Source organism: Ochotona princeps, chromosome 7 (genome assembly GCF_030435755.1).
Source record: "Ochotona princeps isolate mOchPri1 chromosome 7, mOchPri1.hap1, whole genome shotgun sequence".
NCBI classification, from domain to species: domain Eukaryota; kingdom Metazoa; phylum Chordata; class Mammalia; order Lagomorpha; family Ochotonidae; genus Ochotona; species Ochotona princeps.
In genome coordinates, this window is record NC_080838.1 from 31,328,546 (window position 1) to 31,400,634 (window position 72,089).

Genomic DNA, 72,089 nt, shown 5'->3' on the forward strand with positions numbered 1-72,089 from the left:
AATGGAGCAGATGGGCTCTCCAAACTCAGTGTTTGTCAGCTGTGATGCAAACTTCTTTTTGGGGCAGCATCTGTCTGGTATCCTCCAGATAGCCTCTACTAGAACTGGGTTCAAGGAGTGCCATGACAAACATGATATTCTATACTGTTGCTGTGCTGAGTATCTCTGACACAGTTCATGAAACTGTAGAAGGACAATCCATTTGCTTGTAAGTAAGGTAGAATTCTAGCTAGCCTGATAACAGGCTCTGTTTTGTTCTTGCTTTCCCACATTGTGTCCATCTTCTTTTCTCAGCTTTCATGCCTTTGGACTTCTAATATCAGACCAAGAGACCACAGACTCATAGAGATTGCTTAACCATAATCTACGATTGTGTACCATTTGCCACAATAGATGCATTTATGTATATTTCCTAGTGTCTGTGCTTCTCTGCTGAAATGCTAACAATTACCATTCCCTTAACAACCATTTTTCTGAAATTCCAAATTGCTCTAAGTTCTGCAAAATCTCTTAATAACAGCAAAATATCTCACATTGATTAGACTAGACATAAATTATATATCTGGATTTTTTTTTTTTGCACAAAATATTTGAGCAGTCTGGTCAAAATCTAATAAGCAAGGGAATTTGAGAGGTTGAATTAAATTTTGAAAATAGCCCTTATCTTTTGCAGTATTAATTTTATATATGTGTTCGAATACTTCATTAGGTAATATTATGGTATTTTTATTTCATTTGTTTAGATCTAAGCTACCTAAACTCAAGCTTGGGAAAGGAAAATTGGATGAACTGGTTTCACATATTGGAAATAAGTTCTTGTTTTTCAAGAAGAAGGATACTGAAATAAGGGGGCAAATGAAGCCAAGTTCAGTTAAGGCCTTCTATATCCTCCTATAATATTTCTGTGGTTTGAATAATAGTGTGTCTGTTCCCCAAAGGTTCACAAACTAAAGGCTTGGTTACCAGCATAGCACTATTAGCTAATGATGCAGTCTGTATGTGATGGGACCTAGTGGGAGATCCTTAGTTTCTTGGGGAGGATTAGTTTCAAGATGGAATTGTTGGTTCATTGATGTTTACCTCCTGATTGTTCCTTCATATGTACTCCACCATCAGCTATCTACCATGGACCCTTGCCAGGGGCAAAGCCTTTTCTAGGTTGTTTGGACTTTGAATCAGTCTACAAAACTGAAGGTTAAATATTCCTCTCGTTATTTCTTAAGGAGTTTGTCTTAGCATTTCGTCCTAATGACACAAATTTAATGAAAGCACTTTCATGTATTTATTAGCTATAGGGGTTAATCTTAAAACATAGCCTGCAGAGAAATAGCCTAAGTCTTAAATGTGAGGTCACGTAAAAATGGACTCAGTGACAAATGGTATCTTAACTATAAAGTCCAATTGATTCTTTTTCATTAAATGTCATCTTTGACGTAGGAGAAAATCTTTATGGGATTTCATGGCAATGAGAGTGGCTATTATGTTGCTCTGTGCAAGCCTGCTTTTGTGAAGGAGAAACCTTTGCTATGGTTTGGAAGGGGAAACCTGCGGTATGGCCCAGTGCCCCCAATATAAAAGATTATTAAAACACTAGGTCATAATGATACTGTTACTGGTTGGAGCAGATATTATATATGAGATGAGATTCCTACTAAATTTGATATGAAGACTGTGACCCAAGGAATATATTTTCTACTGAGAAAGGAATGGAAGTGAGAAAATCAGACAGCATGTTTATTTTTGGAGAAGTGATTACAATAATTATTCATCCTTAGGACCCAACCAGGCATAAAGAAAACACTTGGGCCTGTACTTGGGCCACATGGCTGCCTTGGGGGAGGGGCGCTCGTGGCAGGCCTTCAGGACCCCCTGCTTGGAGGCTTTTCTAACCAGTGCAGGTAGGTACAGCTGAGCACACTGGCTCCCTGCAGGGAAGGGATGCTTAGTGGGCTTCTGAGACCACCCCATCCTGGAAGTTATTTCTTTTGACCTGCGCAGGTGCCTGTAGCCAAGCCACATGGCTCCCCTCCCCCACAACAGGCCCGGGTGGCCCAGGTGCCAAAGGTGCTGGGTGAAACCCCTTGGGCTGCCCAGTGGTGCACCCTCATGGTTTGAGGGAATCTTGATTTACAGGGGAATGATGGGATCGTACAGGTGGTAGTGAGAGATGACCTGTGGTTTTTATGCCCAGGTTAGGAATTACAGCTCAGGGACTTCCATAGATAAGCCCACAACATGTGTATGTAAATAGGGGACTGACACTAACCTGGTTTGGAGGGGAGAACAAGAGTAACAGAAGTGGGTCTGATAGCAGAATCTGTGGGGGAAATGTGGGCTCACCTCTTTGGAACTGCAATCTCTGTTGGCTCACCCAAGAACTGTGGAGGGGGTCAGGCCTTGCTGGGGAGCTAAGGGGTTACCACAACTGGGTTGGAGTTCCCACTGGTGAAGATGAAAGTAGGATTGGAGGCAGTAGGCTTGGCTGTACATGGCTATAGCCTGAACTGGTATGGGTGTGCACTGGGATTGTGGAGCGATAGATTGGGCTAGACTCCAGCCCCCACTGGTAACATGAGAGCCAGGTTGAGTGTAGAGTAGGCTCTTGACTACTGCTGAACTTAGGTCTTGACTACTGCTGAACCATGTGAAAGCTGTGTCGGGCTGTGGACCAGGTATTGCTGAGCTACAACACCTAACAACAGGAATCAGAATATGTGTGGCCAGTTGAGCAAGACCACTGTTCTTGCCAGGGAAGGAGGTGGACAAAGTCAACCTGTGCCAATGACCCACTGGTGTGAATGAGAACTGCCACTGGGAGGAGACTTGATGGAGGAACTTGGGAAACTCCTTCATTGGGATACAGTCCCTGCAGGTGAGTGCAAGAACCAAGGCAAGGAGCAGCCTAGTCAATGCCAGGTTACAGTACCTACTGGCATACATGTGGGTCAGGTTTGAGGCCAGACCAGTCTGGGCCAGCATATACACCCATTGGCAGTTCTGAGAAGCAGGGCAGGGGGCAGGAAAAGTCAGATCAGGCTGCAACACCAACCAGTTCTCCTTAGGGCCAGGAAAACAAGCAGGTTGGGCTGGAATAGGCTGCAGCACCCGCCAGCAGGAGCTGGAACAGGGGGCAGACTAGACTAGGCCAGACTGCGCAGTAAGATTGCAGATGCTGAGCGAGTCATGTCAGCCTGGGTAGAGGGGGCACCAGGTTTGTGTGTCCCAGGGATGGAGGAAGTGGTGGGGCTTGCGTTGCCTAGCCCACATTCTGGGGCCTGCCTTTTAGGTGGGTGTCAGGTTCATGAGCTCCAGGGGTAGGGGATCTGATGGGTCTCAGGTTACCAATCCCAGGTCCTAGGGCCTGCCTGTGAAGTGGGTGTTGGGTTCTTGAGCCCTGGGGGTGGGAGATCCGGCAGGGCCTGAGTCACCAAGCCTGGGAGCCTGGGTCCTTGAACTCGTCTGCAAGAACATATCCTACTTAATGAAAAAGGCAGAGCAGTGGACACAAAGGCCCTGTTGCAAAAGGAGAATAAGGCAGCTCATTTGGTGCTATAGAAGAAGAACAGAATGAACTGGACAACTACCCAAAACAAATGATAGCAAAAAATCTCGGTGAATGGAGCCAATGGACATTGGGAGGGTGACATCATCCTTGGATTGGTGAAATCGGCAGCATTTCAGAACTATCGACACCACTTGGACAGAACCCTTGGAATATGTACACATTGAGACTCTGGGTTGATAAGGTGGCAGGTCCTTATCCTTGGGTATTGGGACATGTGGAACGTCATGAGTGGTTTCCCCCTTTGTCTCTCCCCTTCCCCCAGAAACAATAAGAAGAAATAGCAAATTTGGAAGCAATGAGTTCACCCCCAATTTTCCTGAAACCTTGGTTCTTCACACCATGATGAACCATGTAATTATTATAAAAAATAAAATTTATATTAAAAAAGAAAGTACTTGGACTTTTTTTTTTATTCAATGAATAAATGAGGAGAAAGAGTAGGAACAAGATGAATTCCAGAGAGAGCAGAATCTTCTTGAGAACTTCAGATCCAACTAAATTCCTGGATTTGGGGCTTAATTTCAGCAAGGATTCATCAGCTTTTTAATTCATGATTCCCTGAGAGCAATGCTTATGATTTTGATTTATCCTTCTCTGTGAAGGTTACTTGAAAAATGTTTCCCAAGGTCTAAGCATATCTGTGAATGTGTTTTTATTGTTTCCCCCATGAAAAACAACTTGGTTGGACATAAAACTTGTTTTTGTTCAATAGCTGTAAATATTTCTTATCTAGCATTATAGAAAAAAAAGGAGGTCAATCTGTGTAACTTGCTTGCTTTGATCTCTCCCCATCTATCTGAAATTTTATATGATTTTTTAAACTAATTTATTTAACTTGGGTCTGGCCTAGCCCTGGCTGTTAGGAGCGTTGGCAGAGTGAATGAGCTGATGGAAGATCTCTGTCTCCTTCTGTGCCTACACATCTCTCTCTGTCACTCAAAATTAATACATCTGTCAAAATGTTTCAGATGTCTTTAATTATGGTTTCTTCTGGTTTACTCTCCCCAGAATGAAGTGAACTGTTTTAATCTATAACCATTAGATTCTTTTTAAAGCATTTACGGAATTCTGTAATGATAAGTTTGCACTTTTTTTCAATTGTTTCAGCCTCTTCCTGGGGGAAAAAATATAATTCTTAGGTTGCCTTTTTCTGCTCTGTCCTTGGTTTTCATTTCTTTATCATTTTCCCCTAGGCTTTGAAACTATGTCTCAATTTTGTCCTTTTTCTCGTGTTCTCAAGTTACATAATTGAATTCTGATCTTTTTTTATTTCAAGATGTATTAGAAGTGTCATTGTAATATTTGATCTTTCTGTAATCTTGTCTTGTTTCTTTCCTTTCTTTCAGTTTTACTCTAGGATGCAATTTCTTTACTCTACTTGTATGTTTTTATGGAGGATGTGCAGTCTGATCTCTTGGAGAGGATGCCAGAATGATTCCAAGTTACCTTTGTCTTATATTGTTGTTTTCAGAAGATTTCTAAATCATACTCCTGTGAACAGGAAGTTAAATTAAGAAAGTAAATGGCAATTACATAAAATTACTCCTTTCTGATTTTAATCTTGTTTCATCTAAGACATGTTGAATGAATGTTTTTAATGCTTTGTAGAAACATACACATGTAAATAAACATATGTATGTTTCAGTAGAGTCTAATCATTTAAATTTTTTTATTTACTTGAAAAGCAGAATAAAAGAGGGAGATAGCTTCCTTCTCCTTGTTCGCTTCCAAATGCCTGCATCAGACATGGATAGGCTAGGATAAAACCTGGAACCCAGAACTCCATTCTGTCTCCTTCATGGGTGTCAGGGGCAAGTACTTGGGCCATCCACCTGCTGCCTTCCAGGGTGCACTATTAGGAAGCTGGATGTGAAAGACAAGCAGTTGGGCCTTGAAATGACATTTCAAAAAGGGACGCAAAGTGGTGACAGAACCCACTGTGCCATATGCCTATCCCAAGCCCACTTCTAAAATAGAGGAAAGAACAGGAAATCAATGGTGTTCTTGTAGCTATTAATATCTGTACATTGTTGAGGTCAGTTCAAGAAGTAGAGAAGAGATTTACTCTTGGGAAAGTTTATGGAGTCTTCCTGAATAGAACAAACTTCAATTATTTATCAAGGATACAAGGTTTAGTCCTCTGTGACAGCTAGAGACTGTTGATTTTTATGTGACATTGACAGACCGAATGTGGGGGTAGCAACTGGCTAAATAACTGAAATCTGGATGGAATTCTATTTAACTGATAAGAGTCGAAGACTAGGGGGTCAAATGCTACAAATACATAGTGATTTGGGTAAAATTGAATCCAACTACCAATTTCCCAAAGCTTCTAAATTTCTTGAGCTTATTATGATTTCTTTCTGCAAATATAGTGTCCTTATTGTATACCAGAGAACTTGGTGACCCCATTTGTCCAACATACACAACGAGACAGTTTACAACCTAGCAGCATCTACAATAACTCTTCTACTCTGAGCCACTAACAGCATAGAGTTGAGTGCATGGGCACTTAAGAGAGAATTTGTGGAGCCTGTTATGCTGAGCTATTGTGTTTTTCCTGTATTTCCAAAATCATATGAAATAATGATACATGATATCAATAAACTTTTGTTATTTTCTCCTTTTAAAATATATTTTAAGGATAGACTGTTTTGGAAAATAATGAAGGGAAGCAAAGCAGAATAAAAAGTCACTCAAACCCATATTAATCAGAATTAACAACTGCTGATACTTTAAGTATGTAATATTTTTTTGCAATAGCCATATTTTTCAATGTAAGCAGCTTTATGAAGCATGTTATATAGTAAATATGTCTCTTGTGTTTCTACATGTGTGATTCTTCAATTTTGAAAATTGCAACTAAATTATAGCTAGGGATAGGGCAAAAATTAAGATTACACATTATTACTATCCATGGAGCATGCTATCATTTGATGATTTATAAATTCAGGGTATAAACATTATTATATAATTTATATATATCCATAATAGAAAATTAGAAATCATGAGAGAGGAAAAGAGGTCATTAGTAATCCCAGAGTTAACTGTGACTAACATTTTAATATTCTATCCAAAGTATATGTCCTTTTGAAATTTGTGTATGTGGGCTCACACTTCACAAAATGTATTGTTTAATTTCCTCACATGTCAACACACATATTTCAAGTAAATCACTTTAACAACTGCAAGCTGTCTTATCATGTGGTTACATTATAATTTATTCAAAATATATGTTTAAATTGTTTAAAATATTTAGTTAACAAGACTAAAAATAGTGTCTTCTTCATGCATTTTCCTTGAGTTTCAAAGCAGTGGGCCATATTTGTCATATCCAGCAAGAATCTGTTTAATGATCATGTGTTAAGGTGGTTTCATTCCTTATGGAGGAATACTTGAACATTGTTAATCAAGTGTTATAATGATATTCAATAGATTAATCATTTATACAAAGACTTCTCCTGGCAACTATTTCATGAGTCCCTCCAAAACATCAGTCAATGTATCTCTGACCTAAAGTTTAAATCTGATTACTCTTTTAGTTATTACAGTCTGATTCATCAAAAGTTATTATACTCTGCAATATAGAGGCCAGCTTTGAGATTTAAGCATGTGATTCTTATGATACAAGAAGAAAAATGACCCTGTAAATCTAGTAGAGAGAAATAAATGTAGCGTGCATATCTTGCTTAAGATGGAACTGTCTAACCAATGTGATAGAATCTTTGAAGCAGTAAATTAAGAATATGGAATAGTAATGAGTTGTGTCAGATCTTAGCATTTTGCCAGGCAAGAGTCAGTCAGTCAGGCAGAAATGAGCACATCTGAGGAACCAGAGTCTGAATCTAGACTCTAATCCTGAAAATGAGGTACCATATGAAGTGGTGAAGTGTCTGAACCACAACGCATGAACCAGAACGTTGTCATAATATAGGGGAAAATAGTGGTGGGAGAGAGAAAATGGGGAGGGTGGAAGGTGAAATCCCTGAACCTATGAAACTGTATAATAAAACATAAAAATTAAAAAAGATTATGGAAATAGAATTATAAGAATGAGTTTATTTTGGTGCCAAAATCTATTTTGAAAGCATACATACATGCATACTTTTTCATAATACATATTTTCTACCTGTTATTTCATCAAAATAAACTCATAATTTTTACCTCATCTTATGTGACGTTTTCAAAGCATCCATATACATTCCTTTAGTATGAAGTGATGAACGTGGGACTTGACCTCTGTGGTCATACTTCTGCAAACCTTGGCTCCAATCATGAGAATTGTCAAATGGAGTCCAACAGAGAGCATCCTATAAGATGCCTTACCAGTGTCTGCTCAAACTTCTCAAGATCATCAGGAATAGGAAAAGTTTAAGAAATTGTAACAGCTAACAGGAGTCTATCAAAACATGGTGAGTAAAAGTAACATAGATTTCTGGACCAGATAAAAGTTACTAGGTAAAAGTTAAGAAAATCTAAATAAATATCTGACATACCTTATGAACAATAAATATTGGGTTCACCCATTGTTTCAAACCAGTATAAGATGCCAACAAAAGGAGAAATTGGCATAGAGTGTATGAAAACTTCTTTTATTATTTTTGCTTTTTTTCCCCCTATAGCTCCAGTACTATTTTAAAGATAAAAAGCAATTAAAGTATGTTAAAATGTGGCTAGAAGAACCATAGTTAGGAGTGGTTCATGAAAACTAGTCTCTGATGAGATGATGAAGTGACTCAGTGTAGAGTGATTGTCATCCATGTATGTTGGTTACTTAAGAGTTTTATTTGACAAGTGATATTAATGGTTGTCCAAAAATTTTGAATGTAACATCACTGTAACAAAGCAATTTTTTTCTGAAACTATTTTAAGATAATATAATTATATTTTATTAAGCTTTCATATTGGAATGAGAATGGCCCATTTTGCTAACTTCATGAGGTTTCTGACTTTTGTTTAAGCATTTCAGGTACTTAAAATTATTATTTGCAAGTAGATAAATGGCCAAGAAAAGGCTTTAAAACACTAAAAATATGTACCTGTATTGAGTAAACACATACAAATGCACGCACAAGCACATACCTTTTTAGTCTACAAGAGCCCTTACTTTCTACCAAAAAGCTATTAAAAAGCCCAAATTAAATAATGGTTAAGGGATTGAGTATACAAGATATATATATATATATATATATACTCACACACATAATATATACACACATAAAATATATATATGCTTCTGTCTGGACTTTGTTTCTTTGTTCTTAGCATACTGCAGGTTGGAGACTTAGAATCTTTAGCACTTTCTTTCCTCTGTCTCTTCTTCTCTCTCTCTTCATCATGGTGGTACAACCATGTGGAGAAACTTCAGATATCCAATCAGGACACATAGAACTGCATAGGACTACCAATTCCCACTTGTGCTGGTGGAAAAGGGCTGCTTTCTCCACGTATCTTAGGTTATTTCATGGAGTCCCATGGTGTTAAATGTCACTGAGATGCTTTCTCTGTTTCCAAGTCTGACCTTTCCACTGGGTTGAAATCTTTGGTCCAGCTGCCTACTTATTGCCATTAAATCCTTTGCTGGGAAACTGTTCCGTCTCAGTCATTTTCAAGTCTTTAAAGTAGCATTCACACACCTGTTTGTTTTCATCCAGCATGGACCAAAGTGATTGTTTCTTAAGACTTTCAAAATACTTTGTTTTTTGCTGAATTTAAAAATTTATTATAGAAATATTTATATTAAATATTTGATTAGATAATATCTGACTGCTTATTCATTCATGAATGGTCTTTGCATGACTGTTGCATGTCGAGTCTACAACTTAGTGGTGATGGGGTGTTGACAGATTCTTCGATTTCTGTTTGTTTTGGATGATCATTATTTCACTTTGATTTATAAATGAGAGCTTTGCTGTATAGAGTATTCTGAATTTTTTTTTTTTTTAATTTGGGCTGTGTCTCTCCATTCTCTCCTAGTCTGGTCTGACAAAATAAAAAAAAATCAGCTGTCTACCTAATTGGAAATTGTTGGAAGGTAAATTGATGTTTCTCTTGAAGAAGTTTAAGAATTAAAGTTTTAAGAATTTTTGCCTCCAGTGCTGCTTAAACTTCTTCTGTAGCTTCCTTTAGGTTTGAATCTCAATTTCATTTACATTTTCAGTAACATTTCCAAAATCCCCCTTCAAAGGTTTCTCTTACCTCGCCCTTGTCATTTCACTTTGTTATGCTTATCCCAACCTAAAATTATTTGCACCACTTTTGCTTTGTAAACAACCTTCACTTTCTGAAAGCTGCAAAATGATTTACGGAAAACTGTAAAACACCAGAAACCAAGAACAAAGTTATCCACAATCACCAGCAGTTGAGTTCAACATGTCCTTCTGGGTTCCCTATGTGCCTCGCAGCATCTGCTTTTACACAACTGAGATCGTGTGGAGTGTATATTGAATAGTGCTTTTTTATACTTCATGATTATTTACCACTTCAAAATCCCAAAGCTGTATGAATATTCTAATAACCTAGAATACACTACACCAATTCACTCTGTTAGGAAAAATGTAATTCTGATTTTCTTGGAGACAAAAATTGTGTAAAAGACAGAAACAACTTTATTCCCTTATTGCCTGATTTAAAGTAATACAGACAGCAACAGTATACACTGACTGTAGTGTATTTAAGAGAATTCATTATATTGCTATAGAAATATTAGCAAGAAGACATGTTTACATTCACTTAATATAATACAGAGACTAGAAATGCATTTCCATCAATGGCTATTGTCAAAATGTAAATGTGGCACATCTGTGTACACTTCTGCCTTTACACCCCCTTCTGCCCCTGAGCTGTCAGCCCATTGAGGAAGTCCTGATACACACCGCTCAGAGGTGGGTTAACAATTCCAGGGCCAACTTGCATTTTTTCAATCAATTACAACAAAAAGATGCAACAAATGGGCTAATTCACCAGCTCTACGTTCTGTTATGTACGGCAACTTTAGCACATCTATAGAGTGTACAGGTTGTAAAGAATGAAGTCTGGGGGCTGGTACAAAGATGAAGCAGGCTAGTCCTAGGCTTGTGACACCCGCATCCCAGTTAGGCACTTGTCTATGTCCTAGTTGTTTCACTTCTGATCCAGGGACGTATTGATGGGTTGGGAAAGCAGTGAAGGGAGACTTAAGTACTTGGGCCTCTGCACCCGTGTGGAAGACCTGAAGATGCTTCTGGCTCCTGACTTTGGATTGGCTCAGCTCCAGCCATTGCGGCCATTTGAAGAATGAAACAGCAGGTAGAAGACTTTTTTCTCTGCGTTTCCTTTTCTCTCTGTAAAATCTACCTTTCACATAAAATTAATCTTTAGAATAAAATGAATTAAAAAAATTTTGTGATATGGTTCCGTAGGCACAGGGATTTCCCCCCCTCCACTGTTTTCCCCATTAGTGTTGCAGTAGTATAATCCCTCAGCAACAGTCACAAGTCCAACATTCTGCTATGAAATATATCATGGCATTATAGATAATGGTAGAGAGTCTAGTTTCCTATTGTCAAGATATATTTAATAATTTCATTGCGAGTCTTCCTTTTATTCAGGAGTACAGATGCATCTTGCAGTATATTTTCACTTCCCAGTATGCTAGTCTCTATCATATATATAATATATAATGTATAGTATATTTATATATATTTATATTTATATTATAGATAATAGATTTAGATTATTTAATATATTACACTATATACTGTATAATATTTCTCTGGCTTAATTTTTATTCTTCAGGATAGTTTTGACTGTTTGTATTCTCTTGTGTTTCCAGATGAACTTTTGTATCATCTGTTCTATTTCTGAGAAGAATGTTGTTGGTGTTTTGATTGGGGATCACACTGAATCTGCATGTTTTTCTTCCGGTAACATGAACATTGTGATAATGTAGATCTATTGATCTTGGAACATGGTACATAGTATCTTTTATTTCTTTTTTAAATGAATTGTAATTTTCATCATAGTGGTCTCCCATGTCTGGTTAAGCTTATTTCAGTGTTCTTAAGATTCTTCTCCACTATTTCAAAGGGAATTGTACTTGCAAGTTCTTTCTCAGCCATCAAGTCATTTGTGTATATGAGCACCATTGATTTGTGTTCATTAATTTTGTATCCTACTACCCTGCCAAAATCTCTTATGAGTTCTAGTAGTCTCTTGATTGAGTTTTTTGTTTCGCCTCTGTATAGAATCATGTTGCCTGCAAGCAAGGATATTTTTAATTTCTTGTTTACAACTTTAATTCCTTTAATTTATTTTTCTTGCCTAATAGCTCTAGTGAGGACTTCCAGTAATATGTTGAATAGCAGTGGTGAAACTGGACATCCTTTGTGGAAGATCGCCACTGGATCTCTACCTGCCTAGCCCATATGGGAGGCCATAGGCACATGGCACACTGTGCCCTTGACGAACAGACCCTAACATGGCCTGTTCACTGGGCATGCTACAGGAGTGATGGGTTGTACCTTACTCTGCTGGGATTTCCTTTGTAAACAATACTAGGAAGTCAAATGTTATATTCATCCAGCTTTAATGAGCCTGCCCTGAGATAAAATTTCCTGTGCTTACTGACCTTTAACTTCATTGGAGGGTCCAAAAGAGATAAACGTATTGTTAGCCAGTCACAGTGTTGTACTGTCAGGACTGTCTTTCTGCCTGCCCCTACTGTTATAATGAGCTACCGATTTGTCTCCAGTGTTCCTGCTGCAGAAGAACGCTGTCGCCTCACCCCTTAGTGACTTCAGAGCCTGCTGGACAGAAAACCCCCAAGAATCCTTGTCTGTTTCACGATCTTAGTGGAAAAGCTTTCAGTGTTTCACCATTCAGTATGATGCTGACATTGAGTATTTTGTATATTCCTGTGAATGTGTTGCAGATTGTTCCTTCTATGCTTATTGAAATGTCAATGAAGTAGTCACAGGATGTGGTTAAGAACTTGCATTTTTTTAACATATTGAGTACTCGATACCATGTGAATTAATTCCATAATGTTGTAAAATGTTGTTGATGTTGTGTTGGGGCTTTTAATGGACAGCAGGTTTTAAAGCTGTGCTGGCATATTTCAAGAGCCACACCATCCATCAAGTCTCACTCTCACAGCGGATTTTACAATATAGTTTATTGACAGAAATTACAGTGGTAAATTTTGTTAACATAATTAACTTGATTCAATTTTGGGAAAAGCTCCATCTGCTTAGGTAAGTTCTTTTATTTTTTATACAAACAAAATTACCTAGATCTATTCACCTTCTTCCCACCGTTCCCTGCCCTTTCCTGTGTGCCCATCCATACTCAACTTTGGGAGGGTTACTCTGGCCTCATTGGCCTGGTCAGGCAAGAGAGCGTACAGCTGTAGCAGTAAACCTCCTCTGGGACCTGCAGCTCCAGCCAGACCAGGCCCTCTTTCAGCAGGTACTCCTGCAAGGGCATGCTTGCTGGGTCTCCCATTTAACACCACCATGATTTCACTGACAGTCATGACAGCAAGTTCCTTCCACAGCTGCACTAGGGTGGTATTCACACTGAGTTCAGCTGGACAAGAGCCGTACTGAGTGCCTCGAGCTTCTTGATAGCCCTGAGGAGGTTGTATTGGCTGGCATCCTGCATGAACTGACCTGTTTTCACACCTGTTGGCATGGTTCTTCCAAACCTTCATTGATAATCTTGACGTTCAGCTCTTAAAAGAAGATCTGCTACATCCAGCATCTTAGCCAAAAAGCCATTTCCAGAGGCCAGAGAAGCTATCCCAATGGTTTCACATGGGTCCCAGAAACTGCATCAGGAACTCAGGAGTCTTCCAGACCTCCTGCTCCTGTTTGCTGGCAAATTTCTTCAAGTTGGTCTTGAACACATCTAACTGCTTTGTGGTCTGAGCCAGCCTGATGCTCTGCCAAGACCATTTCTCATACCTTGTGCTTGGCCTTGGCTAGCTTCTTGGCAGTGGCATTGGCTCCCACCCTGCTGCAGTGTATCACTGAGTTGTGTTCTCAAGCCCCCTGCTGTCCAGTATTCAATCTCCTGGTCTGGGATTCTTCTCCTGGGTTACACATGGGATAGATTCTTTTAACTTCCTTCTCAATAGGGAGAATGTTTGCCTTTGCCTGTCATAATTTCACATAAGTCTATCGAAATTTAGCAGAATATTTGCACCTAATTAGCCCTTCAATAGCTGTTATCCAATTGGGAATTACAAACAGCTGCTGATAGGAGTTGTCCAAACACAGAAGTTTAAAGAAGGTGAGCTGTTTCCCTCCCACACAGTACGATGGTTGGGGTGGGTCGTGATTGAGATCTCAGCCAGCCAGACTCCTGTCTTGTTCCTCCATCTATAATCTCAGTCATTCTAAGATGTGCAAGCAGCTCTAGCTTAGCTGGTATGTCTGCCTTCTAGAGAAATGCAGGGGGAAATACAATGGCTTTGCTTTTCAGACATCTCATTTCCATTTAAGCAGCTTTCCTAGAAGTGTTTGTCTACCTCAGGCTTAATCAGCAGGGGTATCTAGGAGATACGGCCCAGTGATTAATTTTTAGCTGAGCTCATTGCTGCTGTTACAAACATTTTCAGACCTTTCTATAAGATTTGGATTCTCAAATTATTACCATTGTGTGTGTGTGAAAAGATATGCCTTTGTAAGTTTTTCTTCTGGAATATTTTCATGAGAGGAAATTATTTCTACAATCTTGTTAAGAGGTATGAAACAGTCTGTAAATGAATACAGTCTCCCACCTCCTTTTTTTTTCTGTCGCTCTCACTCTCAAAATAGAGGGGATTCTACTTTCGAAATGGGAAAATAGCTATTGGGCAGTCAGGAGCCTTTTCCATATAGCCTAGATAGCAATAGGATCCCAAGAACCTAAGATATTTCAGGCTTTGTGTAGCTATAATGAAAGAAAACATTATTCACCTTACTAAATTCTAATTGACTTTCTCATAATCAGTTTCTATATTTTGTACTATAATGCACAGTGTCATAAAGCCATTTTTTTCCCTTTGAAATCATATGTAGGCCACTTAGTTGCTTTTTTTTTCTTGGTAAAGACTTGCTTATTTTATAGGAAAGTCAGATATACAGAGAGGAAGATCTTCCATCCATTGATTTACTCCCCAAACGGACGCAATGGCCAGAGCTCAGTCAATTTGAAGCCAGGAGCCAGGAGCCTCTTACAGGTCTCCCACGTGAGAGCAGGGTCCCAAGGCCTTGGGTCATTCCTTGACTGCTTTCCCAGGCCACAAACAGGGAGCTGGGTGAGAAGCATGGCTGCCGGGATTAGAACCTGTGCCCACATGGGATCCTGGTGCGTGCGAGGAGTTTAGCTGCTAGGCTACCGTGCTGGGCCCCACTTAGTTGCTTTTGCTTGCTCTTTATTTATTCCTAAACCTATCTTGAATTTTTTAGGTGAATCAGCTAAAGGCAGGTTTCTGGGGTTCTCATAGTACTAGTGCGATGTGTCTAAAAGTTAGGTCAATCAGAGATCGAGTCAGTATAAAAATAAAACTGGACTTGAAGTACAGAACCTCTTGACTTTTAAATTCCATTGAGGCTTAGGAAGCAGAAAGATTTTCTTTTAAGCTTTGTTAAAATCTAATTAAGGTTTTTCTGGGCCCGGCACAGTGGTCTAGCAGCTAAAGTCCTCACCTTGAACGCCCTGGGATCCCATATGGGCGCCGGTTCTAATCCTGGCAGCTCCACTTCCCATCCAGCTCCCTGCTTGTGGCCTGGGAAAGCAGTTGAGGACGGCCCAAAGCTTTGGGACCCCGCACCCATGTGGGAGACCCGGAAGAGGTTCCTGGTTCCCGGCTTTGGATTGGCACGCACCAGCCGTTGCACTCACTTGGGAGTGAATCATTGGACAGAAGATCTTCCTCTCTGTCTCTCCTCCTCTCTGTATATCTGAATTTGTAATAAAAATAAATAAATCTTTAAAAAAATCTAATTAAGGTTTTTTTCCCCCTTAAGTCTTGCTTTCCTTTTTGGGACAGGGAGGCGCAGGAGAAGGCAGAGCAGATTTACGGAGAGAAAGAGAGACAGAGAAAGATCTTCCATTCAGTGGTTCACTCCCAAAATGGCCACAATGGCTGGAGCTGAGTCAATCTGAAGCCAGGAACCAACTAGCTTCTTCTGGGTCTCCAACACAGGTGCAGGGTCCAAGTCTTTGGTCCATTCTCTATTGCTTTCCCAGGCCATAAGCAGGGAGTTAGCTGGTTAAGAAGTGGAGCAGTTGGAACATGAATTGGTACTCATATGAAGATCCCGGTGTTAACAAGGCGAGGATTTAGACACTGAGCCATTATACCAGGCCAATATGTTTTGAATTTTGAGAAATGTTTTATTTTTATGTAGAGGCAAGCAAGACAGGTAGGCTTTCATCTTTTTGTTTATTCTCCAAATGTCCACATTAGCCTCAGCTGGACCAGGCTGAAGCCAAGAGTTGGGGACTCAATCTGGCTCTCCCACATGGGTAGCGGGATCACTATTCTTTGCTCTATAACCTGCTGCCTCCCATGATGTATTAGTAAGAAGCTGGAATTTGAAGTGAAGCTGATACTGAAACACAGGCACTCCAATATATGCTGTGGGCATCCCACATGGCATATTAACCACCACACCAAATACCTGTTTCATATATTTTAAATTGGTGTTAAATGATTCTTTCCCAGTCCATCACTAGGTTGGTGACCTAAGAGTACCTACAGTGGCAATTTTGGGACTGTTTTGTTATTTTTAAGGTAGCTATCCCAGGTAACCTTGGACAGTTATTTTTATGAATTGTTGTCAATCTTTTCTTCAGGTGGAATCAAGAAGGTTCAAAGTAAAAATATACTGACTTTCTGTAGGTTTCCCATGTTCCTCTTTGGAGGCCCTACGTCTCTTTTCTGCTACATTTAGATGATTCTGGTCAACAGGCTAGAACAGTGGCAAGATCTTTGTAGAACTGCTTCGTCTTAGTCTTCCTTTCCTGAGTTTTACTGGCTTTTAATCCTTGGGAGACTTCTTCCACTGTTGATTCTGCAGGTTCATCCTGAACTTCCACTGCCTCAGGCTTGTTCTAACTAGGCCTCCACTTTCTGAATAACTATTCATGGATAATTAGTTTGCACTGTAGGTCTCTTTGAAGGTCGATAGGAACTATGGATTTGCTTCAGTACCTGCTTTCTAGATAGCACAGTGAGTCTTAATCAGGACTGTTCCTTCGCAACCTGGCCCCACTTGGCAATGTCTGGAAATAGTTTTGATTTGTCATTACTAGAGAGGGTGTATGCTGCTGCTATCTCATGGCTACAGGTCAAGGAGAATGTTGCTAAATTTCCTGTCATGCATAGGTCAGTCCTCCATAATATGTAATTATATAGCCTAAAACATTGATACTGAAGTTGTTGAGGGACCTTGACATAACAAATGATTTACTGATAGATCAGGAGCTGTCCAAGTTTCAGCTCCCACTGCTTCAGCAGTAGATGGCTCAGGGGGGAATATTCCTACTGCCCATTGCTGCAACAGCAGAATCACAGAGGTGAACGTCCCTGCAGCTGTCCAGTCTCCAGAAGAGGTAAAAAGTTGTTGCCGGAGTTGATACGTGGCAAACACAAATCCATTTGCTTCAATATTGAAAGACTGTTTGGTGGGAGAACAATGGACCAAGAAGTGTTTTACCTTTTTGGGAAAAACAGAGTCAAAGAGATACAGAGAGAGGGCTAGGAAGGGGAAGAGGGAGGGGGAATGAGAACACTCTGATCTGTTAGTTCACTCCCTAAATGCTGGGTCTGGGCTGGGGCTTGAAGCGAGCAGCAGGGAACTCAAGGTTTCCCATTGCCTTCGGGATACACATCAGATGGAAACTGGGATCAGAAACTGGAGTCAAGGCCCAAGCTCATGCACTCCAGTGCAGGATGAGGGTGTCCTAACTGGCATTGGATTTTTTAAAAAGTAAGATTGATTTTAGTGTGTTCCATATGTAGCAAAATCACTGGTTTTTTTTGTTTGTTTGTTTTACAAATGTGTGGCAGTCACATGTGAGCTCAATGCAATGAGGTTATAGATACTTCTATCACTACAAAATGTTCACTTGGGCCTCATTTGTAATCAGTTTCTTTCATATGACTTTGAATTTCATCTATTCTCATAAAAATTGTAGGGGTTATTCTTAGTTCTTAGATGAGGAAAAAATATGCCTTGGGAAATTTAGCGATGCTTGTTCCCAGGGTCACACTAAATGGTTAGTAGAGTTGGGATCTAAATTTCTGGCTCCATCTTCATTATCCATTTTCACTAAAGATCAGAATGTTAAGGGTGAAATCATAGTTGTGTACCTATACTCATACTATATATGTATACATATATATATATACACATATATATGCACATATATACACACACAGTGTTTTTATAACTTATCTATGGAGAATATTGATCTGGATGCTAGATTAGGACTATGTCATCAGATGGGGTTGAAGGACTGTTCCAAAAATAAGGATTGCTTGCGTTAAGATTCAAATATTTAATTAAAATTCCCCTCTTCCTCACTCCCCTACCACTTAGGGTATGTGGGTTGGGCCATGAGGATACTTCCAAAAGCTTGTGGAAAACTGGGAGCTTTTGATTGACTGGGATGATACTCTGTTGGCTCTGTCTTCAGACCAGAAAGGGTATACCTAAGAAACCGTTGAACTTGACTGGACAATAAGATGTTGGACTCTATGTTTGGTATACGCTTGCAATGGGGGAATCTCAACTGAACTTGAACTGTGGTTATGCAACAAGGTGGAGGAATCCACCATGGTGGGAGGGTTTTGGGAGGGGTGGGGAGAACCCAAGTACCTATGAAACTGTGTCACAAAATACAATGTAATTAATGAATTAAAAATAATAAATAATTTAAAAAAAAAGATACACTTATTTTGGTGCCACAAGTTTTGGAATCCAATCATAGATCTTTTTTCCCCAATAATGTTCTTATTACACAAACTTTTTGAAGCCCCTCATATTTAATTAATTTATTTTCTTTTTATAAAAATATTTATTTTTATTTTTATTATAAAATCAGATATACAGAGAGGAGGAGAGACAGAGAGAAAATCTTCCGTTACTTCCCAAGCAGCTGCAATGTTTGGAGCTGAGCCAATCCAAAGCCAGGAGGCAGAAGCCTCATCCAAGTCTCCCACGCAAGTGCAGGGTTCCAAGGCTTTGGACCGTTCTCTGCTGCCTTCCCAGCTACAAGCAGGGAGCTGGATGGGAAGTGGGGTCCCTGAACCGGCGTCCATATGGGATCCTGGGAGTGCAAGGCGAGGACTTTAGCTGCTAGGCTACCATGCCGTGCCCAGCCCCCTCACATTTTAGATGGGGTAACAAGTTGGGACTATTTCACTCCTTGGTAATAAGTACTTTCCCCTCTACTTGACAACAGTTGCTCTCAAGCCTTGAAAGATTCACAGGGTCAGGCCCGTCTTGTTATTAGCCCTGCTGATTTGAGTGTCAGCTTTGGGAACTACCTCTAGAGATGGATTGATTTTACTCAATCCTATTATCCCTTGGGTTGTTAAGCTTTTTAAAATTACAGATACCGGTGAAAGTTTATTTTACTTCATGCATTTTTTATTCATATAAAAGAGAAGATCTTATGTGTGCTGTTAAGTATAGCTCCGAGAAGACAATCGTACTTCCCTTGTTCCCCTGCTTTCTCCCAGTAACCCCCTCTCTCTTTCTTCTCTAACAGAATTTGTGCAGATCTAATATTAATTTACTGTGTATTCAGGGAAGTTTTAATGTTTCCTTCTGGATTTTCTATATGCTAAAGACATCGAGTCAAAAATAAGTAGTGAATCAGAAAGTGCAAGACCTCATTTCCATCATTCAAATATATCTTAAGACATGTTCCCTTGTGTTATGCTGCAGAGTTTAATAAGTACAGTGAGACTGAACTTGCTGAATAATGGTTTGTGTTTTAGGACCTGACCAGGCTGTCCTGGACCAATCTTCCTTCTTTTGTGGGTAATTTGCTAAGACACACATTCTCTGTTCTGCTGCTGAGATCTTCCATTATTCCTCTTTGAGGTTGGGTGTGGGGTGTCTTTGATGGTTGCCAGTCGTTGATGTTTGGGATGCTCTAGTCTGTAGTTTGGAGGGAACTTTATTCATTTCCCTTGAGTTATCTCTTTGGAACCACCATGTACGAAAAAGGCATGACCAACTGTTCAAGTGCAGGGATGCTTTTTAAAATGTCCTACTTTTCAGAAGATGCATGAAAGCAAATCATTTATTCCTTCAGAACTAGCATAATGTGATGTTGGTGGACAAGCTTGTATTCAGCCCTGACCCGCTGCCCCAGCCTTAGCCTTGCCAAGAGCAACACACTAACAGTGATAGTGTTGGGTCTGTTCCGTTCTCTGCCTGGGTTATTCTAATATACAGACATGCAAATGTGAACTCTCTGCAGTGATGCTGTTTACGGATTCTTTGTGAGTATGTGACCGGAATTTTTTCTTGAAAACCGAGTGTCCAAGTTCTTGCTTAGCTGCTGAAGGTCCATTTCTGTCACTTGGACTCTGGAATAAGGTGTGTGTGTTTTTTTGTTAACATTAGATCATGATCTAATGTGGCTCAGCATTTGCTAGATCTTTCTATATTGTTTTTTTTTCCATGAAAAACTACGTAACACTGATGATTTAGTAACATTTTTTGCAAGAGATGAGAAGTAATTATGAGGTATTCATAAACTCATCGATTGCGCAGTAGTTATGGATCCTTGAAATTACTTTATAGTTACTAATTAAGCATTATCATTTGTTGGACAAGAATAATATTCAGGTTATTACACAAAAGTAGAAGATATTGCTGGTTATTCTACCTATAAATGATAATCTAGGCATTATTGTATTCATTTTACAATTTGGTGATTAAGTCCCTTTAATCTTGTTTAGCAAAGTTAGTTTATTGGAATTTCAGTTATACAAAGAGGAGCAAAGAGAAAGATCTTCCATCTGATGATTCACTCTCTAGTGGCTATGATGACCAGAACTGAGCCAATCTGAAGCCAGGAACCAGGAACTTCTTCCAAATCTCCCATGCAGGTGTAGGGTCCCCAGGCTTTGGGTCTTCCTCTATTGATTTCCCAGACCACAAGCAAGAAGCTGGATGGAAAGTGGAGTAGCCGGGATGATTAGAACTGGTGTCCATATGGAATACCGGGGGATACAAGAGTAGAACTTTAGCCACTAGGCTACCACGCTGGGCCCAAAGCTAGCCAGTTTTACAACGTCCCCAAATATTGCTGTTTATGGAAATTGTAACACTTAAAAATGAGTGGTAGATTATCTCAGAATTCTAATGGATTTTTCAGAGAGTATAGAGCTGTTTAATTGATTTTGTGACTTTTTGCTATTTTTTTCACCTTTTTTTATTTGGACTATTTCCCAACTCCTCTGATTTTATTCCTTCTTTATACCCTACAAATTCTTACAATATCCATTTTCTCCTTGAAAGGAAATGAATAATTTTTTTCTGAAAAGATATATAATACAATCCTGTGAAAAAGGAATTAATTCATAGGTATAAATAAACCTTGAAAAAATAGAAAGAGCATATGAATACTATTCATAATGCTGGGAGTTGAATGCAAATTCTGTTTTTATTGTGCATATAAAAATTTCAGTATTATACTATAGAAATGAATGAAAACAAACTTTAAACTCCACACTTTAATGTTAGTTTAAAAATTTAACTTAAAACATCTAAATGTTAACACAGTGTGCAAATATCTGTTAAGATGATTGATGCCAAATGGTGGCTGAATATTAGGCTTAGATTTAAATGAAAACGTAACTTTCTCCCTTGGAAAGGAGATAAATTTGAGACATTAAAAAAATATTCCATGCCTTAGAGACTTGGCCAGGGCTTCCTCATATATATGGGTTGATGTGATGGTTAATTTTATTTATTTAAAAGGATGAGTTACACAGAGAGAGAGAAAGATAGAGATCTCCCATCCTTTGGTTCATTCCCCAGATGAGTGCAACAACCATAACTGGGCCAGGCCAAAGGCAAGAGATTCATCCAGGTGTCCCTTGTAAGTGCAAGGGGTGAGGTGTTTGAGTTATTTTCTGCTGTGATCCCTGGTGTATTAGTAGGGAGCTGGAGCAGAAGTAGAGCAGCTGGAACCTGAACTGGTAACCATATGGGATGCTGGTGTTGCTGATGGTAGCTTAGCATGTTACATTGTAATTCCAACCCCTGTGATGTCAACATGTCAACTTGGTGAGGTGTTTGAGTTATTTTCTGCTGTGATCCCTGGTGTATTAGTAGGGAGCTGGATCAGAAGTAGAGCAGCTGGAACCTGAACTGGTAACCATATGGGATGCTGGTGTTGCTGATGGTAGCTTAGCATGTTACATTGTAATTCCAACCCCTGTGATGTCAACTTGGCTCGGCTGTGATGCTAATTGTTTGGCCTAATTACAGTTGAGATATTATTGCAAAAGAATTCGTTAAAAATAATGATTACAGTTTAAATCAGTAGTCTTTGCTGAACACAGATTATCCTTTAGGCCTCATCTAATCAAGTTGAAGGCCCAAATAGAGCAGATTGAGGTTTCTCAGAGTAGAGGGCATTCACATTGAAATACAGAAACTGCATGAATTCTCATTCTGCTTATAAAGAATATAGATCCAAGTAACCTCAACTCTTATCTAAATCTTTAAGCTGCTGGCCTGTCCATCAGACTTCAGACTTATCAGCTCTCAAATTGCATATGCCAGTTTTTTCCTTTATCTATCTCTCTATTTATGTACTTCAAAGTGACTATGGAAAATATAATTAAATGACTAATTTGTTTTGATGCAATTCATTTGAAATGCATGGATAGTTTTCTTTATCATTGTGCTTTTCACGAAGTTTTGAACACATCCTTGGTTATACCTTATGATGTATTTTTCCAGGGACTCCTAACTGAAACAGTGACATGGGAAATGGGAAGTGGTAATCCTTAAAGTCTTTGGAAACTGACTCTGGGCCTTTTTTATTATTATTATCTTCAAATACAAATCTTGATTGCCTTGTTACTGTGTTTAGGAGAAACTCATTGGTTATACCCATCATCAACCTCTCACTGGACTGAGTGACCACCTGTGGCTTTGATACTGCAGTGTTGGAAGCTTTTAGAAGAATTTTCTTGCACTTTATATTTTGTCCTGATGCCATGTATCACAGTCATTTCAGGTTAGTATGACAGAATGACACAGACTGAGGAGTTAACACAGCAGAAATGTCTTCTTCTTGTTGCTGGCACTTGGGCGTTCCAAGATCAAGCAGCCAGTGGATCTGATATATGGTAAGGGTCTTATGGTAAGGTTTACAGGTGTCTAGCTTGTTGTTTCCCTTGTGGCAGACAGCAAACACTACGAAATGCGTTTTCTTAAGTGTTCTGATAAGGGCACTCATCAGTTATAAGGGCTCAAACCTCAAAAGCTAATCAGCCTTAAATGCCTTGTATCTGAATGCATTTACATTGGGGAGTTAGGATTTGTACATACGAATCTGGGGAGACACAAACATTCAGTCTGTTGCACCATAGCACTTGGTTCTCCTTAGTTACAGCAAACAAGGTTCTATGGTGTAGCTAGGCAAACGTAAGTGTCTGAGGGAGAAAGGGGGTTAGATTTAATAGCAGCTTTGCATATGGACATGCTCTTTTTTTGTGCTTTTTTTTCTAATTCTATGATAGGAGGTCACCTTCTGCATGCTATTTGGTAAGTTGTTTGCTTTTTCCTAAGCTGTCTGAGTTTCGATGCATTGTTATTTTGTGCTGTTTTAATATGGCACACTATGGCAATGAACTATTCCTTGGCTTCCTTGGTTATCCTGCAAGCTTCCTGGAGACAGGAGCAATGACTTTTTTATCTTTGAATTTCTAATGTGTCACACAGATCTCACAAATTGAAATGTTCAATACAAGTCGGAATGAATATTTATCAGTAAAGTTGAACACTTCACACCATGTTGATTGGAAATAAATAATCTGAAGTGTATGAATGCCATTATTCACTTGAAGTCTTCTTATTTCTCAATGTCTGTTTAGGGAAACCCAATTCAAGAAGTTGAAAGGAAGAGCAAAGGAGTTCACAAGGAGTCTGATTTATTTCCTTTTATATTGAGCAGTCTGCAGATGCCCCCCTCTATTTTATTTCCATCTTTTTTTTTAAGGTGGGTTCTTTTTTTTAATTATTTATTATTTTTAATTTATTAATTACATTGTATTTTGTGACACAGTTTCATAGGTACTTGGGTTCTCCCCACCCCTTCCCAAACCCTCCCACCATGGTGGATTCCTCCACCTTGTTGCATAACCACAGTTAAAGTTCAGTTGAGATTCCCCCATTGCAAACGTATACCAAACATAGAATCCAGCATCTTATTGTCCAGTCAAGTTCAACGGCTTCTTAGGTATATCCTTTCTGGTCTGAAGACAGAGCCAACAGAGTATCATCCCAGTCAATTAAAAGCTCCAACATACCATTAGTAAAAATTTACATCATTATGGAATTAATTGACATAGTAATGAGTAACCAATATGTTAAAAGTAAATGCGAGTTCTTAACCACCTTCTGTGACCACCTCATTGATATTTCAATTTTAGTTTATACACAACATATAACATACATAACATAACATGTTATACATAACATCATATCATCTTAAATTAAGGCAAATATGTGGTATTTAACCTTTTGGGATTGGCTCATTTCCCTTAGCATTATGGTTTCCAGTTTGGCCCATTTGGCCACAAAGAACTGCATTTTGTTTTTTTTAATAGCTGAGTAGTATTCCATGGAGTAGATGAACCATAGCTTTCCTATCCAATCATCTGCTGATGGGCATTTTGGTTGCTTCCATGTTTTTGCAATTACTGATTGTGCTGCTATGAACATAAGAGTGCATGTTGGTTTCTCATAAAACAAGTGTTCTGGATATATTCCTAGGAGTGCTATTGCTGGATCATACGGTATGTTGATTTTGAGTTGTTTGAATGTTCTCCATACTGATTTCCATAGAGGCTGTACCAGCCTGCAGCCCCACCAGCAGTGGAGTAGGGTTCCCTTTTCCCCCGCAACCTCACCAACAAGTGCTGTTGGTGCTTTTATTCATGTGGGCCAGTCTTACTGGCGTTAGGTGGTACCTCATTGATGTTTTAATTTGGATTTCCCTTATTGCCAGGGAACTAAATGAACTAGAGAATTTAACCTTGTTCTGGAAGCCCAACTTCAATTTGATGATGCTTAGTACATATAAGTTGACTTCAAAGTGCCATTCAAATATCACTCTTTACGTTGTGTTTCCTTTGTTGTAAAACTCAGTAGATGCAACACAAATTAATTTTGTGTTACACATAGTTTTTTATCTGTAGCGATCCCAGGGAGACATACATAATATAAACTTGATTTCAGATAATAATTAATGGGCAAATTGCTATAATAGTTATCTTGTTGGAGAGATGAGAATTTGAAAAGAAAGAACTAATTTGGAACAAAACCGTTTCTTCAAATAATTTTTTTTGTAGTTAAGTGAGTGGAGCTGGTGGATGGGCAACAGTCAGACACACAACTAAGAATCTGAACCAATCATAGTCAAATTTCACATTGGGCCTCTCATAGTTTCTTAAATATCCGCTCTCCAGTCATAGAGGCAGACAGTATTGTAGAGTCTGGAGGAAAGTTGTTGATTGTTAGCGGCAAATAATATATGAAAAATAAACCAGGAGGTGGGATTTAAGCTAGTCAAGATAATCGGGAACACAGGAAAATGAATAGGAAACTAAGTAGAGAAAGAAAACATTTAATAGTCTGCATTATATCCACAGTGTTACAATAGCAAATGTCATACTTATAGCACGTACACAGCTGTAAGCCAGCAGGACAGGCTGTTCACTAGGAGCTACTGATCTAATCAGAGCCCTTGGGAATGGCACTGGGTAGGCTTCAGATGATGACTGTGATGTCTTGACAGAATAAATAAGGATGTATTTCTCTTAGGCATTTTGGAATCCCCATGGAGACCTGGAAAGATCGCCATTCTTAAAAGTGTGACAAATTGAATACCAGCATGGATCCAAAACATGTTCTTACAGAAAACAGTCAACAAAATGAGGACGGGGAAAGGAAGAACAGAAGACTTGAGCTGTTAAGTAGCATGAAATAAATTGAAATTATAATCAGAATACTTCCAGTTAGATGTTTTTAACAACAGATTCTACTGATTTTTCAAGACAGATCAGTTTCCTTCCTTTTTTTTGTATAATTCTAGAAATAAAGAGGAGCTAAGTACTCACCCTTTTATGAGGTGGCTGAAATTATGACTCCAAACTCAGATAAAAGTAATGCAAGAAAATTATAGATCAGTTCACTTACAATTATAGTGGTAAAATTTGTGAATATCACTCACTGAATCCAATTCTGTACACCACGCAACACCATGAACAAGTGGTCCTTATTTCAGTAATACAAATATGATTTACCCCAGAAATCTTACCAATATAATTTACCATATAAATTATTGATCGTGAAAACTAATAATTATCTCAGTTACACATAGCACGCACTTCTGATATGGCACAACATGTATTTAGAATAACTATTAATATTAGGAAGTTATTATGGTAAAGGTGTGTATCAAGACCCTATAGCAAATATTATACTTTCAACATCATAGATAAAGCAAAATTATATGACCAGTTTTCATTTTCATATTCTAATATAGAGTGACAGGTTCTAGGTAATTCAACAAGGAAAAAATAAAAAAGTCTATATTTACAGAGATAAAACACTTTTAAAAACTTATTTATTTTTATTAGAAAGGCAGAAATTACAGAGGAGATAGAGAGAAAGACCTTTCATTTGGTGTTTCACTCCCCAAAGGGCTACAGTGGCTGAAGCTGAAGCTAATCTGAAGCCATGACCCAGGAGCTTCTTCCAAGTCTCCAACGTTTGTACAGGCTCCCAAGGCTTTGGATCATCCTTTGCTGCCTTCCTAGGTCATAACAAGGAACCTGGATGGAAAGTGGAGCAGTTGGAACATGAACAGGCACCAATATGGGATGCTGGCACTTGAAGGTGGAGGATTAGCCTGTTGAATTCTGATGTCAACCTTGATAAAACATCTTTCTTTTTTTGCAGATAATATGTAGGAAAAGTAACAGAGGGCCTGGCAGTGTGGTCTAGCAGCTAAAGTCCTCACCTTGAACACGCCAGGATCCCATATGGGTGCCGGTTCTTTTTTTTTTTTTTTTTTTTTTATTATAAACTATTTATTTGAGTAAGCAAACAAAAACTAATTTTTCTTGGCAAAACAAATGCAATTTTCAATTATTTACACTTAAGTATTCAGATAAAAACATCCTCCAAAGGTATGAAAGTATACCTATTGTTTTTTTTTTTTTTAATTATTTATTATTTAACTTCAGTAATTACATTGTATTATGTGACACAGTTACATAGATACTTGGGTTCTCCCCACCCCTCCCCAAACCCTCCCACCATGGTGGATTCCTCCACCTTGCTGCATAACCACAGCTCAAGTTCAGTTGAGATTTCCCCATTGCAAGCGTATACCAAACATAGAGTCCAACATCTTATTGTCCAGTCATGTTCAACGGCTTCTAATCCCTGCAGTTCCACTTCCCATCCAGCTCCCTGCTTGTGGCCTGAGAAGGCAGTCAAAGACAGCCCAAAGCTTTTGGACCCTGCACCTGCGTGAGAGACCTGGAAAGAAATTCCCGCTCCTGGCTTCTGATCGGCGCAGCACCAACCGTTGCAGTCACTTGGGGAGTGAATCATCGGATAGAAGATCTTCCTCTCTGTCTCTCCTCCTCTCTGTATATCTGACTTTGTAATAAAAATAAATAAATCTTAAAAAAAAACATGCATACACATTTTTGCATGAAAATACATCATTTCTCTGGAGTAAATTTCCAAGAATACAATCGATAGATTTCATAGTGAATCTAGATTTAATTTAGAAAAATAGTGACTGCATTATTTTACATTCTCACCAATAATGTATGAGTGATGAGTTTCTCAACATCCTTGCCAGTATTTGATACTAGTGCTAATTTTCACTGTGGCAATTCCAATAAATGTGTGGTAATATCTCATTGTAATTTAACTTTCATTTTTGCAGTGTCTAATTTTGAACATATTTCCATTAACTTATTCATATAAATCTGTATACACATTTGGGTGAAATCACTGTTTGTGTCATTTATCCAATGTCAAGTTCTTGTTTTCTGAATGTTGGGTTTTTAAATTTTAATATATTCTAGATATAAGACTTATGCCAGATAGGTCGCTTGGAGATGTTTGCTCCCAGCCTATAATTCGTCTTTTTTATTATTTGACAATGTAATTCACACAGCAATAACTTTTCGTGCTGACAAGTACAATTTATCCTTTTCTCCTTTTAACTATCATGCTTTAGCTGTCAAATCTAAAAGCTGCCTGGTTTTAGGTCCTAAAGACTTTTTTGGGTCCCAAAGCTTTGGGCCGTCTTTGACTGCTTTTCCAGGCCACAAGCAGGGAGCTGGATGGGAAGTGGAACTGCCGGGATTAGAACCGGCGCCCATATGGGATCCTGGCACATTCAAGGTGAGGACTTTAGCCGCTAGGCCACTGTGCCGGGCCTTGTTATTAGTTGTTAATTACTGGTGATTCTGTTACTGTTCTTTTTTTTTTTTTTAAGATTTATTTATTTTTTTATTACAAAGTCAGATATACAGAGAGGAAGAGAGACAGAGGGGAAGATCTTCCATCCGATGATCCACTCTCCAAGTGAGCGCAACGGCCGGTGCTTGCTTATCCGAAGCCGGGAACCAGGAACCTCTTCCAGGTCTCCCACGGGGGTACAGGGTCCCAATGCTTTGGGTCCTCCTCGACTGCTTTCCCAGGCCACAAGCAGGGAGCTGGATGGGAAGTGGAGCTGCAGGGATTAGAACCGGCACCCATATGGGATCCTGGCACGTTCAAGGCGAGGACTTTAGCTGCTAGGCCACGCTGCTGGATGCCGTATGTATGTTTGAGTTTTATTAATGAGAAACAAAATCTGCAGACAATTCAAATATCTTTCAAAGGGTGAGCATTTAAAAACTATAGCACATTCATTCCACAGAATTCTACTCATTTGGGGCATCATGTTGAGTGAAAAAAGTGATTTCAAAGTATTACACATTATAGCATTCAATCACATAAAACAAACAAACAAAAAGACATTCTGACTATCAAAGAGTAACCAAACAATGCTTCAGTATTATAATATGAAGACAAAGAGACTGATAAATGCCTGAAAGTGAGTGGGAAAAAATGCTCAAAGGATTACTCAGAAGCACACAGAATCAAATTACTGAGGTAAAGAAATCCAAATATGATATGATAAATATTTTGCAAAGAAGTTGAGATTTTGAAATCAAACTGAAGGATTAGAAATGAAGAATTAACATGGCAAAAAGAAAATACAATGGAAAACCTCAATAACAGACTTGTTAAGACAGAAGAAACAATATCCCAGACAGAAGACAAGACATGGTAACATCTCAGTCTGATAAACAAACATAAACAAAAATGAGAAAAATACAATGTTCAAGATTTATAGGACACCATCAGACAACCAAACATATGTACCTTGGGAGCTTATGAAGATACAGAGAGAATGGATTAGAAGGCCTATTCAATAAAAATAATAGCAGAAAAATTTGCTAATACAGAGAAAGAAAAGGACATCTAAGTACAAGGAGCACAAGAGCCTCTAAATAAGCATGAGCAGAAAAGACTGTCACCACAAGATATTGTAGTCAAAATGTTCACAGTAACATGTAAAGATTCTGAAATATGCTTAAGATAAATGTGATAACCTTCAGAGGCTCCTGTTAGACTGGTGGTTTCTCATTGGAAATCCTGCAGGGTAGGAGAGAATAGAGACATATTGCTCAAGTCCTGAAAGAAAACAGAAACAGATTGGTTACTAAGATGGAGATTGAGTTGGTAATGAACACTTTCCCAACAAATACAACCGAAGACTGGGTGGTTTCACTGCTAAGTTCCAGAGGAAGTAATTTCAATTCTTCTCAAACTATTCAAAACAATTGAAAGTGAGGGAATCTTCCAAAACTCCTACTGCAAGATCAGCATTACCTGAAGTACCAAACCAGAGAAAGATACAACAGAGAAAGAGAACTATTGACCAATGTCCCTGAACAACATAGATGCAAACATCTTGAACAAAACATTAACTAATTGAATCCAACAACACATCAAAAAGATTCATTCATCCAGAACATGTGGATTCACCCCACAGATGGTTGAACACACACAAATGAATAAATGTAACACATTACTTTAACAGGTGAAGAAGACAAAAAATGACTACCCTGATAGATGCCGAGAAAGCACTTGATCAAATACATCCTCTCATGATGAAAACCTTAAGCAAATTGAGTGTAGAAGGAACATTTCTAACACAATCAATGCAATATATGAAAAAGCCATAGCCAACATTATACTGAATGGGGAAAAGTTGAAAATATTACCAGTAAGATTCAGAACCAGACAACGATGGCTGATCTCACCACTGCTATTCAATATGGTTGCAGAAGATTTAGCAAGAGCCAATAAACAAGAAAAAGAAATCAGGGGCCCGGCGGCATGGCCTAGCGGCTAAAGTCCTCGCCTTGAACGCCCCGGGATCCCATATGGGCACCGGTTCTAATCCCGGCAGCCCCACTTCCCATTCAGCTCCCTGCTTGTGGCCTGGGAAAGCAGTCAAAGATGGCCCAAAGCTTTGGGACCCTGCACCCGTGTGGGAGACCTGGAAGATGTTCCTGGTTCCCGGCTTCTGATCGGCACAGCACCGGCCATGGCGGCTCACTTGGGGAATGAATCATCGGATGGAAGATCTTCCTCTCTGTCTCTCCTCCTCTCTGTATATCTGACTTTGTAATAAAATAAATAAATCTTTTTTAAAAAAAGAAAAAGAAATCAAAAGAAAGAAACTGGAAAGGAGGATGTCAAGATATCACATGATTCTATAAATAGGACAACTAAAAGATTCTGGGAAGATACCACTGGAAATCATATAAGCATTTGATAAAGTTGCAGTATATTAAGTCTAGCCTTTGTATGCACAAACAACTCCAAGACTGAATTGTTGTTATATCATAATTTATTATATCAGTCTTAATCATGACAGATGCAAGAAAATTTAAATACCTTGGAATAAATTTAACCAAGGATATGAGGTTTTCCTATGAAGAAAATTATAAGACGTTAAGTAATGCAATAGAAAAAACACATAAAATGAAAAAAACTTCCATATTCATGGGTTGGCACAATTATTATCAAAATGTTCTTACTACAGAAAGCTCCTTTACAGGTTCATTGCAAACATAATAAAAATACTTACAACATTCTTCTCAGATCTAGTAAAAATGCTGCTAAAGTACAAACAGAAACACAAGACAACCTGAACAGCTGAAACAACAGCAAAAATGAAGCTGGAAATATTATATTACCAGACTTCAAGATGTACTACAGGACAATTGTAATCAAAACAACCTGACACAAATAGACATGCAGATCAATGGAATAAAATAGAAATTCTGGAAGAAAAACTCATTTCTACAGCCAACTAATATTTGACATAATCACTAAAATCAGTACAGGGAGAATGGTCAGTCTCTTCAACAAACGATTCTGAGAAACCGGGATTTATGTGTGCAGAAATATGAAACAAGACCCCTACCTTACAGCTCACACAAAATCAACTCTAACTGGGTCAAGGACCTAAACCTAGGACTTGATACCATCACATTACTAGAGGAAAACATCAGGGAAACTGTAAAACACAAGCACAGGCAAAGATTTCTTGGAATAAAACCCAGAAACATGGGTAAGAAAAGCAAAAATAAACAAATGAGATTTCACCAAGCTAAGAAGGTTATGCACAGGATGGAAACTGTCAACAAAGTGAAGAGGCAACCAACCAAAAGACCAAATAACAAATTGGACCAAAAGAAAAAGATCTAGAATGTGAGAGATTTAAATTCAAGCACATTAGTAGCTTAAGTGTGAGTTCTCACACATGAGAACCAGTGGCGGGGAGGTGGGCAAAGCTGGTAGGGGGAATATGAAGGGCTCTGATGCTTGACCAACTCCCACTGGAAAGTATGAATTGGGATGGGAGCAAACCAGGCCAGGCAGGGCTACAACACCCATGGGCCTCATGTGAGCTAGATGAGGGAGAAGCCAGGTTGGACTGACTGTTCCACTAGTGCAAGCAGAAATTGGAGTGGGTAGTGATGGATGGTTGGGCTTTGCCTCAGCATCAGCTGGCAGAAGCTGGCACTGGGGAGGGGGGTAATTCTGTTAAACTGCAGAATAACCTGGAGAGTGCCTAATCCGGGAGTTGCCTAGAAGGGAAATAGTGGGCACCGCCCTCTAGGGTTACCACTCCCACTGGAGAGCATGAAAACCAGGACAGGGACAGTGGTAGCTAGACAGAAACGCACCCAACAGCATGTGTGTGCTGGAAAGTACAGCTGGTTAGGTTGAACTAGACTTCAATGCCCATTGACAGTATATAAGAGCTGAATGGGATGTGGGACAGACTGGACTAGTCTGCTGCACATACTGGCAAGCACAGGTACCAAATCAGAGTAAAGGGCGGGCCTGGTTGCGGTTACTGGGAGTCGCCCCATCTGGGTTGCAGCTCCAACTGGTTTGTGTGAAGGCTTGACTGCAACACCCATTGGTTCCAGTGGAAGACAGGGCTGGAAACAGAATTGACCCATCAATTGCAACCACCAGCACAGGCATACGCTGATTGGGGTGATGGATTGTGCCAGACCCTGTACTGGCATTCACGCACAAGAATCAGGTCTGGGATCACTTCAGATGTAGTTTTTTGGGGGATCTAACAAACTGAACTGCTGATCTCAGAACCCCAATCATGAAGAGAATTGCAGGTTTCATGGTGTGACCATGGAGTGCATGTGTCAAAGCTGAGCCTCCTCAGAGGCCCAGACAGAGCAGTAGATAGTATATCCAAGTGCACAGGGAGGAAATGGCGGTCCATCGGAGCCTGCAGAGGACACCTGGTACCACAACAGAGGACGGAGGACAGACCAAATGGATCATCTTTCCCAGCCATATGTTGGCAGTGAAGATCTGGGCAAATGGAGACTCTAAGGTGGACTGTCAGGCAATGGATTCTGGAGAAATTTCATCATCCTAGGAATGGTGAGATTGGCAGCAATTCAGAACTTCTGAACTATCGAAACCACTTGAGCAGTGCCCTCAGAGTGTGCCCCATGTCGGGGACCCTGGGATGGGGTTGGGAGGTTGGGTGGGGTTTCTCACTTTATCTCCCTCCTTACCCCAGATACACACACATAAAAAAATGTGGAAACAATAGTCTTATCCATTTTGTGTAACCCTTGACCCTTTGTACCCTAATCAACTATGTAAAGATTATCAAAATAAAAGAAAAGGAAAAAAAATAAGCGTAAGTTATCTAAATATCTTTTAAGAGTAGAGATTATCAGAATATGGAAAAAAGTCAAAACCCAGCTATGTATTGCTTCAGAATCACTTTCTTTTTTTATTATTTTATTTTTTCTTTATTTTTTGACCATCTTTACATAGTTAATTAGGGCACAAAGGTGCAAGGGCTACAGGAAAGTGGGTAAGACTATTATTTCCACATTTTTTTCCTGTACCTGAGGTAAAGGGGAAATAAAGGGAGAAGCTCTACCCAGTCTCCCACCCATCCCAGGTTCCTGATGTGGGGCATGCTCCCAGGGTCTTGCTCAAGTGGTTTTGATAGTTAAAGAGTTATGAATTGCTGCCAATCTCACCATTCCAAGCATGATGAAGTTGCTGAAGAATCTACTGATTGATATAGTCCATCTTAGAGTCTCTGTTACCCAGTTTTTCACTGCCAACATATGGCTGGGGTTGTTGATTGATTTGTTCCGTCTTCTGTCTTTTCATGGTTAAAGTTCTGAGTCCTGCAGTTCAGTTGGGGAGATCCCCAAAGAAACTTTGTCTGAGATGATTCCAGACCAGATTCTTGTGTGTACTTGGCAAGTACAGGGACCGGTACAGTCCATCGCCCCGATCAGCTGGTGGTTGCAATTGCTGGGTTGGTTCTGTTTCCATCCACGTCTTCCACTGGAACCAATGGGTGTTGCAGTCAAGCCTGTTTCTGCCCAGCACACAATTGGCCCTCATATAAACCAGTGGGAGCTGTAGCCTAATCAGAGTGACCCACAATAACCCCCACCAGGTCCGCCCCCTGCCTTGGTACCTGTGCTTGCCAGTATGTGCAGCAGACTAGTCCAGTCTGTCCCACATCCCATTCAGTTCTCATACATGACAATAGGCATTGAAGCCTAGTTCAACCTAACCAGCTCCACTATCCAACCTACACACATTCTGTTGGGTGCGTTTCTGTCTAGCTACCACTGTCCCTGTCCTGGTTTTCATGCTCTCCAGTGGGAGTGGTAACCCTAGAGGGCGGTGCCCACTATTTCCCTTCTAGGCAACTCCCATTCCTGGATTAGGCACTCTCCAGGTGGTTCTAGGATTCAACTTGACAGATTTAACCTCTAGTGCCAGCTTCTGCCAGCTGATGCTGAGGCAAAGCCCAACCATCCATCACTACCCACTCCAATTTCTGCTTGCACTAGTGGAACAGTCAGCCCAACCTGGCTTCTCCCTCATCTAGCTCACATGAGGCCCACGGGTGTTGTAGCCCTGCCTGGCCTGGTTTGCTCCCATCCCAATTCATGCTTTCCAATGGGAGTGGCTGTCCAGCAGAGAACCACTTTCAATAAGCAGACACAAACAGATTAAATGTAAAAGGATATAATAGATAAATAAGGCTAATACAAATATAAATAAGTCTGGACTCATTACACTGATATGAAAATGTAGATTTTAGAGCAAAATTGTCATAATTAATAATGAGGACCTTCTCTTAATGATAAAGGTGTTTATGGATCTAATGCCAGAGCTTCAAAGTACACATAACAAAACAAAAAGGAGACAAATGCAGAGAGATATAGATGAAACATTAATTATAGTTGAAGATTTCAACGCATTGTCTCGATGATGATAGAATATAGAGATAAAACAGATGAGATAACATAGAAAAGCAGTGAGTAAACAGAAGACATAAATTGCACTATCAATAAACTTGACCTAATTGACATTTGTGGAACATGTGAAATAAGAACTGAAGAAAACACATTCTTCTCAAGCGTACATGGAATATTTACTAAGACAGGTCATATATTCAGCTATGATGAATGCAAGTCTCAAAAAACTGGAAAAACATTAAAATCAGAAAAATGTGTTTCCTGATTATAATGGAGTTAGATCAGTAATTTATCACAGAAGCTTGTCTAGAAACCCTTTAAGTATTTGGAGACTACATAACACACTGAAAAGTGAAAGCCCAATATATAGAATTTTCTGGATTGGTTTTATTGAAAGTACTATGTAAGGGAAATTTAATGCTGTATTAAAAAAAAGGAAATCTCAAAGCAAAAAAGTGAGTTTCCAAGTTAAGAAACTATAAAAACAGCTAATGAAATCCCAAGCAATAGCGAGATGAAACAACAGTCATCAGAGCAGTAATCATTGAAGCAGAGAAGAGGGAGTGATGGATGTGTTTATTACGCTATAATTTCACACACACATACACTTTTGAAGACATTAACTTGCACACTTCAAATACACAAACTTTATTGAATTCAGTTTCACTTCTGCAAAGCTTTTGAAAACTAAGCCTGAAGGATAAGCATTGGCATAGTGATTAAGATGCTACTTGGGACACCCACATTTCACATCAGAGGTCCTGTGTTTGAGTCCTGTTCATTTCCAGTGCTATTTCACGGCTAATGTGCATCCTGGGATGCAGCAGGAACGCCTCCCCTCACCAGGTAGGAGACCTGGGCTGGCTTTTCAAATCCTGACTTCAGTCTGTTGTGGGTACTTGGGGAGTGAATCAGCACATAAAAGATCATTATTTTTCCATCTCCTCTTACAAGTAAATGAATGAATTAAAATAATTCTGGTTGATGCTCAGTGCTACCAGTGATGGGGAATTTAGGAATCCTCATGCTCCAACAATGACAGTGTAACGCAGATGTTCTAGAGAGCCAAACAGCTTTGTGTAATAATCTTAAATACGTGTGATGTTTAAACCTACAGTTCTTCCCCTATACTTTAAAGAAACATCTAAGCATATTTTATAGGAGATGTGTGTTAAAATGTTTCTTATAGCACTATTTGAGGTACTGGGGAGTTAGTGGAAACTGGAGAATTACTTTTGGTAGAGGGGATGGGTACAATGTGGTAGGTGGAATGTTATGCTCCCATTAGAAATTGTGGATTAAATGCATGCATAGGAGTATGGAGGAATCCTAAACCATAGTGTAGGCCTCCCAAAGAAACATTTATATGTGCAAAGAGATAATGAGTAAAATATGTGTATATGCATTTATATATCTCAAATTATAATTTACATAAAATAAAGTCATACATGGAAGCAAAGTTTGCATTTTGACAAGAACATACAGCTGTACTTTATACTTAAAGAAAATGTTAACAAGTGGGATTGAGGGATTTGGATTGAGAAAGAGGTTTAAAATAGAATGAAAAGTTGATTTACTTTTTGTTATAATCCACATGCTGGGACTCTTCAGGGAATTCTGAACTGCTTTGTATACTATGATGGAATTCAAAACTTTTTTTTTGGTTTTGAAATAACTTTTATTGGATTTCAAAACTTTTTAACAATGTATTTTTATGTGTCAAATTGTTTTTGACATTGTTTGCTTGTGAGGATTCAATTCCCCCTTTTCTCACTCACCATCTTTAATTGATGAGTGTAGGTAAAAAAAAAAAAAAAACTCACTAAAATGTAACTCTGGAGAGAGGTCTTTCAAAATCCAGTTTTTGAAACTTTCCTTAAAATCCTGCTGCATTCATTGTTCAGGCAGAGTAGGTTTCATTTGAGCATAAAGTTAGACTTTCAGTTGAATAACATTCTGGAAATAGGATAGTTCAAAAACGATCTAACACTGCCACTGTTTGGAATGTCATAGGTGGCATTAGTGTTAATTGATATGGACATGAAGATGAACCAGGAGATGTGTGTTATTCATTACTTTAGTGTCTTGGGGACAGGGCAAGTGATATGATTTGGATATGACATGGTTCCACAATTCTTTGAACACGAAATCCCTGAAATGCTATGATAATAGTATGGAGAGGGTAGAAATTTCAGTCCAGTTATGGTGTGGAGAAGGTGGTGCTACTGGAAAGTGCTTAGGTCAGTGGTGATGTGCCCTAAGATAGTAGTCAGGTACAGTCTTTCTCTCTTCTTGCCTTGTGAGCATTGCTTCACAAACACTTCTTCATTACTATCCTTCTCTGCCCTCACCAGCTGTGAAACCAATAGAATTCATTTGATCTTAGAATGTGAACCTCAAAAATCACAGCCAAAAATTCTTTCCTTCATAAGTGTATTTTTACAGATTTTTTTATTACAGTAATGAAAAAAATGACTAATAAAGAAAGTATAAACATAAGTTCTAAGAATTGTCATTAGAGAGCCTGGGACAATAGTTCATAGAGTGTGGGCATGAAACAAAAAAGAGTTTCTGATCCAGTCAGAATGGGGAGCAACATGAGGGTTAGAGAAAAGTTTCAGAGAGTAGATAATACATGAGTGGAGTCTTGGATTAAGGTATCTGGGGGAGGGGATGCCGATGATAGAGGCATCATTTGGCACCAGTGAGCTAGGGGAGGTGAAAGCACCACATAGATTTGAATCCTAAAGTGTACATGGTAGAAGATGTGGAAAAATGAGACTGCAAGCTTCAGGTTTTCACATTGATAGAACTCAAATATCCAATATCCTCTTCCTCTATTTTTTACTTTGTTTTCTTTAAGCTGTTTTCCTTTCTGAAAGTCTTTTTTTGTTTGTTTATTTCATTTTATGACATAGTTTTATAGGCTCTGGGGTTCCCCCAATCCCTCCCCCTGCCCTCCCCCCATGGTGGAATCCTCCACCTAGTTGCAGTGTTAACAGTTCAAATCCAGTCATGATTCTTCCATTGCAAGCATGTACCATGCAGAGTCCAGCCTTCGCATTGTCCAGATAGATCCAGCAGATTCTTGGGGTGACCATCTCTGGTCTGAAAGCAGAGCTGGCAGAGCATTTGTTAACAATAGAGGTGCAGAATAGTTTTAGGTGGGGTGTGCAGAGAAATCTTCACCTCCCCAGTGAGGGGTGACTCATCTTTGTGACCTGCCTAGTGAGGTGTATGTGAGTCCAAGCTGACCTATCCCTGTCTGCTCTAAGCTTTCTTTATTGGTCTCTGTCTATCTAATCTGATTTTTTTTGAGGGGGAGGAGAGATGGGGTCTCCAGAGCAACCCTGATGGTCATTGCAAGACAGGGTGGGGATCCAAAGTTGGAACTAAGTAAGGACCAGAGAAAGCTCCCCTCCTGGGATCCTAAGGAGGTTTCTTCTGTTTCTGAGGACTGCTCAGGACTCCCAACTGTTTTTCCTATGTCATGAGGTCCTGTGAGGAAGGATCTGGGCTTCCTCCATCCCGTGTGAGAGATCTGATAGGGAATGGATGACCTCAGAGTTCTTGGCCTGCGGGGGAACTCCAATTCCCTGTGGTCTCCTTGGCTGTTGGGACACAGTCGTTGGCGTCCTTACTGGTAGTCCTTGCTGAGGATCTGGGAGTCTCCAGAGTTGGGGTACAAGCCTCCCCCCCGTCCTCCTGATCCACTCTGGGGCTTCTCTCCTGCTCTGTGTGCATGACCACTTGTTAAGAGGTTGTCAGGGTCACTCTTGAGTCCCCCTATATGTCTTTATAGTTTTGCCAAAGACCAGTGCTGACTCGTGTCTGTTATCTATAAGTTACCTGTTATATTCTTGATAGGTTATACTTAACATCTTCCTCACACTTTCAAAAGTGGTGGAAGATTTCTCTGCTCTCCCGCCCCATTATGGAATAATATGGGGTATTAAAAGTATATTAGGTTTTACAATTCTTTGATGTAGAGCATAAGCAGTCTGACTGAAAGTCTTTTTCAATTTAGTTGTAGAAACTGATAAAATTCTTTATAATATTCTACACATTTCAGGAATTCCAACTTATTTGTATACCAAAATATTATTCTTCAGATTTATTTTTAATGTTAGAATTTATGGATAGCATATGATAAAGGTCATTAATGTTCTTATAAACATGCAGCCACTTAACATGTTAATGAGTTCTGAATTAGTTTTCAGATAGAAAGTGAAAATTGTCTGCTCCTTTATGCTAATTTTCATACCATTCAATCTTTTAAAATACTTCATTTGTTTTCATCGATGTGTGATAGTTTTATTACCTTAGATTTGAAAATTTGCTCAGGTTACTAAATGGTAGTTTTAATTTCTTGTGGTAAACATTACAGAGGTATGAAATGCATACGGAAGAGCAGTTAAGCTCATAAATAATGAATTCTTCAGAACACACCTATGTAACCACCCCCTGGATAAAAGCAGGTAACATGATTAGCACCGCTGAGGTTCCCAGCATACTCTTCCAGTCAGTGTTCCTTCAGAGGTACCATTCTTGCACGTTTTAATGGATTCTATCTGTGTAAGTTTGAACTTTTGCTAAGTGGAACCATTATATGTTTATTTCTTTGGGTCTGGTTTCTGTTGTTTAATACAAGGGTGTTTCAGAAAGTTCACAAGGAGTAGAACCAAACGATAAGCCCTTTTGGGTGCAAGAATTTTGAAGTCCATACATCCAAGGGGTTTTCAAAAAGTTCACAAAAAAATTCATGTTGTGAAAAAAAAATGTGTATATTTCCAACTTGTTTAGCAGTCAGCTTATCTTTTAATTTGATTTTCCAACAAATTTTTGAATACCCTCATTTGGTTTGTAACATTCATCTAAATTGTAAATCACAGCTAATGTTTGTTGACTCCTGCTGTTGTAGATTGCCTCTTGTAAGAATTCATACTTTATTTATACATTTTATTTTAGGTGGATGGTTTGGCTATTTGCATCTCTCTCAGTTAACAGTGATCCAAATATGTGATGATAGAAATATCCAAACTGGGTGTGGTAGCCTAATGGCTAAAGTCCTTACCTTGCATGCTCCAGGATCCCCCATGGGTGCCAGTTCTAATACCACTGCCCCGCTTCCCATCCAGCTCCCTGCTTGTGGCTTGGGAAAGCAGTGGTGGATGGCCCAAGGCCTTGGGACCCTGCACTTGTGTGGGAGACCCAGAGAAAGCTCCTGGCTTCTTGTTTCAGATTGGCTCAGCTCTGGCCGCTGTGGCCACTTGGGGAGTAAGCCAGCAGACAGAAGATGTTTTTCTCTGTATCTCCTCCGTACATCTGCCTTTCCAATAAAAATAAATAAATCTTTAAAAAAATACCCAAATCAGAGGAACTATTTCCCTCTTGTGATGAGGGAAGGATTATGTAGTGACATTTCAACATTTTAATCAGAAATCTACACCCACACCTCTTTGAGAGCCACTACCTGTGTTTGTGTTTCCTACTGAAAACTGGCTCCCAATGGCTAAAAGCAATCACCTCCTGAGACAGAGACCTTGTGGGAGAAGAGAGACAGGCCACACTGTGAATAACAACAGTAGCACAAGTGATTTTTCTCAGGAGATCTATTTTCAGCATAGATTACAAACCTTCGAACCCCTACTTAAAAGAGTTTAAGACCTGTCTGCTTTCCATGGTGACCAGGACTAGTCAGGAAGGCCTGCAATGGGGAAGAGGAATACAGTCATGCCAGGTTTGGGAAATGTTATGAAGGCAGAAATAACATGGGAAGCAGGAAGCATTTCTTTCTGACAACATGTTGCATGTAAGGGTAATTTTGTTTTGTCATCTGGTCTCTACCAAGAACATGCCTGGTGTACCATGGATAATAAATGCTTCAGAATGTAGATGGAATAGAAACTGAGCCTCCTGCAGAACACTGACTGATAGATGCTGGTTCCCCAAATGTCTGGCATATGGGCATAAGCAAAGACTAAAATAGTAAGGATGAGATTCCTGGAGCTACAATTAACTACCTGTAGTGTACACAGCAGAGCTCACAGTGCTAGGCTAAATTTTTCCGCATCAACGCAGAGTGTCTGGGGGAAGAGAAACAAGATCTCCCATGTATCTTCTTTCGGCTGCACTAGCATTCACCTGGGGGCAGAACTGGAGTCAGCTCCTCAGATGGCAACATCACGGAGTCTGGAATCACTGAGCAGCAAGGGCTTCACACTTTGTCTTATTTAGGGTGATGTGGCTTTCAAGGTCTATGGTAGCCCAGGAAATTCCTATGCTCATTCATAAACGATGCATAGCCCTGGAGTGACACAATTTGGTATATATCTGATAATTAAACTTTCAAAAATAAGGAATATTGTTCTGATATTTTGGAAACTCCCAAGAGTATTGGAACAGTGACAAGAGAAAATGAGGAGAGTTCTTGAAAGCAGCTATCTCTAAGCTTGCACAGCATGATAGGCCAAATAACCAAGGAGCAGATCAGTTGTATATTAGGAGCCTTGTTTTTATTCATCTGCACCAAGTAATGGACCAAGGAGCCAGTGGTTGTTGCAAAATTTGCCCATGAGTGAGGTGACAGATGCAGGAACCAGGTTCCAGAAGATGCATGCAATACTTCCAGAAAAGTAAAGGAGGGAGTTGAAAATACTGTTTCTTAGGATGTGATTCCACAAAGATTCCGCTCAGAAAGTGCTGCTTCACATGAATTGGCAGGATTTTAGTGAAATAGCAGAGTGCAACCACCCAGGTTCAATTCTGGCTAGACTGTGCTGAGAATGTGCTAACGCTCGCTCACACATAAACATAGCATGTAGAGGAGGCTGAGAGTGAATGCCTTTCTTTGTGTTGACTCTTGGTGACTATTAGCTTTTTGAAACTACTCCATTTTTAATTATTGCTGTGTTTTAATTGGGAAGGTATAATTAGAGGTCACAGAAATGATTGACATAATGTAACTTCAATGTGTATTTAACTATAATTTCATTTTAGACGACCAGGCATTTGAAGGTGTGAAATAAATACTAGCTGTATGTATGTATTCCCAGGTTAGAAATTCATCTGTAAACTGAAAGGTCAATCTTTCTTTCCTTTGGCCTTCTGATATTAAATTTGGGGAAAGATGACTTTTAAAGAGCAATTAATTTTGGGAACTAAGATACAATTTGTAGATTTCTCAAGCCCACCTTGTTCATCCATTATTTTGATCCGTATTCTGGATCTCTCTTTTGACAGTTTCTCCTTTTGAATTTATCACTTCCTGGCTAGGAAGGAAAAGAAGGTAACATTTATATTATTTTTTTTGCTTATAAATTCTGAGTTTTGGATGATGAGATCAATGTTAGAAGATGACAGCTTATATTTTATTTAAATGTTTTTATATTTTGTAATCGGTAGTATATTCTGGGTTTTTTTTGGGGGGGCTAAGTTCTTAATAGCTTTATTCTTCTGACATTATAATACAAAAATCCACTGATTTCCTTGGAATATCATACAAATTAAGGAAGTAACAGATTGGAGCCCATAATGATAAGAAGCACTTTATCTGACCTTGCTGCTGGCATTATTATCATGGTTATCCTCTATTGTTTTCCGATGTAATTAGCAGGGAGCTGGATTGGAATTTGAACATCTGGAACACAAAATTGCCCATATGGGATTCTGGAACCACAAGGTGAAGGATGTTATGAGCCATGGTGCCAGCCCCTGCTGTTGTTTTTAACAAATGTATGGGCCCTGTTTCTAACAGCAATATTGGATTTACAGTAAATTTGAACAAAACCTGCAGAAATCCTATATATTCCCTGTCCTTACCCCTACATCCTCCCTTACCCTAATGGTTTGTTTTGTGTGGAACATTCGTTACAGTGATGAGCCCATTTGAGACCTTGTTATTGACTCAATTCCAGAGTATATATCAGAGTGCATGCTGTTTCACCATCCCATTGACACTGACAGACGTGTGATTGACATGTATTTGCCCTCACAGGGTTACACAGTCTTACTGCTCCCAAGCCCTTGTCCATTCTTTGTTCTTCCCTTTCTTCCCTCTGACAATAACTTATGCTTTCACTGCCCCTGCTTTACCTTTTCTAGAATGCCATATAGTCAAAATCATATAGGACACAGCCTTTTCCAGACTGGCTTCTTACATTTAGAACTCGAATTCTTCCATGTTTTTTTTTTTTTCAATGGCTTAACAGCTCATTCATTTTTACTGATGAACAAGATTCCAGTGGACATACATACTGTAATTTGCTATCCTACACTATTCTTTTCATGCCAGCATGTGGAGTCTGATTATCAGTGGTATGTTTCCTGAGAAGCGTTCCCTAAAAGATATCTGGGTTCTATTATAAGTAGTTAGATGGCAACAGCCAGGTCCCTGGTGAAATGAGAGAAAGAGGCACCTTTCAATATCTGTAAGATCTTGTTTCTCTCCTATTTTACTCCTTGGAAAGGCAAAATAGCGAATTCCTCCTTGGTTTTAGTTTCATACTGAGAATAGCAACTGTTGGGTAGTTAGGTGGAGCCCTCATTGGAGTATGAATCCCATTCCTGAGTTTTTTTTCATGACATTGTCAAGGAGGCAGATTTTAGCTTACCATGAGAATGAAAAGAGCAAGTTACCAGTCACATCCTCCTTATGGCTTTTTGTCTTGACAATTTAGACAAGATTACCAAATGCGTGCATTTTGCAGAATTTTGTGCCCACCCTTTAATTGATCCATTTTTTTCCCCCAAAATTCTGTTTAAAAACTTGACCGCATGGGCCTGGTGTAGTAGCCTAGTGGTGAAAAAATCCTTGCCTTGCATGTGCTGGAATTCCACATGGGTGCAAATTTTGTGTCCTTGCTGCTCCTCTTTCCATCTAGCTTCCTGCTTGTAGCCTGGGAAAGCAGTTGAGGACGATCCAAAGTGTTGGGACCCTGCACCCACCTTGAAGAAGCTCCTGGTTCCTGGCTTTGGATAGGCTCAACTCCAGCCGTTGTGGCTACTTGGGGAGTGAACCAGCGGATGGAAGATCTTTCTGTTTCTCTTTTCCTCTATAAATCTCATTTTCCAATAAAAATAAATCTTAAAAAAAAACCTTGACTTCACAAACATTTGTGTCTTTTTTCTCTTGGAGCACCCCCCACCCGATGCTGCAGTACAAGTCTGTTATTTTTGATAAATCTTGCTTTGTTCACTGAAATTGTCTGCATGATAATTCTTTCGTGTAATACAAGAACCAAATTTGTTTCCATTATTTGTGTTGATTTCCCCATAATACCAATGCCTGACACCTATCACTATTTTCCAATACAGCAAAAAAGTGCTTTGCACATGAAACTCTGGAGGTGGCACGTTATCCTGGACTATCCTAAATGATTTTTCTCAGTCCAGGCTTCCCAATTACATGAAATATAGTAAGTATACTATTATACTTTCTTCTGATTAACTCATTCAATCACTCGTAGATCATGCAGTGGCATCATTTTCTTCAAGAAGGTTCTTGATTTTCATTTCTTCAGCTACATGTCAGTCATTTAATAGCATGTTATTTAACATCTTGGTGTTGTTAATTTCTTTTTTCTCCCTGATGTTGATTTTGTTTTGTGGCTCTTCATTTAAGGGGATGTATAGTAACTGTGTAATGGAGACTGTCATATCTAGTAACATGTCATTTAACTTCAGGGCATTGTAAATTTCTATTTTTCTTTCTATTGTTGATTTTGTATTGTGGCTTTTCATTTGAGGGCATGTACAGTAGCTGTGAAATGGAGACCAACATCCAGATGTGAGGATGCAGTGTAATATGCATTTCTGCTTCCAGACAAAGATGGACTTAAAATGAAACTGTTCACTATATCTTGACAATAGGATGCTGGACTCTCTGCCATTGTCCATGCCCGCAATGATGGACATATGACTGTGTATGAAGAACTATATGTTAGTAATGATATAGAGAAACTAGGTGGGGGTTGGGGCTGGTCTAAGAGAATATGGAATTGTATCATAAAATGATAATAATAATAATAAAATGTAAAAAAATAAGTATACTGTTAAATGAGTTTACAAAGTGAGTTTTTAGTCTCATTAAACTTGACCTAATTTGCATTATGTGCAGCATGAAGTGGTTGACCTTATAGGTTTGCTTGTTTATTTATTTATTTGTTTTCATATTTTATTTTTATTATTATTATTTTTTTATGTGGTACATTTTTTTATGCACTGGGATTCCCCCCTCCCCTTCCCAAGCCCTCCCCTCACGGTGGATTGCTCTACCTTGTTGCATTTCCATAGTTCAAATTCAGTTGAGATTCTTTAATTGGAGGTATTTACCAAGCATAAAGTCCAGCATCTTATTGTCCTGGTAAGTTCAATGGTTTCTTGGTGAGACCATCTCTGGTCTGAAGGTAGAGCCGGCAGAGTATCATCTCAATCAATTAAAAGCCCCAACATAATATTTTCAACCATTTACAACATTATGGCATTAATTGACACAGTATTGATTAACCAATATGTTAATAGGAAAATGCAGGTTCTCAACCACAACCTGTGATTTCCTCATAGACATTTCAGTTTTGGTTTACATTCAACAGTGTGCTATACACCTTAAAATGGCTTAGATGGCTATTCAGCTGTCTCATGCCTATTTTAATTTTAGTATTTAGCAGTTTCTAGCATTGAAGCATGATTTCGCTGAACCTGGCTGTTTTTTGGGTGGTCTAAATTCTATAATTCTTTTTTTTAATTTTTAAAAAAATTTTGTTAAAGATTTATTTATTTTATTACAAAGTCAGATATATAGAGAGGAGAGACCGAGAGGAAGATCTTCCGTCTGATGATTCACTCCCCAAGTGAGCTGCAATGGGCCGGTGCGCGCCAATCCAAACACAGGAACCTGAAACCTCTTCCAGGTCTCCCACGCAGGTGCAGGGTCCCAATGCATTGGGTCCCAACTGCTTTCCCAGGCCACAAGCAGGGAGCTGGATGGGAAGTGGAGCTGCCAGGATTAAAACCGGCGCCCATATGGGATCCCGGGGCGTTGAAGGCGAGGACTCTAGCCGCTAGGCCACGCCGCCGGGCCCTAAATTCTATAATTCTAACAGGATATATGTCAGCAGTTTAGGTGAGGTTTATTTATTTATTTATTTATTTATTTATTTATTTATTTTTATTGGAAAGGCGGATATATAGAGAGGAGAAGAGACTGAGAGGAAGATCTTCCATCCAATGATTCACTCCCAAGTGAGCGCAATGGCCGGTGCTGCACCGATCCGAAGCCAGGAACCTGGAACCTCCTCCAGGTCTCCCACATGGCTGCAGGAACCCAAAGTTTTGGGCCGTCCTCAACTGCTTTCCCAGGCCACAAGCAGGGAGCTGGAAGAGAAGTGGAGCTGCCGGGTTTAGAACCGGCGCCCATATGGGATCCCGGGACTTTCAAGGCAAGGACTTTAGCTGCTAGGCCACGCCCCCGGGCCCATTTATTGATTTTTAATATGAAATTTTTTTACAACACCAGCTCCCAGGAAATTTTTTAAAGATTTATTTTTTATTTGAAAGAAAGATTTTTCTCTTTTTCCAGAGATAGAGAAGGTCTTCCATCTACTGGCTCACTCCCCAGATTGCTGCAATAGTCAGAGCTGAGCTTACCTGAAGCCAGGAGCTTCTTTCAGATGTTCCACATATGTGCAGAATTCCAAGGTCTTAGGCCATCCTCTGCTCCTTTCCCAGGCTATAAGCAGTGAACTGGATCAGAAGTGGAGCACCTGGTCCAGGATGCAAAATGGTGCCCATAACGGATGCCAGTGTCAAAGGATGGAGGATTAGCTTGCTGCACTGTTGGGTTAGCCACAGACATTTTTAAAAGCAGATTTATTTATTTATATTTTAAAGGTAGGCATGACAGAGAGGTGAGGAAAGAGAGAGAGAGGTCTTTCATCCACTGGCTCATTATTAAAAATGTGCTTTTGCTATTGTGTAGGAGGTGGCCCCTATAAAGTCCCCTGTTGCCCCAGGAGGTTCTTTAGTTCTGTGAGACAGAAAATTAATTGCAATCCAACAAAATGAAGACAAGGAGATTTTATGGAAGAAAAAAGCAGAAAGGAGGTTAATCCACAGATAGGGCAGCCTGTGTGTGACTGGGGTTTTACTTTCATGGGGTCTAGGAAATGTTAATATCTGGGTGGAATATTCATTTTATTTCTGGGAAAGGGTCCCAGGAATTAGGCATCAACTGCTTTTCTCTCTTTGTATGATCATTTTAATAGATTGTCATGGCAGCTGCAAACTATCACATAGTGAGTGGAGGAAGTTTACTATGTGTTATAATCATGATATGATCAAGCTAGGATGTAGGTAGCGGTTAATCTGGTTGCCATTCTAGATCCAAGTGACCAATGTGAGCCAGTTCCTTTGCCCAAATCTTGTGGCTTTTTTTTCCCCCAGCTTGCTTAATGATGGGTTGTGCTGGAGCTTGCCACACACTATCTGACTTTTCTGAAACTTTTCTGAAGAGATCTGAGTTTAGGTTTTCAGTTAGGGAACCAAGCCGAGGACTCATCATCATGGTCCATTTGTTGGTGTTCTTGAGTGAATTTGTTTCTTGAAGTTTCTAAAGTAGTCTGAGATTTCTTTGTCAAAGTATCCAGACACACAGAAGAGAAATATATTAATGATTCAGGAAATCTAGGCCTGGACTGCTCATTATTTATCTCTACAAGGCCAAATTACTAGAGCCAAGAATTGATGCAAGAAAGCAGGTTATTTGAGAGGCTAGAAGTCTTGAGGGGAACAAAAGACTTCTAGCAGTATCAAAGAGTCTTTCCTGTGGTGCCAGTTACAAGAGCACTTGTTAAAGGACAAGTAGAAAGTTAGGGGAGGTTAGGGAGGATGAGACATTTTGAAACTAGTCAGGATGCATGATCATTTTGATTTAGGACTTGGCTGTTTTGAATTCAGCGCATAGCTCCAAGTTTGATTAAATGGTGGTTCTTTTGACACTAGACTAGCTGGTTGGTTGCAAATTTTTTCCAAATTCTTTCCTTGTCTGAAGTCTTATGATTCTAGCCATTTCCCTGTAGACAGACCCCGGAATCTTAATCAAGCATTGCTTAGTTGTCAGATATAGGTTTAATTAGTCACAACATCATCAATTACCTCTTTTTGAGCAGAATGTGGAAAGACAAGAGAAAATATATACACTTTACCTAGGGTTGCAGTAGCAGGCCCATTTCTCCAGGGCCCATTTCTCTATTTTGGCTTCGAAAAGTTCATTCTCAGTTCCTTAAAGGTATCTGGTCATTTCTGAAAATAGAATATTCCAGGCAAATTGTTGGTAATGTAACCACTTTTAATAATCTTGCTGTTATCAAAAGAATAGATTCTCATTGAACCTACACAAATGACTACATTACCATAGAAATAAAGCGATCACAGTTTTGAATTCTGAGGGATGAGTTTTAGTTGGAGAGATGTTTCAGTTCTGCTCACAAATGTGCTTTATCATACTGCTGTGAGCTATAGCTAGGCCAAAAAAAAAAAAAAAAAGACCCCTCCCCTCAAAACAAAAACAAAAACAAAAACAAAAAACCCCCAAACCTAAATCTGGAAAATAAAACAAAAGAATCATAAATGTCTCATAAAGAGCCAAACAAATGATCATCCTCATCATTCAGTCTCATGTTATCAATTCAGGCTTTGATATTGGGTTAGCAGTTTTATGAGTGCAGCTTTCAGGTTCTGGCACTCTTACTCAGGTCACTGATACGGTCTCACAATGACTAGAATCCTAGTATGCTAGTTAGGATTTGTTTTATCTTCTTTACAAGCTTCCTTGAAGAGACAACACTTTAGAATTATAGCTGCTTACAAAGACCTTCAAAAGAAGCATCAGGAAAAGCATTTTCTTCCTTGGAGGGCAAGACATAAAATCTACATGGTTGAAGATCTACTGAGTCCATTATAGCTAGCAATCAAAAAGGAATTTTGCTTATTTCTGTGGTGTATAACCTAACCAGAGTGCTGACTATTTTGAAACACCTGTTAATAACACAGTGATGCAAACTATTCCAAAGAGCTAAACATCATTCTTACTTGAAAATGCTTCCCATATAATCTGACATATCAACTAAGCCCAATTATTTTATTATTTCTCTTGGATTTTCAGAGCCCTCTAGAATTCCTAAAGCCAAGTCCAAATTGGTATCAAAGTCCTAATTGCGATTTTTCAGTCTGTGAAGTGTCAATGGTTTATAACACTTGATCAAAATAGGATTATAGGTCACTATAAAGTAACAATCATACATCTAGCCACAATGAAATTTAAAATATTTTTGTGTAAGTATATGAAAATACAGAGATGAAGAAGAGTGTTGTGACTCCTTAATAGAAACCTCAGTTTTCTCAAGAAAAACAAACAAAAACGGAAAGAATAAGAAACTGTCATGGCAAGCTCAAATCTTTCCTTTTGAAGTTTATTCAATTAGTGGACAAGATTTTTAATTGTTTATTATGCCACATCAAATTACATTTAAATAAAATATTCTTTTATAACAACTATACTTTTGATATTGAAGTCAAACTTAAAACCCTTTATAATGCAATCATTTGATTCTAGTCAGCTTAACCATTTGTGTGACAGCAACGCTTTGAATACAAAAGCCAAGCTGAAGGAGATTCCATCTGGTTTGAACAGAGCTTCTATCTGGATAGAAGAGCTGATTTACAAAGGACTTGCCATGGCTCTCATCTCCTGGCTCCACTATTTAGGACAAATCACATGGAAGGCATAAAGCGAGATCAAAATCATCTCAGCAAAAAAATAAAAACTACAGTATTCTCACAGAAAATATACCAACATACCCACATGAATTTTATTCAAAAGATTAGCTCATATAAGTATTTATCTTTACCAGTCTAGATTAGAAAAAAAGATATGTGCAAAGATACACATTCACCACGTATCTGACTGGATTCCACAGGCAGGAACCACAGAGATTTACACAGAGCAAAATTTCTCAGATGTGCTTGTCTTTTTAAAAAAGATTTATTTATTTCTTATTGGAAAGGCAGATTTATAGAGAGAAGGAGACACACAGAGAAAGATTTTCCTTCTGCTAAGGTACCCCCCGAGTGCCCGTACCAGCCGGTGCCCATGTGGGATCCTGATGTGTTCAAGGCAAGGCTTTAGCTACTAGGCTGTCATGCTCACCCAGCTGTGCCATGTTTAACCAGGCTCCAGGGAGCCTCGCTGAGGTCTGTAAAATGAGCAGTGAGCAGACTGAATTTATCATTCTGCTATGGTTGACCGAACGTTGGGAGTTTTAAATCTTGTTTCCTTCAGAAGATTCATTAAAGTTTGTGTATGAAATAAACTGACAAATGTACATTCACGAAAGCAGAGTCTTACAGGAAGCATGAGACTCACAGAGAAATGAGGTGGTTGAATCTTGATAGGTTTTAGTGATGACGCAGGCTTGGGCTCTGGGGAGAAATGAGAAGGTGCATCCCATGAAAGGTTGGGCGGAAGAGGTGTGAATGAGCAGAAGGTTGTCTTGCTCTACGGGTGAAGTCTCCCAGGTAACAGTCGACTGTTACTTGTTGGCTGGGCCAGAGGTTAAACACTGAGCAAGTGAAAGAAAATCTTTCCTAGGGAGAAGAGTGGGAAGTCAGCAGATAAAAAAAGACCCTGCATCTGCTATTTCCTTTACTATTGTAGAAATAAATTTCTTTCCACAAACAACAACATTTCAGGGCATTCTTGTATCTGTAAAGTTCTACAGTTTCTCTAAAAAATAAACTTAAAAATGTGCCAACAAAACTTATTTGAGAATGGTTATATCTCCCACAGATCCATAGGGGAACTGACACTGTTGCTACCTCTCACAAGGATTAGTTTGGTGGCTCCTACTCAAGGTATTCAGCTGGGGCGATTGGAAGCCGCTTTCCCACCCTCACCTCTGAATGTGAACTGGAGCAGTGGGAAGAAAGGTCTAGGGATACCTAGAATTTATTCCTCAATGTTGTGAGTATAGCTGCATCCTTATCATAAATTCACTTACTACTGTATGTAGTAAAGAGTTGCTTTCTCTGACTTATAGCTAAGGAATTCTTTTTAGTTGCACCGGAATGTTCTTTTATGTTTTGAATGAGTCAGTGTCTGATGGTGCTCTGAGTTCAATGTTCGGTATTCAAAATGAGAATTTGGCTGTTACTACTGTGTCACTTTCTGAAGGCAGAAGAGATGCCTAGATCAATCTGCGCATGATTTCGTAGGGACTTCTAGGAATAAGGCAGTTCTTTTAATTTGTGACACCAAAAATATCAATAGCATTCTTTTTCAATTAATAGTGTTTATTTTAAAAAACAAAGATTTGGGATAGAGAAGAGACAAAAGCATGTTATAAAATTTGACAATTCAGCTTTAATTTTACCAGTTTTAGTATTGTATGAATAAAGATTGCTTTTGCGGAGAGGCAATAATAACATACGTTGCTTTTGCCAGCATTCATTTCAATAAACATCAAGCTGTGCCAGTTTCTGGAACACTGAAGGAACAGAGGCTTAGGATGAGCCCCCAGTGTCGGACATGCATACAATGGATGCTCAGTCATTATGTGCTGACCAATAACTGAATGAGCCAACACGATTCAAATGAGCAGGCACCAAGGTGAAAGTTAGCTTAGTTACACCAGGATTGTTCCTAAGGGCTTGCCTGTATACACTTGTGTAGGAAAGTTGTGAGTCATTAGCATTCTATTTTATTGGTCTGCAAAGTGGTAGAAAAGATCAACGAAAGAAAAAAGAACATTTTTCCAGCCTTATATTATAATAGGCAAAGCAATGAGGCAAAATCATTCCCCTCGGTAGCATCGCAAAGCAGTGATGACTGGCTTATGTAATCTACAAAGGAAATGTTTATTTGAGTAACTCTTTAGGTATGCCTTTAATGTTCAGAAGGGCAAAAATATAGTCCATTATGGAAGGACCTCAATATTCAGTAATAAGTACAATGAGGAAAATGGACAGTTGTTTTTCTTTTCGACAGTTGTAGGCCATTCTCCTCATCAACTTCAGGCAGGCACTGCTCTCTCTTCCCTGAATGCACCATCAATCCAGGGTTTTTAAATCTTTGTGCACACATGTTGTTATGGTCCTGCCCCTCATCTTCTCAGGTGTGTTGGCTTGAGCCGTCAATTGAAAGCTCAGTTTGGCTTTTTCCTGGAAACAGCTGGAGAAGTGATGGTTCAGATGTGACAGGTAGGCGAAGAGAACAATTAAAGCTTAGTTTTCTTAGTCCAACATTTCGGTGACAATGGGAGCAATGTTCCCTGGCTTTGACTGAGTACCTTTTAGAGCCCAGCCTTGGTGTCTCATGGTGACAGGATCTTTGTCTTCTTTCTTTGATTTGCCAGTATCTACCATGATTGCTTTTTTTTTTTTTTCTGCAGAATTCACTTTTGTATTATTTAAAATTTTGTCAGTGCTACATCCTTTAGAGATTTTATGTTTAAAAGGGTCTGCTGTTTTTCTTTGCCTTACACCTGCTTGTTCTAGCAAGAGATTCTTTGTGGAGGAGAGGGTAAACAGGTACAGGTATAATGTGATTTGCAATATGATGAAAGTCCCATTTATTCAAACAAACATATTTCTTGGTTTCTATAACTTTTGTTATTTTTTGTATTAGTGTTTTTTTTTTAAAATCTAGTGTTGTTTTAAAGGAGACATGCATTTTATGCTAGCAAGAAGTGATTTTCATGATGACTCCAAAGGATGGTCTTTGGGGAGGGAGACACAGAATGGTTTCTTTTAATAGAGAACAGTAAGAATAGAGAAGGAAAGGCCAAGAGCACCAGGGCAGGGCCTAATGTAGCCAAGTGGTACCAATTTACTGGTTCATTATTTAAATGGTTGTGACAGCCAGAGTTTGTCTAGGCTAAAGCCAGGAACCAGGAATTCCCTCACTTCACCCTCGTGTCCCATGTGAGTAGCAGGAGCCCAAGCACTTGGCTCATCACCACTGCTTTCCTAGGTGCATTAGCAGTGAGCTGGATGGGAAACTGTGTAAATTGGAACTCTGATAAAGGATGCTGGCACCATAGGCAAAGACTTAACTCCCTATAATGCAACACCATCCCTTTTATCTTTTTATTTGTAAATAACTTCAAACTTAAAAAATTGGTAGGATTTATAAAATTGTGGATTTATAGAGAGAAATGAGAAAGAACTCCCCAAGTGGCCACAACATCCAGGACTTACCTGATCCAAAGCTTGGAGCCTTTTGTGGATCTCCTGTGTGGGTGCTAAGTCCCAAGGCCTTGGGCCATCCTCTACTGGTTTCTTAGGCTATGCAGGGAGCTGGATGGGAAGTGGAGCAGCCGGGACATAAACTGGTGCCCGCAAGAGAGCTCGGATTTTGAAGAAGGATTAGTTACTTGAGCCAATGTGCTGGAACCCAAAATTGAAAGTATTTTAAGAAAGAATTTGTCTTGGTATAATAAGTGAAAACCTCAGGGAGGAGAATGTTGAGGAGGTGTAGACAAATTTGTTTCTTTGTATATGGGGGTTCTAACACTGTTAAGATTGGAGACTATGGAGAGTAATCTGCTTCCCCTCAGGCATCTCTCTTTTCCTCTTCCCTTACCTCTCTCATTTTCCCCTTATTCCCTTTTCTATCCCCTCTTCCCTAGTCTTTCCTTTACTTCATGCACTCATCCCCCCACTTCTTCCCTGCCTTCATTTTATCTTCATCTTTCCTTCCTTCCCTTATGCCTTTTCCTATGCCCCCTTCTATTTAAAATCCTATTGAAATTTTGTATAACTGTTTGATTCTCAATTTTTTAAATTACAAAATATGACTAAAAAAGATCACGCACATGATAAAGTGAGGCATATCCCTGGGATGCAAGGGTATTTCAATATACGTTCATCACATGACATTATATATTACATTAACAGAAAGACAAAAACCACATCATCATTTCAATAGAAGTGGAAAAATTGAAAAAAATTCAGTATCCTTTTGTGATGAAAATTCTCAGCAAATTAGATACAGGCAGAATGTGCTTCAGCACAATTAAGGCCATACAGGACAAACTCCCAGTCAACATTATTCTCAAGAGTGAAAACACGAAAACTTTTCCTCTAAGCTCAAGAACAGACAAAGATGCTCACCCTTGACACTTTTATTATTCATCATACTGTGGGGCATTTGTGTTTCCTCTATGCACAATGTTTTCTTAAAAATCCTTGTATCAAACAATATGTTTGCTGATAAAACTTGTAGCTTATATTTGCCTTAAAAGTTATTTTCTTAGAGTTTTTATTAACATCTTTTGACATTTCTAAAATTAACACAGAAAGAACAGATTCCACGTAGCTCACAGATGCAAATCTGAGGATATAATGAAGCCTTCCCTCCTTTTACCTCCCTTCCCCCCTTTTCCTTTATTTCTTTCATTATTTTTATGATTACATAATTTTAATTTACTTTATAATCACAGACTAAATGCTTCATTTCATAAAGAGCTCAACAAGTAAAAAGGAAAAAGACCATTGTTTAGCAAGTATATGGACAAGGGCTGTACACAGTAACCAAATACTGAGGATGAAATTCACGTTACACTTTTTATATTCTGTGTATTAACGAATACCGATAAACAAAAACATGGTGTTTGTCTTTTTGGGTGAGGTTTATTTGCTAAACATTCTTTGTATATTACTTTTTAAAAAAAGATTTATTTATTTTTATTGGAAAGTCAGATATACAGAGAGGAAGAGAGACAGAGGAAGATCTTCTGTTTGATGACTCACTTCCCAAGTTACCGTAACGGCTGGAGCTGAACCAGTCCGAAGCCAGGAGCCAGGAACTTCTTCCAGGTCTCCCACAGGGGTGCAGGGTCCCAAAGCCTTGGGCCGTCCTCCACTGCTTTCCCAGGCCACAAGCAGGGAGCTGGATGGGAGGTGGAGCTGCCGGGATTAGAACCGGTGCCCATATGGGATCCTGGCACGTGCAAAGTGAGGACCCTAACCGCTATGCTATCACGCCAGGCCCTATATATTGCTTTTTGATAGACAGAAATATTTATTTTAAAGTCATATTTATGCATTGCACTATTTTTTAGTTTTATCGAGTAAATTCTTTTCCTATGTAGTGAAACAAAATATTCACTTAGGTTTCCTTCTAAGTGGTTCAGAAGTTTTGCTTTGATAAATAATTCCATACAAAATCGATCACTGTGTTTAATCTTTTTCCATATTGATGATCAATGATCGCAGTGGCATTTATTGAATAAACCATTATCTTATAAGGATTTGTAATGCCAGCTCTATCTGAGCGTGAGTTTCCATGTATCTGCGTATCTGTTTCTGGTTTTTCTATTCTAGCCAATAGTTCTCTTTATTATATATATATATATATATATATATATATATATATATATATGAAATATATATATATTTATTGCATTTCATTTTATAACATCGTTTCATAGGCTCTGATGTTCCCCCATCCCCTCCCCATGCCCTCCCCCCATGGTGGATTGCTTTACCTTATTGTAGTATTACAGTTCAAATCCAGACTTGTTTCTTTCATTGCAAGCATGTACAATGCATAGAGTCCAGTATCTTATTGCCCAGCTGAATTCAACAGTTTCTTGGGGAGATCAACTCTGGTCTGAAGGCATAGCTGGCAGAATATCGTTCCGACCAATTAAAAGCCATAACATAACATCAACAACAGTTTCCAACATTATGGGGTTAATTAACATTGTATTAAGTGACTATATGTTAGAAAATGCGGGTTCTCTTTATTAAAATCAAAATCTACACTGACTTAATTACTATGATTTTTTTGAAATAAAATTTTGTAAGTAAGAGGATAAAATTGCTTGTCTTGAACCCGTACTTTTCTTTCGTTAGTGTGTTGTCTAAAGGCGATGTTTTGCAGCTCAGTATAAATTTTGTTATAAAGTTGTTCTATGAAAAATGTTTGTTTGAAATTCTATTTATCTTATATATATCTTTGCAGCCAATTAACATTTTTGCAATAAAGTGTTTCCTCTCAATGGATATTATATATTTACTTAGGTCTTTAATGTTTTTAAATGAAAATGTACAATGTTTCATGACTTTTAAAATATGTTTTGTTATATATCCTTCCACTGGCATCCTGAACAATATTTATTTGTAAATCACATGGTCTACTTTTTGTTGGTGTGGAGGGATGCAGTTTCTTTTTTAAGGATTCATTTTTTTTTTATTACAATAGCAGATTTACAGAGAAAAGGAGAGAGAGAGAAAAAGATCTGTCCACTGGCTCACGCCTCAGGTGGCTGTAGCAGCTGCAGAGCTAAGCTGATCCGCAATCAGAAGCCAGCAGCATCACCCTCGTCTCCCACATGGGTTTGGGGTCCTGAGTTCTTGAACCATCCTCCACTGTCTTCCCAGACCACAAACAGCTGGCTGGATAGGAATAGGAGCAGCTGGGACATTAACTGGAGCCCATATGGGATCCTGACTTTTGCAAGGCAAGGACTTAGCTACCAGGCTATGTCGCCAGCCCCTATCTACTATTTGTTGATTTGTAAATCCTCATTCTTTAATTCCTGTCATTTGACACTCTTTAATGTTTACATAGGTTTTCTATAGAGAGCACAATTTTTTGCAAATAATGAAATTTTAGTCTATTCTTTTCTGGTTATAATGTGTTTTATTTCTTTTTCCTGATGTATCTTGCTGGCTAGAGCTCTATGGTATATCAAAAGGAAGAAGTGGGTGCTTTTTAAACTCATTTCCTACTTTTGCTAAAAATTTTTAATGTGTCATTACAAAGTGTGAAGTTCATCATTTTTTTTTAAATACTTCATTTATTAGATGAAACAATCTTTTTCTGGAGGCTAAGAGTTTTGTCAGGGTCCTAATGTGGAATTTAATTGAGGATTTTTGGTATCTATAGAAATTATTTTTCTGATTTATTGCCTTAATTTTTCTAATGTGATGGGTTAACAGCAATATATTTAACATTAAGTTTCCAATGCAGGCCTAGGCAATCTTGACAGTGTTATGTTTTATTTATTTATTGTATTTATTGTATTTTTAAAAACTTTTATCTATTTGTTTTGAAAGAGTTACAGAGAGAACACACACACACACACACACACACAGAGAAAGAGAGAGAGAGAGAGAAACGATTTTTCAGCTGTTGGTTCACTCTCCAAATGGCCACAGTGGCTGGAGCTGACCCAGGCCAAAGCTAGGTTTTGGAATTTGGAACTTCTTGTGGATCTCCTACAAGCACTCAGGAGCTCAAGAACTTAGGTCATCTTCCTCTGCAGGGAGCTGGATCAGAAGCGGAACAGCTGGATCTTAAACCAGCTTGTACAGAGAATGCTGGCAGTGCAGTTGGTGGCTCAGTCCACTGGGCAACAACTCCAACTCCCGATTTTCAAATATTTTGATCAGGACTTTTATATCTATGTTTATGATTTGACATTTCACTTCTTCTGTTGTCTTTGCCTTGTTTTTAGTTTGAAGTTTATACTTACTTAATACAAAGCAAGAATTCCCATCAAATTAGAATGATCTGTTATACATCTTCTGGGCCTATTATTTATTTTTTTGAAGAAAGATTTCTTTAGTAGTTCTAGGTTTATTCGTATGTAAGAATTTTAAATGTTATCTAAACTTTCAAATTTATTGATGGCATTTCATAAGGTTTCTCATTAAGAAGCAAAACACCGAGTTGGATAGATGGTGTTTATATTAGGTTATAAATTTCTCTAAAACCGCATGATACTTTACTAAAATTATGTGAAGTACATTATGTATAAAATAGTCTAATTTTTTTTTTTTGCTTCTATTTGGAAGCTTGTCAAAGCTTCATTTTTCAAGCAAAGAACTGTCGAGTTAAATATTTTACCAGGGTGGAGAACTTTTCCTGATTTCTTTTCTGTTACGCTGTAATTTACTAAGCCTCATAAATTATCTTAGCAAACTGCCACTTATGTCGTTTAAAATTACTTATGTGCTTTCTTGCTTTGGCACATATTGTGTTATAGTAAGAACCACATTTAATCATGATTATGTCGTATAGTTTCTTTCTCATGCATTATTTCATTTGATCTCTTAATAGCTTTGTTTTGTTCTTCTGTTTAAAATTCACAGAGGTTTGTGAAATCTAAAGTTATTTTGAGGAAGGTCTCTGGAGTATCCTCAAAGAACAGTTTGCTGGAAGCACATTCTTACTAGAATCAAGTCATTAAGTCCCTGCCTGACCCCTTAAAGTTTAATTCCTTAGACTTCAGAATGACCTATGCCAAGCCTTCGTGATACTGAACTCTGTCAGTGGTCCACAGTCATTCAAGAAAGGATGCAGGGAAAAACAAACAAACAAACAAACAACAACAACAAAACTGTGCCTTGCCCAAACTTTATCTCTGTGATTTTGAGAAAACAATTCTTTGTTCCTTTGCTTCTTCTATAAAATAGATTAAACAGCCTTACTGTTTATAAAGCTTTTATGTGGTTTTGTCAATGTATGGTTGTCTTTATACTTCTAGGTAGATATGTGGAAGTACCTTCTGTTCCCACAATGGCACTATAATTCAATTATATCCACTTAAGTATTTTCCGTTTAAGTTTTAAAATATACTTTGCTTTTCACAGTAGTTATATATTCACAGAAGTTATGAGTATCTCTATACCGTATCCCCTACACACCGAAGAGGTAGGCTTGTTATAATCGGGATTATAACAATGGTACCCAAAGTCTATATTTGATATCAGGGTTCATCCTTGGTATTGTGCATTCTAAGAGTTTGATAAATGTATAATGGCATGTATTTGACATAATAGTATCATATAAAACAGATTCACTGTTCCAAAAATCATCTGTGCTTCACTTGTTCATTCTTTATCCCCCAATTCATTTACTTAAGGAAACGTTGGGCGTCATAGGAAGTAGATAATTATTGCCTCATTTCTTATCTAATTGTGCAAGACTGAAAAATAAATCAGAATGAGGATTATTCCAGATAATTGGTTCTCCAGATCAATATGCATAGGCATTGTAGGAGGTCATGGGATAAATGTCCAGATGTACAGATATCCAGGGTTAGACATCTTTGGGAGCAAATGATAATATAAGATTAGCTAAAAGACTCATGGGAGTTAGCTAAGATAAAAAACATTGGCAAGACTGGGAAATCTGAAGCCATGAAAGTTGTATTTTTCATGAGAATAAGAGGCACAATTTGGGGAAGGAGATGAAGATACAGACCTAAAGGTAACCTCACCAAAGTCCTAGAAACCATGTTAAAAAGTTCATATGTTGAATAATTATGCAACTTTCAGATTTCAAGTAAGGGAATGAAAATACTAGGGTTTCATTTTAGAGCCTGCTGGCCTCAGCAGAAGCATGAAAACGTTGCTATGAAGCATGTACAGATTGGGCGTGGTTGACTGGCATTTCAAAACCCTCCTGTTGAATCCTTTTGTATACCTCCACCAACTTTTCCCAGATTCCTTCCCAATGAGGGCATAATCTATGGATTAAGACCCATTATAAGTATAGCCAAACACACACAAATTATATTACCATGTGATTCCATGTTGTTGAGACAGAAGAACACAAAGATGATGCGTTCTGGTGCAGAAACTGTTATCCAAGGGACATCCCTCATAACAGCTTAGCCATTCAAGTCAAGGATACATTGGAGAAAAGGCAGGGTGCAGATGAAAGTCCCTAGAATGACCGAGTTTTATGTCAGTTAATGAAGTCAGCGTGCTATTTTTTTTTAGCTCTCCAACAATTCTGTGAACAATTCTTGATAATTTCTTTCTGCTTCACTGAGATAAATATATTTTATCTATAACTATGGATCTTCATCAAAATGGTGAGAATGTAAATTGAGGGATCAATTATAAAATTTTGTATACAATTCACATGAAATCATTTTATATTTATATCCAGTTATATGCCTTCTCATGGTAAACCAAATTGCCAAAGAGAAAATTGAGCCCGGCATGATGGCTCAGTGGCTAAATCCTCAGCATGCAAGTGCCAACATTCTTATGGGCACCAATTTATGTCTTGGCTGCTCGACTTCCCATCTAACTCTCTGCTCATAATCTGGGAAAACAGTTGAGAACAGCTCAAAGCCTTGGAACTCTGTATCTGCATGGGATACCAGGAGGAAGCTCCTGACTCCTGGCTTCAGATCAACTCAGCTCTGGACATTGTGGCCACTTGGGGAGTGAACCAGTGGGCAGAAGATCTTTTTTTCTCTCCTTCTCTCTGTAATCTGTCTTTTCAACAAAAATAAATCTTAAAAAAATGAGAGATAATTACTACTGAATCTTCATCTTGGCTCAGAAGGACAGATTAAATGCAGAGTGAGCTTTCTTTAGGTGTCATTTATTTGACACAAAATCATAATGAGTTTTGGATGTCATAGAAATGTAAGCATTTGTGTAGCTCAAAGATGTCAACAAATGCAGAAGAAAAACAAAAATTATTACCCTTTGATAGTATATAAAATGACTCATACAGATGATGAATAGTAAATAAGTTTTACTTTATAATTCACACAAATAAACAAACCCAAAATGTTGTCATTAAAAACCCTGTAAAGTTGATGTGCCAAGGACACTGACTAAGATTTATTGGGTTATCATGCAGAACATGTATGCTTGTATGATTCAATTCAGACTAAACAATAGTACTGATTTCCCAACATGAAGATGAATATGAATAACATTCAAGAAATTTAGCTTTTAAAAGAAACGATCTGCTATCTGAGAGGGGATTATTTATCATTACTGTAAAATAATACTTACAATACGTGTTCTTTGGAATCAAGCCCAGACACATGGATGGTGGGTTACAGGTGACCTAACTGGCATGTTAGTTGCCAACCCAAATACCATTTTCTAAATCACTTGTAAAAGTAGTTCTGGAGTGAAAATTTAATGCCGCAGAGACCATGGTCTTTAGATATCATAATATTAATTGATTTACTTTCAAGAGTACAAATTTGTACATTAAATGTAGAGGTGCCTAATTTAAAATAGTCAGATACAGAATAGCTTATAATATTAATGATATATGGAAGGAAAATGCTAACAGATTATTTTCAGATACTGGTGTTCATATGCTTCACCTTTATGAAGCTTCAGAGCGATCTTGCTAATATGATTTTTTAAGTTTAAATCTATTTTGTAAAGAGAACAAGGAATCTCAAAGGGACAGGACCAACTAAACAGACCTAATGCATGTGTGATCTTTTTGTAAATAATGGAGAGCCATTATTTTGGAGAAATGATGAGAATGAGTTTACTCAATGTGAAATAGGTTCAAGGAGGGTTGATGTTCAGATTTTACTTGGAAAGAAAAAATAAAAAGGTAGCAAGAAGAAAACAGGATTTATTGTTGCAAACAATAGAAACCAGATTTGGATAACATTGGGAGAAAGGTTTTTTTGTTAGATTATATTGGCTAACTTACAGAAGCATCAAGCTTGAGAATGAGTCAATAGCCAAGAAGTCTGGAAGCTGAAAACACAGCCGAGTTTGCATCTGGTCAAGTGGATTGCCATTACTAGATGCCATTTGTTGCCATTTCCATAACCACTCAACTCTACAATCCTCTAATGAATAATCAGGTACCTTTGCATACATATTTAGCCTTTCAAGTCTTGTGTAGGAGCCATACAAGGCAGTAAGGCCACATGCTCTGACAACAGCTTCTAGGGACCCTTTTGGCTTTCATGGTGAAAATTTCAACCTTACTATAAGATCTGCAAAGAGAGATTCCATCCCTCAGATAGAAGGTATGATTAGATAACATGTGATTAAAAGCAATGACATCAGCCTTTACAATTATCCACCACTTGGTGGTTAACAGTCCTTTGCTGTGAGAAAAATAATGAGAATTCATGCTCCGGTTTTCATTGGTGCGGCTTGGCCTGAAGTGAAGAAGGACATCTGCATCAGAGCCTACCTAAGAGAGGCAGACATCTCCCCTGAGCAATGTGGGTGGTCAAAGGGCTTGGGTGAGTCAGGAGGTGACTGATACAAGTGTAAGAGGGCAACAGTAGGGTGAAAGCAGCCAACAGTGTGAGGTCAGCCCCTGGCTCCCATGTGAGGAGCCATTAAACCTCTCAATGATGCCCTCAGCCATTATCAGCAGTGCAAGCCACGAACGCAGAGGAATAATGAGGATGCTGGGATTTCAGAATGATGCTGGCTGTGGGTTTTATTGCCAGTGCTGTATCATACAAACCTCTTCAATTACCACTGGGCTAGTAGTGGCCAGGCATATCACCCATAAAGCTTTAGTTATTTCTATTAACAAATGGTACTATAATTCTCAGAACAGTGATTGATGCAATATTAAATGTTCAGGCAATATGAAACAGCCCACAAAAAAGTAATCTATCATTCTAATCACACTTTCTGGAAAAAAAAATTAACACTTGGTAAATATTTTGTAAGTCTTATCTAAACATCTTTTTATGTACATAGAATGCTAGAAATAGCCATGTACAAGAAAGAATTTTAGAAAAATACAGTATTTAGGTATATGAATTAAAAATTTAAAAAGTGTTTACCTGAACAAAGTCCAAGAGTTAGTAATTACAAGAATCAATGGACTTCTGTGTGTCTTTCTTTTGTCATAAAAATACGATGAGTTGGGTTAGAGTTCTGGTATAGTAGCCTAAGCAGTAGTTTGTGATGCAGGCATCCAGTTTGTGGGCCAGTTTGTGCAAAATGGCTTCATTTCCAGAGAAGCTCCCTGCTAATGTTTCTGCTTGAGTCCCTGCCACCTATGTGGGAGACTTGGAAGAAGTTCTGGCTTCTGGTTTGACCTGGCCCAACTTTGACTGTTATGACCATCTTGGGAAGATATACCAGAAGGATGATCTCTGTCTCTCTCTTTTCCTATACTTCTCCCTTTCAAATAGAGAAATTACAAAAAATATTTTGAGTAAAGTTTTTCTGTGACAAAGTATAGCTTTATAAGTTTTTATAGGCTTATTTTTGACAAGATACTCATTTTTGCAAATGAATATACCCATATAACTTTAGCCCAGTTCAAAATTTAGAATACTTGCTGTCTCTTGTTTCACTGTTGTTCTCTCCTAGGTAAACATTGTTCTCTTTGTTTGAGTTTCAAGTAAATAAAACTCTGTGATGTATTTTCTTTTCTGTAAGGCTTCTTTTGCATACTACCAATGTCTTTTGAGATTCAACTATGCTACTGAATATAGTCATAATAAAATCTTTCATATTACTCTACAAGTTTCCAACTTCTGGCCTCATTCCATCCTTTGCTAATGTACACATTTCATGAGCGAACCAATGGATAAACATTATCTGTCTCTGCCTTTCAAATGAACATACAGACATTTTAAAAAACTTTAAAAAACTTCCCCAAACACAATTTTATACTGTTTTTTGAACATATGCATTTCCTTTGTTGGATATATACTTGAAAATTGGAATAATTGGACTGTAGGCAGTGCATATGTTTGTCTACTACTTGGTGTATAAATGTGTAAACACACACAACATATATACATTTACATTTATGTATATGCTTATGGACAAATACCTGAGAGTGGCATGGCTGAGTTGCAGCGGGTGCATGTGTTCATTGTAGTAGATTCTGCCAGTTTTAAAAAGTATATGTATAGGTGGGCCTTCCTACAAATTCTGTACAAGATTCAGTTGTTCCATAACTTTGCAGACACTTGGTAGTATGTGAAATGTAAAACTGGTGAGTTGTGCTGTTATCACATTTTGGTGTAAATCTGCAATTCTTTTTTTAAGATATTTATTTTTTTTTTTGTAAATGCAGATAAAATTTACAAAAAGAAAGAAAGAAAGATCTTCCATCCACTGATTCACTTCTCAAAGGGCTGCAACAGCTGGAACTGAGCAGATCCAAAGCCAGTAGCTTCTTTCTGGTCTTCCGAGGGGTTGCAGATCTTGAGGTCATGGGCCATGTTCCACTTCTTTTCCAGCCCATAAACAGTGAGTTGGATGGGAAGTGGAACAGCTGGGACACAAACCGGTGCCCATATGGGATCCCAGTGCATGCAAGGTGAAGATTTAGTTAATGAGCCATCATGACGGGCCAGAAATTTATGATTCTTATGATCAAAGTTGTTGAGTGCCTTTACTATTCAAATGGCCATTTGCATGTCATTTTTTTAAAAAAAGTATCTTTTCATATGTTTGGCCTCTTTTTTATTTTAAAATGTAATCTTTCATTTTTTTGTGCTCCATAAATTCTGAATATAAATCTTTGATGCATGGTTGAATTCAAGCCTTTTTCATATAACTTTCAAACGTCATCTTTACAGCATTTTATAGGAACCTGGAACCAACAATTTCATTTACAGTTAAGGAAATAGATCTAACAAGTTTAAAGATTTGTCCAAATTGCTATGGTGAATTAGAAATAATAGGATTAGCTTGTCTCTCGCTTCTTAAATTCTAATTCTCACCCCATTTTAAACCATTAAAAGTAAGTATTAAACAAAATTTAAACCATTTACAACAGAATTCAGCATGAAGGCTACAGATTTGGGGATCTATTTAAAAAAATGATTGGCTCAGATCGCAAGGATATCATCAAATTTACTTTTAATCCTCTTACAGTGAAAGCAGAGTAACCTTTCATTTTCTAATGGAAGAAAATGACAATTTTAGAAAATAGCTCTTGAATGTCACTTTCTTAATCATTGCATGAAATAAAAGTTTTCTTAAACCATAACATCTGTTTCAAGCCATGGCTGGGTAGTTTGTATTTGACAGTGCTTTCTCTCTACAGGTATAGTTTTCAGGTCTGGAAACTTGCTCAGGAGTTGAAACAGACTTGGGTACACAGTTAAGCAAGATCTTCTCCCCTCAAAAAATCTGACATCACCTTCTTTGCTTACTCTAGAAGTTTTAACTGGGTCGTCTGTAAGACCGGAAAATGAGGATGTAGAAAATGAAGATGAACACACATGGAAACACAAAAATCAGAGAGGGCCAACTTTGACCTACTGGTTCCATCTAAAATGTACATCCTGAGGAACTGAAAGGACTAAGCAACTGTGAAAAACAGCCTGAGGAAAGAATCTGACTATATTCTGTAGAGTCACTGATCTGTGTCTGGCATAGCCCTGGTTGTTCTGGCATCTGGAGTGTGAACATTAGGCCATCTTATGAGTGGTTTGATGGCAGGAGCCCATGCATGCTGTGTTGGTAGTTGGTAATTGTGCTGGTTGGTAGTTTTGTTGATGCTCGGGGGTCATTGCTCTTGCAAAGTCATTTCTGCAGAAGATTGACTTTCATCACAAAAGTTCACCAGTTGCTTAGTCAAGGGCACAGATATTCTATTCTGCAGGAAAAACAAAACAAAACAAAGCAAGAAACAAAAAACAAGGTGGCTGAGATGACCCCAGTGGCAGTATTCTGTGGAGCACTGAGGCCGCTGCTTCCATCCTGATGCCCAGCTGCAGACTGATACGCCCCATCTGTAATCAGAGATAGACTGAGGTCACTTACATATTGGTTTAAAGTAAAGGCAGTAACATTCAAAGAGTTACGTTAATGATTGCTTTGGCCTGGATCTTAGAATTTCAAGGTTGGCCATTGCCATAAATAGCCTTTGAAAGATTACTCTAAAAAAGCAATACAATATTTTTCCAACAAAAATATTCAGATACAGCATAAATTAAAAAGAAAGCAAAGCAAAATACACTATCTAAAAGTTTAAGGAAATGTTTAATTCTGTTTTATACAAAATTTCTGAAGATAGAGTCCTACACAGATTCAAGAAAATGCAATGTCTCAATTTAGATGGAAATAAAGATTAGATATGCTCTAGAAACTGTACGAACTTGAAAATGCTGCTGGTGATGACGCGAACAGTGATCTGAAGACTGCGCATGAACAGCTGGAACAAATAGCTCATGTGGGGCGGGCATTTGGTCTAGCGATTCAATTACCACGTCCTGTACAAAGTATTTGGGTTTGAGTCCTCACTGGTTTCTGATTCCAGCATCTTGTTAATGCAGAACCTGGAAGGCAGTGTTGACGGCTCAGGGAGTTAGGTCTCTACCCTTTCCCTGGGAGACTTGATCTGAGTTCTAGCTCTCGGCTATGGCATTCTCAGTGTCAGTTTGGGAGCTCTGTGTGTGTGTCTCTGTCTTAGAGTTTTACATTAATGTAAGATTTAAAAACATGTGTCTAACAAATTAGCATATTTTGTGCCTATGGATTTTTACTTTTTGGACTAACGTTTTATATTTGCCACTATTTTCTACTTGGGTATATAATCTTTCTTGGTCACTTTTGTGCTTTTTAGAGTCCAGAGAAAAGTATTCCATTAAGGTTAGTGTTTAGAGTTGCCACCCTAGGTCCAAAGACAATAAGGAAATGCTTTGTCTTTGAACTTAAAAACAATAGAACAACAGATAAGAATATGGACCTTCTTGTATAATTGCCACAAATTGATATTTCTAAATGATAACAGTGTTAAGCATCTACCTCTACCTCATGTTACTGGCACTCTTTAGGTTATTGAAGAAATGACACGAGAATTTCTGAGAACAAAATGTAGATGATTATGATAGGCACTTGTTTTTAAGTCATCTTTTTTTTTTTTTTTTTTGCCAGATTGATACCAGAGTCAGTAAATTTTTAACTGCAAAAACCACTGGCATGCTTTTTCTGTCACAGGGTGAGTCCTAAAATGACTTGTGGATTTAAACTTTAACGGACTCTGATGTAAGAGTCGTGATAGAAAACGCCTGGACTTCACCCAGAAGATGTTCACTATGGTCTTGTTATCCCTAATGAAAGCAATAGAAAAGTAACTTACCTGCCTCAGTTGTGGGAGGTGTTGTCCAAGCTGCCTCACAGGACTCAACAGCAACATTTTCTGTTTTATTTTACATGCCACATAGTTTGTGCTTGACATTCCTGTATGACTTAATTTTGAAAACAGTTCTTGCAAATCTATTCCTTTATGTTATCCCTGACCACCTGTTTTCTTCTGGATCTGAAGGGAAAAATCAATCGATTTCACAGAGAATTTGTCCTCAAAAGACATTTGATGTTGCCACTGAAACTGGTACATTTTTTTTAAAGATTTATTTATTTTTATTGGAAAGGCAGATAAACAGAGAAGAGGAGAGACAGAGAGGAAGATCTTCCATCCGATGGTTCACTCCCCAAGTAGCCACAACAGCTGGAGCTGAGCCAATCCGAAGCCAGGAGCCAGGAGCTCCTTCCGGGTCTTCCACGCGGGTGCAGGGTCCCAAGGCTTTGGGTCATGCTAGACTGCTTTCCCAGGCCACAATCAGGGAGCTGGATGGGAAGCAGAGCTCCTGGGATTAGAACAGGTGCCCAAATGGGATTCTGGCACTTCGAAGGCGAGGACTTTAACCACTACGCTATCGTGCCAGGCCCAACTGGTACATTTTTATAAATTCTTACGTATGTTTTTAAGAGAATCATCCATCCTACATTCTACACTCTTGTAGTCAGAATGAAAGCTCATTTTATCACCATGAAAACCAAAATCTATTACAGATATTAGATCATTGTTAGGAAAGATGGGAGAATCAAACCTACCAATCTTGGCGAGCATTTATTTGGTTGTCTTTTTCCTCAAATTTATCTAAGTTTGGGCATATATGAGCCCAAATTTAAATTTCTAATTTGGACCTAGGAGCTTTTATTGTATTGACCACAAAAGAGCTATCCCTTGGATCTTTTAACATATTGACATCATCTGATGTGCAAACATTAAGTTACATCAATCTAATAGGGATAAAAATGAAGATCAACTATTTTAAGACAAAAAGCAGACAGCCAAGCATGGTGATTAGAACAGACTCTTGACAGATAGTCTGGTTCCTATCTTTAATCTACTTCTTCTTAGTTGTATCTTCAGCAAGTTGTGAAGCCTCTTTGGGCTTTACTTTCTTCAACTACACAATGAGGAATACAATCATTCATACCTCAGGGAATTGTCTTGAGAGTCAAATAAGCTGCAAGATGAAGAGTATGGAGAGCTGTGCTTAGAATGTAACAAATGCTCCATACAGCTTTGATACGGCTTTTATTATGGGTTATTTGTAGATAATCTTGCCGAACAGATTTAGAAATGGGTGAAAATTACTGTATTATGATTACAAATTTTGTAGAGGTGAGTGATGGGAAAAGGATCCCAATGCTCAGGTAAATGGGAATGCTGAGTGGATATAGGAACACTAGGAGACCAAATGTAACTGAATGTTTCTACAAGATTCACTGAAAAAAATGGTGGGCATTACAGAAAAGATAGGGTTACAGAGGCTACATATGCCACTCATCAATTATAGCTGAGATTTGAAGTCTCAGGAATGATAACTTGATAGGATAAAGACGAAAAATGATTCTGGGAAAATAATCCTATCAATGTATATCTTCAATAAGTAGAAACCAGACAAGGGGAATGAGAAGTGTCAGAAAACAGACAAAAAACAGAGATACATGATATACCACAAGCCAGGAGAGTGGTGAGGTTGGCGCCCTCTTGGGAGACCCAGAAGAAGTTCCTGGCTCTTAGATTGTTCAGCTCCGGACAGTAAGACCATTTGTAGAGTAAATCAGCAGGTGAAAGATCTTTCTGTCTGTCTCTCCTTCTCTTTGTAAGTCTGATCTGCCTTTACAATAAAAAATGAATCATCTTAAAAGGAAACAAAGCTCTTACGATCTCAAAACCTGCAGGATTTGAGTTTGTTTCCCTTTGCTCTGATAATCAGACCTGCTTCCAGGACCAGGCTTGCACCAGTTTAGGAGGGATAAGGATGACCTAGATTGACCTGCAACTCATTGTGTGCACATTGTCATATTTCAGCATGCTAAGTAACACACTTAGCAGCATAGGATAGCAAGCATTGGACCATGTAAGGAATGGCAAGGAATGGCAGCTAGGTTCCAAAAAAATCTCCAACTACTTCCCAGAAAACACCATAGCTATTCCTCCTTCTTATTAACCTCAGTTGAGAGAAGGGACCACTCCTCTCTGAGAAGGACTCCTGTCTGTGGAATGGGTAGTTCTGCTTTCTGAGTAACACTCTGCTTGCTATTCACTGTTGACTAGTGTTAATTTGTTTCTGAATTCCTTCTTGCAGTGAAGTCATGGACCTGGGTATCGTGCAGCCCTTGTTATCTGTTGCCAGGATTAAAAGTCATAACAGATTTGTGGAAATCAGGTTATCATAAATGAAGAGGAAATGGGAGATGAGAATGGACAAGAAAAAAAGGAAGACTATTGTAGCCAGCCATGTGGCAATTACAGAAATGAAAGAAAATAACTATTCCAAGAAAAACTGCTATGTGAGAAAAGAATTGCTTTGTACTCACTGAATTACTTGCTTCTTATGATATGGAAGCTTGAGTATGTTTCTAACACATTCCTCATGAGAATTGACAGGGTCAGGTGGAGATGAGGAGGTGTTAGCCTTTGCACAAGGAGCTTTTGGGAAAAGGATGAGGATGCCAAGAGAATGCTAACTTCTGAGACAAAAGAACATTCACACTGAATGCTGGCATCTAACAACTCTGAAAGGTAGGGAGCATGTTGTCCCAGCCAGTGAGCGGGCCAGGGACGGCCTTGAAAAGAGAATTCCAGTTTGGAAAGAACAGTTTTCTTCTGTTTTCTTCTGATGATAACAGAGCAGCACCAAAATGGGAAAAGAAAGGTTGGAAAGTGGACCCAATGGGCATAGTTAAGTCATAAAAAAGGGAGTATAAAAGTTAAAACCAGCCAACCAACCAAATAATCAAACATAGGAACAGGAGCAAGCAGTAAGTAGATTTAAAAATATGCATTTCATGGACACTTGAAGCAGATTTATTTTAAAACCCAGACAGTGTGAAATGCAGAACTGCCAGTTTGCTTATTGAAATGGAAATGCCATTGTGGCAGCTAACAAACAAAATCAAAACAAAGACTAGATGTGGCTGTAGGCAGGGACCACATAGGGCTGGCTCCAGAAGGACACATCCTTTGAAGGATGGGTTATAATGAACCATAGCAGACTCCACTCTGGAGCTAATCACACCTCACTGGTGGGGAAACTTTGGGCAGCATCCCCATACAGCATTGACAGATAGGCAGAGCTTCCATCTGATGATTCTCTTCCCAGATGCTCACATGTGAACAAAACCAGAAGCTCAGAATTCCACCTGAGTGCCCCATATGAATGGCAGAAATGCAAATAATCCAGAGTGTCTATAAACAGGAATCTGTAATCAAGAGCCAAAGCAGGGACTTAAAGCCAGACATTCTGATGTGGGACTGATGCATCCTAACATCAGGGTAAGTTCCTGCTTCCCTGACTTAAAAGCATTATTTTGGCAGAAAGGGCATTTGGTGCAGCAGTTAAGACACCACCAGCGACGCTCACATCCCATATTGGTTCAACTTTCAACTCCTCTGCTTCCAGTACAGTTTCTGCTAACAAGAGCCACAGATTATAGATGACTTAAGAGGCTGGATCCTTGCCACTCATGTAAGAGTCTTGTATTCAGTTTCTAGCTCTTGGTTTTAGCCTGACCCACCCATGCCCGTTGCAGGCATTTGGAGTTTTGGAGTGTGAACCAGAGGATGGAAGGTATTTTTACACACACACACATACACACACACACACACACACACACACACACACACTTTCTCTCTCTCTCTCTTTCAAATAAAAATGCATTAAAGGCTTTTAAAGTATTATTAGGAATTTCTACTCATATTGTACCCAAGTGTAGACAATTCTTAGACTTTCCATCAAATAAACCAGTATGTTCTCATTTTTTTCCTTGCAGTAAGTTGTGTTTGGTTTCTGTTACTTGCCTTGAAGGAATCCTGAATAAAACCAGAAGTGATTGACAAAGCTGAGTCGGGGCATATTTAAATCTTCTCCTATGATAAAACTTCTACAGTCATTAGAACCTCACTGCTATAAACAATGTGAGCCTTTTCCATTATGTAAACATAATATTTGGCTTAAAAGTAAAATAACACTTTCTGGAAGAGAAGACTGTGGTGCTTGGGAAAGGGTGCTAAATAAAGCTGGGGATTCTTCCCCCTGGTAAATTCCAAGAATAGAGACTTTGGGGATGGTTTAAATGCTATCCTGTCCAGAAGCAGGAAGGAGATTGGAGCAGGGCATCCTATCCCAGCAGTGCCAGGGGTTACACACCGCTTTGCAAATATGTAAAGCTGCTTAGACCACAGTGAGAGAAATTTGCAGTCAACTACATGGCCATTCCTTCTTTCCCTTTCTTTCTTGGATTTTGGTCAAGAATTTAGACATTCTACTTATGTGTCTTATATACTCTTGAAAATATATCTCATATCATCAGTTACTTAGCTTCAGATGGAATAAAAACTCAAACCAAAAATTTACTGAATACTTATAACAAGTTGGATATGCTTCCTGAATGATTTGACTAAATTTTTTTTATTGTGTCCATTTGAAAGAACAACAACAGCAGCTTTCAGATGTTAAACTTATTCAGTGTCACATGGAAGTGCTGGGATTTTAACTTAAATTTGTCTTTTCAACCTTTGTTCTTAACTGGTAAGCCTGCTTGTATTTTAATTCCCATTATGTGTCAAGGCACACAAACACTGAAGTAATTGTGAGTATTCTTAACTTTCCCCCCATATTTTCAAGATTACCTATTTCTTAAATGTCTAAAGTAATAATTCATTTCTCATGCTTCTGCAGTAAACCAAGTATTTCTGACAACTTTCAGACACTCTTGACATTTACCTGATTGTCACTTGTCACTTCTTACCTCATACAGCAGTTTATTTTTTCTTAGCTTCTCTTTACAGTTACTATGTTTAGGGGACAACTTGAGACCCATTTCTTTTCCCCAGAAGGAAAACTGACACATTGGCTTTCAGAATTAAAAATTCTATATGTGCATAATAAGAGAAATAGAACCCAGGGCAATACATTTTATGGTTACTTTTCTAATTCACCTTCTTTATAGTGTCTGCCCCAAACTGTATTTTCAAGCTTTCCAGAAAAAAACTAGAAATCTCTTAAATTATTTGAAATGGTATCATGTCCTCACAGGGCAGTCTTTCATATTACTAATATTTTTGCCTAAGGTATCTGTCTTTGGATTACTTCACTCAAATCCAAAGTTCTACCATCAACAGGAAAGAAAGACTGTAAATATCTAATTAAAGCCCAGCATTCACCAAATCAATCCCTGCCTCCACTCAGAATTTTGCCTATTAGAAAAATCATTGCTGCAACATATAGTCCACAGCAAACATAATTTTAAGGGAAAAAAGTTTGAATCACC

At 38.6% G+C, this 72,089-nt stretch overlaps 2 pseudogenes; one reads left to right on the top strand and one right to left on the bottom strand.

Moving 5' to 3' along the window:
- Positions 1–12,907: 12,907 nt before the first annotated feature.
- LOC118759013 (vacuolar-sorting protein SNF8-like) lies at positions 12,908–52,148 on the bottom strand (annotated as a pseudogene).
- A 15,742-nt stretch (positions 52,149–67,890) lies between these two features.
- LOC101518579 (MOB-like protein phocein) overlaps positions 67,891–72,089 on the top strand; it is a 6,874-nt pseudogene continuing 2,675 nt past the window's right edge.